Below are 61,424 nucleotides of genomic sequence, written 5' to 3' on the forward strand. Positions count from 1 at the left end.
TTTTAGTAGAGACGGGGTTTCACCGTGTTAGCCAGGATGGTCTCGATCTCCTGACCTCATGATCTGCCCGCCTCAGCCTCCCAAAGTGCTGGGATTACAGGCGTGAGCCACCGCGCCCGGCCTCCTTCTTGTTTAGCAGCACAAAGTTTTCAACCATTCCTGATCTATATTTTTATCAATGAGTTTTACAGTGACATATAGATACTTTTAGTATATTTCCAATTGAACAAAAGCTTAGAAATACAATTAATATGATAAATGATAGGACAGTAATCCAAAAGGATTTCATTACAATGAAACAAGAATCCTTAAAGCAACAGCCACCATAGTAGGTAAGATATTAAGATAGCATGAAACTGGGAAAACTGAACTTAGCTTCAAAACCTCAGTTGGATAGAATGGAAGAGACCAAAACTGCAAACTTGACAGCCATTCATTAAAGATATAGAAGACAAAGATTATGTGGGAGGACACTGACTCAAAACAAAACACAGTGCCCGTTTCTACAGTGCACACTGACTGCTGAATTTTACCAAATGCAGGCTCGGACTAGATACAAATCATAATACAAGACCTCACTGCTCCAGTTTGGAAAGACACGTAAAGGTCATTTCCTCACAGCCCCTTGTACCATCTGATGATCCCCTGTTCAGAATCTCAAACCAAGAGCTTGCGTAGGGAAGCCCCTGCCCCCATTTCCTCATCCGTGCTCTGGTGCCCCTTTATTTCTGTCAGCCGCCTGCTTCCATCTTTATGTGCCTTGTACTTGTATTTCCCAATCCATCATGTCAAACATTGCCTTGCTAATATCCTTAACTCATTATCTATCCATCCCATGTACCGAATTCCGGAAGCATGCAATTTTCTAGAGTCTGTATGACTAAAATCAGATTAATAAATTCTGCTTAAAATAATAATTCAGTTTTGCCAGTACACCTTTAACTTTTCCCTCTTTCGTGGCTCTGGCTCAAGAGAAATGATCCATGGTCAAACCTTTCCAATTAAAAACATCTCCTTTCACCCCATTCCCCCTTTTGTTACTGCCCCATCTCTTTCCTCCCCTTCAGAGACAAGTGTATTGAAAGAGTTACCTGTGCTGAAGTTTCAGAGACCTCCCCTCACACTCACTATTCAGCCCACTGCTATATGGATGTTGTCCTCATCACATTTCATAGGAAAACACAGTGGACGTTTCAGGTCTCATCTTTCTCCTAACATTTTAGGTGTTGACTGCTGCCGCTTTCTACAAAAAACCTCTTCCCTTCCCTCCCTGATGTCTTCATCCTTCTCTGTGCATCTCTTACATGTTTGGGTTCGTTCTCTGGGTTGCATCCCAGACCCAATTCTCTTAGCATTCTACAGATTCTTCCTGGAAATGGCATCCTCCCCAGAGCTTGAATCACAGAGTCACTGTATTGCTAACACCCGAATGTGTCTCTTTACCTCTAATCTGTCTCTTGAACTTCGGACTTCTATAGTTCATCTGTATTAACCTTTTTATCTTCTATAGTTCATCTGTATGCCTTTTAATTTTCTGTATTTCTGATGCTCTGATATTTTGAGGCTTTGCTGACCCCAGAGGGATGCCCCTCCCAGGACTGGCAATTCCTAGGGCTAGTGCTAGCCTGAAAGCACAGCTCTCATATGCAAACCGATCAACCAGACCCACACCCCATCCAAAAATTCACAGTGTCTTTACTGGGCTCTCACACTGTGGGCCACTGTCCACCTGTGCTAATCACCACAGGGCCGAGAACCAGACAGGAAGGGACAGCCTTTATATCCCAGAGTGTGCTGAGATTATTCCACCAGGCCATCAGAGGCCGGCATCCCCTGCCTCACCAGTTCCTTCTAGAGGAACCACAGCAAAGGCTCTCGTCCATGGCTTCCTCGCTCCTCTGCCTCCTAACTGTGTGCTTCACCATATGGCCCTGCACAGCCCGTCATGCCCCCTCCTTTCGGGAACTGTGAGTAACAAACCACCTTTTAAATGCCACTCATCTCCCAATCTGCTGGCCTCACCGCACCTGCCTGTTAAAAACAAAACCTGCCTGTGAAAACTCCACCTTCTTGCTGATCATCTCCTCTTGGATGAGTCCTGGGAACCAGAAACTCAGCACGTCCAATACCGAACTCATCACCCTCCCCCAAGAAACTGCCTCGCTCCCTGTGTGCCAGGGGAAGGACGCCAGCAAACTCCACAGTTTACAAAACCAGAAAACTGGTCATCAGCCTCTACCTCCCACTTGATTCAAGCCACAGCTTCCAGGTCACTTTACCTGAAGCAGCAGCTCTCAACCCGGGGCAATTTTACCCCTTAGGGGACATTGGCAATGTCTGTAGACATTTTTCATGGATCCAACTGGCATTCGGTGCTTTGAGGCCAGGAGTGCTGCTGAACATCCCACAATGCACAGGACGCCCTCCCACCTTGATGACACACACAGAATTATCTGTGGCCCAAACATGTCGACTGGGCTAAGGCTAAGAAAGTCTCCTCTAAGAGGTATTCTCTGACTTCTCTTGCCTGAGGTGAATCCTTCCTCTATGACCCTATGGTGCATTGTACTTTCCCATATACAGTTTACCATGTTCACCTTAATTTTTGATTGAATTGTTTCCCTATCCCACCACCCTAGAGCCCGCAGGAGCAGAGCTGGGACTGTCTTGTTCACAGTTGCAATTTCAGTGCCTAGAACAACGACTGGCACATGAAAGTGCTTGATCATTAAGTCCCTGGTGCATGCAGGCACTCACCTGCACCAGCTCTTTGGCAGGTCCTTAGAAACGCATGGCATCTCGCTGCAGTGCCAGTCGTATTTGGAAAGCGGGATGTGGAGGTCGTCCTGCTTCCCTGGGGTCTGGTGCCTTTTATCTGGAATCTGGTGCATCAGGAGAGAGTCCCAGTGTGCACACAGTGTCTAGGTTAAACCTTTTTCTATCTCCGCTCCATCCTATTGGTTTTCTTCTGCCTAACCAAGGCCTTGGGACTTGCCTGCCGCTTGTGAGTACCTTCTTTGGAGGAAATGTCCTGCTTCCTAACTCCCTGGGTCCTGCTGAGAACAGGCTGATCTGTAGAACCGTAGCATCCATGCCACGCCAACCTGAAACGCTGCATTAAACCTCGTGCTCCCTGAGGCTAGTGACTCCCTAGTTCCTCATGGTTCGGCATGCCCTCCCTGCACGCGCCGCAGGTCTACACTCAGGGACCAGTTGCTGCGGTTCTGAGACACCCCAATCCCTCATAGCGTTTTTCTGTATCCTCCCTCTGGGCCCAGTTGCTGGGATCTGCTTCATACCTGTATCTGGTAATCACGAAAACAAAAGCTCTTCTTACAAACTCCCCGGGAGCTCTTTTTCTCTTTCAGCAGCAGATGCTGAAAGAATCTCGTGAAACCAGTGTTGGGCTTCAGATATATTCCTAGTCCCATGTCTCATAACCCAGGAGAGTTTGACCACAAGGCAAGTCCTGATCAAACCAGCTTGGATATTGGGCGGCATTCAGCCTTCCGTGGAGGGTCTCAGGCATGTCGCGGAGCAGTGGGGAGGGTCTCATCGGGGAGCACCCAGAATAAGCGCAAACCCCCATCCCACGGACAGTCCTCCAAATATTGACGGGAACGACCATGCTATGCAAGCTTTGCTGAGTTCCATATTCCTCAAATGAAGGCGATAGCTTCAACACGTCCATATCCTTTCCTATTTCCCAAAGCTGTCATTTCAGCAAAGAAAGGAAACGACATTAGGCTGACGTAAGTGGTCCCTACTGACTCATTTTCATCTCCGCCTTCCCTCGGTGTTCACAGATGGTCCCTGCACAACCTCCCATTTTAAAAAATACATACATTGCCCACACTCTGCACTGGTCAGACAGAATTTTGAGTATTTTGCATGTTCTTGGCACTAGACTTGGATTAAAACTTTGACAAAATCATAGGATCAAAGGACAATACAAAGCAATAAGGCATCTGAAAACATCCTGCATGAGAAATAGGTGTTTTATATGTCATTTTTAATTGACACATAGTAATTGTACATATATATGAGGTACAGAGATATTTAGATGTATACAATACATAGTGCTCAATTCAGGGTAATTAAGAATAGCATATTTATCAAATTAGGCATTTTAATTGAGTTTTTAGATCAGAAAACAGAAGTCTCAAAGGCAAGCCTGATTGATGGCCTGTATGCAAGTTGAAAGATCTCACGTGGAGAATGTGATGAACTTGCATTGTTCTTCCTACAAAGGTCAAAACTAGAGCCAACAGGCGAAACTTACAAGAGAGCAGATTGTGGCTCGATATTAAATTAAAAAAAAAAAAACTTGAATAAAGTGAAGCAGTCTAAAAATAGACTGCCTGGAAATATTTTTCCAGTGATATTCCCGTCACTGGAAAGCTTCCTGCTCATTCAGAGGGTGAAAGTTGACTTTTCAGGATGATGTGAAAACGTTCCTGCATTAACTGGAAGATTTGTTAGGTGGTTTTGAGCATCCCATCCAACCCTGATATTTTTCTAATCTTAAATTATCTGTTCAAAATTTAATCCCTATTTTTATCCCCTTGGCACGCATAAAGCATTCTTGCATTTCATGTGCATATTTGATAAGGTTGAATTTCTGCATTACAAAGATCAATGGTTGTGCTCACCTCTCTGGGTTTTGTTTTTTGCAGTGTTTTTTTTTTTTTTTTTTTGAGACAGGGTCTCGCTTTGTCATCCAGGCTGGAGTGCAGTGGCACTAGTGATCCTCCCACCTCAGCCCCCTGAGTAAGCTGGGTCTACAGGCATGCACCACCAGACCTGGGTAATTTTTTGTATTTTTTATAGAGACTGGGTCTCCCTGTGTTGCCCAAATGGGTCTTGAACTCCTGGTGTCAAGCAGTCCTGCTGCCTTAGCCTCCCAAAGCAATGGGATGAGCCACTATGCCTGGTCTGTGCTCATCTCTGCGTGTCTGTGTCTGTGTGTACATCTGTGTGTCTATGCATGACCTCTAAAAATAATACACTTATTGAAATCAGAAATCATGTTTAGATTATTTTCAACAGCCTGTAGTACTATATTCTTCATATTCTTCATGCCAGTCTACTAATTGAATGATATTGTCTGACTGCAATAGAGCCACATTCAAGCCAGAAAATTTCTTCCTCTGTCTGAGGGAAGCAGGGTGTGCTACAAACTCCTTCTGAAACATCTTCTTTGGTAGAACACTCATCCTTAAAGTTGAATCTAATTTCACCCTTTTATTATACCTGCATGTGTAGCTCTCTTATTAGTTTTTGGAAGATTAAACCCACTATCAAAACTTACTAGGCACCAAAGCATCCTTCCCCCCATCCTCCATCACATCCTTCTCTTCTGTAGACACACCTGACCCTGTTCGTCTCACTCGAGGAATCACACGATATCTCATCATACCCCATGCGGCTTTAGGGTGATCTTTAAGACGCTTCTGTAAAACACTTAATAATAACCCACATTTTGCAGTATAAGACCAGAAAACTACGGTTTGAGTTCAGTAAGCTTAATTAACAAAGACTGAATTAACAAGTGGCCTGTTTTAACTCTGCCTCCCACACAGAACATTGTCTCCAAATAGGATCGATTCCCTTCCGTCATCTAGTTCTTCAAAGAGTCTTCCTGGATGTACCTTCCGCAGCTCTGACCGTTGCTCTGTTCTCTGTCTCCTGGCACTGAGGCCTATAATTTACTTTGCATATTAGAGCCCTGACATCATAGAATTCGAGATTTAGAAGAAACTTCAAAATGATTTTAAGCTTCACACTTTACATAAATAAACTTATTTCCCTAAGTTTATGCAGTTGGAGAGAAAAAAAGCATTTTTTTTGACATGCTGTATTCAGTTGAGTGAGTGGATGGGTGAGTAAGTGGCAGAGAAAGACTCTATCAGTGATAAAATATGTTCTTGCATGAATTTAATAGCTCTACTTCCTCAAACTGGGGATCCCACATAAAAGAACCCCGTACTAATTGCCTAATGAAACATTTCTGGTTTTCTGGATGTTTAGCTATGAAGTCAGAGTAGCCCATCCAGTCAGTACCTACCCAGGGCTCCTGTCCTGGACAAGCGATGGTTACAGAGGCTCCCTCCCTGGGCAGGGCCAAACTGCCCAAGGCCCATTGCCCAGCAGGCAGGAGCGTCCTCCCCCAGGCACCTTCACTCACTCACCCTAACCGACTCAGCCCGGAGGAACTGGTGTCTTATCAAACCACCTCCTGACCCTTGGGCGCAGCAGCAATCCTGCCTCAGGAGCATTGCCAAGGCCTCCTTAAGAGGAGTCAGGGGAAAATTGTTTACCAGGTATGACCTTGGAGACCTCCGGGCCCCAATGTGGCAATTAAAATCAACTGACTGAAAAACAAAGGTTCACGTTGAGCCCTCAATACTCTCTATTCCCCGTACTCTGCCTAAATCGAGTGAATCTATTCAGTGTCCTAGGGACACAACTCTTCCCTCGGTGCATGTGACTCTGCATCCTGGCATTCTGCACACTTCTGCTTTCACCCAAATCCTACCAGTCCTTCACCAATCAGACTAAATGACTCATCTGTCTTGGAGCTTTTACCATATTCACCACCTCAAGTCTCTCCCTTCCCTGAGATCCTCATATAATGCTCACATATCCCCATTTATATGTCTCATTGACTCAACTCAGTATTAATTTCCTTGAAGACAAGTTAGATGTTTTACATTGTTCTCAAACATAGTATACTTCATGTATTAACATTTATTTCTTTATACTCTGTTTTTATTCACAATAAATTTAAAAAGAAAATGCATTTATTTATCAATTCGTTCAAAAATTATCTACTGAGCAATGAGCCGTGTTCTACATATCACAGGAAAGAAAACAAGAAACATTTAAGATGATTCGTATCACTTAGGGGGTCATAATATAATACAGAGGAAACAGCTCTGCCATTACTAGCTTTGTGATCTTGAAGAGCTTTCTTGACATGCTTGCACCTTCGTTTCCCTTCAGTAAAATGACATTATTATGGCTTATCCTGTGGTACTGCTTTGTAGATTTAGGACACAATGTATGTGAAGTGCTTGGCAGATGGTAGACGTTCACGCAATGCTAGTTAGTGTTACTGGAACACAAATATTTGTTGAGTGCCTTCCTTTTGCCTGAAACAAATGAAGAAAATAAAATCTCTGACTCCAAAGAAAATTACACTCTAACAGGCGACAGATACCACCTAAAATAATTGCCTCAAGGTGGTGAGTACAATAGTCTTGTCCTTCACTCAGAGAGTATACCACCGTTAAGGAAAACACTAAAAATATTTAAGACACTATCATCTTACTGGGTCTTACTTTACATACAGTTAATGCAAATGCCACCAAATACCACGTACAATCTTGAAAGAAAATGTTGCTTTCCAAAAGGATGCAAACAAAAAAAGATTAACTGGTCCATTAAAGAAAAGTAGTAATTAAAACTTACATCACACTTACTATGTGCTGGGCACTAGTCTGAGAATTCTGTACATCTTAACCCAACTAATCTTTGCAGTAACCTTGTGTGGTAGTTACCATTTTCATTTCTATTCTACAGAAGAGGCACTGAGGCACAGAGGTTTCAGTACGTTTCGCACAGACAGACAGCTACGCAGTGCCAGGGTCGCACTCCAAAGCCAGAGGTCAATGAGCAAAGCAGGTTCCCAGTAATTTGCATAGTGTTGCCCTATTTCTGTTACAAAAAATGAACAGTGGGGAAAATCTGCATAGGTGCATATGTGTGGTTACACAAGCATAAAGAAAAGGAGGGACAGGTTCACCCCAAACTGATCATGGCAATGCTGCTTATTGGTTGAGGGGTGTTGAATATGGGAAGGAGGTGGGAAGACTGAGAACTTTCTCTTCACACAACAACCGGGTTTCATTTGTTATAATTAGCATATATTTATTTGAACAGATTTATTGAGATGTAATTCACATATCATACAATACACACACTTAACATGTACAACTCAATGGCTTTTAATATATTCACAGCTTTGTGCATCCATAATTTTAGAATATCCATTACCCCCCAAAATAATTCATGCCCATTTGCAATCACTCCTCATTCTCACCCTCAACTCCAGGCAAGCAGAAATATATTTTTTGTCTTGATAGACTTGCCTTTCCAGACATTTCATATATGGACTCTTACAACATGTGGTCTTTTGTGTCCAGCTGGTTTTCCTTAATAATGAAACTTCATCAATGTAGCAGCATGGATCATTTATCATTCTTTTTTATGGCTAATATTCCATTGTGTGAATATGACACATTTTCTCATCCATTCATCTGTTGATGATCATTTGATCTGTTTACACCTTTTGCCTATTTCATATGAATGATGCTGTTACGAAATATTTGTGTATGAGTTTTGTGTGCACATATTGATGGCTGTAATTCCAAGGAAAATAAAATAAAATATTTTAATAAAAATAAAGAGGCTAACCACACACTTCTAAAAGCTAAAAAAGATTACCATTTTCTACAGATGATGTCACTGCTCTGTAAAGCTGAAGAAGAACCAGGAAAAAGAAATAATCTGACTTGGTATACAGAGCTCACAAACTGGTTGCCACCTGTTAAGGTATTTGGGCAACATAATGATTGATTTGTACTAAAATTTTGCTGATAGGTTAATATCAGTAGGATTCAGGTGAAAATCTAAATTTTTATATTTTCTGAAAGTTCAAAATATATGTCAACATTCTTTCAAATAAAATCAGTGGTGGGGTGGGGGTGGGATGAGGGCAGGCGTGGTGGCTCACACCTGTAATCCTAGCACTTTGGGAGGCTGAGATGCAAGGATGGCTTGAGCCCAGGAGGTCAAGACGAGCCTGGGCAACACAGGGAGACTCTGTCTCAAATAAAAGATTAGCCAGGGGTGGTGGCACATGCCTCTGGTCCCAGCTACTTGAGAGACTGAGGCTTGAGCCTGGAAGGTTGTGGCTGCGATAAGCCATGATTGCATCACTGCACTCCAGCCTGGGTGACAGAGGAAGACCTTGCCTTGAAAAAATAAGTAAATAAATAAATCAGTGGGAACTGAGCAGCTGACCCTCCTACAGAAGGAACATGCATTCTTTTCACCAAGCCAGGCCCTATTTGCACATTACCTCCCTGTCCTGTAGGCATTGGGATGTGCATCCCTGGGTTCTTCAGAAGAGGACAGGGGGAAAAGGTTGGACAATCCAGGATAGGATATTTGATTTGGAAGCAACTTTTGAAGTCCTTACCTGATTCACAGAAGTTCTCTGCACCGGTACCCAAGCATGGCCACTCAGCTCCTGTTGAAAGCCTTGGGGAAAGGGAGATCGCTGTCTCCTGGTCAACTTCCTCACCATTGTACATTCTTCTTACGCTCAGCCAAATTCAGTCTCCAACAGGCTTCAATGGGTCCGTCTTTATTCTTACCTTTGGGATCACAAGTAAAGTTAAATTCCATCTTCCACATAGTAGCTCTTCAAATCTCTCTCTCTCTCTTTTTTTTTTTTTTTTTTCTTTTTTTTTTTTGAGATGGAGTCTCGCTCTGTTACCCAGGCTGGAGTGCAGTGGTGCGATCTCGGCTCACTGCAAGCTCTGCCCCCTGGATTCAAGTCATTCTCCTGCCTCAACCTCCTGAGTAACTGGGACTACAGGTGCCCACCACCACACCCAGCTAATTTTTTGTATTTTTAGTAGAGGCAGAGTTTCACTGTGTGAGCCAGGATGGGATCAAACTCCTGACCTCGTGATCCACCTACCTCGGCCTCCCAAAGTTCTGGGATTACAGGCGTGAGCCACCGTGCCCGGACCCTATGGATAGTTTAAGGCCAAAACCACAGAATAATTTAATTAGTTGTCCGTGACCAAAAAATTAACAGAGTGGACAAGCCATAATTAAAACAAAATTCATTTGTTCTGGGTGCAAAACCCACATACTCTAATAAAAGTGGATGGCAATGCAAGAAATGAGATAGTAGATAGCAAAGAAATGAGCCATAAGCAAAAGTGGCCATCACTGGCCTCTGGAGATGGTTCTGCACTGAGGCGAAGGGTTTGAGGAGTTCATTCATTTTAATTGCTGCATATAATTTCATGGCATGAACATACCACCATTTAATCATCATTTTTGAAGAACAAACCACTTCAAACACTGCACCCATGAACAGGTTTATGCAACCTGTGTGCAGAGGTTTCCCTGATTATTTATCAGAGTGAAGTCCTGGGTCGGGAGGACGGGATCCAACACTGAAAAATATTCCAAATTGCTGGAGTTCATTTTGTTTCCTGTTTTTACTTTTTACAACTTTTAAATGTTGGCTAATCTGATGAATATAAAATTGTATCTCATTGTTATTTGAATTTGCATTTCATTGATTATGAGTGAGGTTGACATCTTTTCACATGGCTTATTATCCATTCTGTTTTATTATGAAATGATCTGCCCACATACTTTTCCATTTTATTAGGATACTTGTATTGTCCTAAAAGAGCTGTAGGATCTGTCCCTAATCTACTGTTACTTAAGTACATTGCAATGCCTTCTCATCTCTATTTTGAATATTCACCTTATTTATGAGGTGTGAGTATGTATGTGTGTTTCTGTGGTTTGACTCTTGTCAAAAAACTGAATCTCGGCAGAGTGATGTCAGCAAGGTGGCTGACTGGAAGCCTTTACTGCTCATCTCCTCTACAAAGACAGCCAGAACAATGAACAGTTCTATTTTGAGGAAAATAACTAAAGGAACGTGCCAGAGTACTTCGAAGGAGTAGCAGAAACTCCGTGGACACATAAATGCAGACAGTGTGGTAGAAAACCAAAGAAACACCCGTCTCCCCACCCTATCACCCAACCGGGATCAGCTCAGACCAGGAGGAACCTTCCCCTGCAGGGAAAAGGTGAGCAAGAGGATTCCAGGAGACCTATCAACACCTGGACACCTACAGTCCTCACCACTGGACACCTGCTGTCTTTGAAGGCACTGAGCCCCTCTGGGAATCTCGTAAGGGAATCCTGTGCTCTCCCCAGAGAAGGAGCCACATTGTGGCCCCACCAGCCACATGGCCCATGTGGCTCCTGCACTATTCCATCTTGGAACTGAACCACTGCTGAAGTGTGTCCTTCTCCAGGACAAGTGGCCACGGCGCCCTTCCATCCCTGAAGCTAAGCCATTACTGAACCACCCCTGCCAAATGATCTGCCATCCATGAGCCAAACTGCTGCTACACCCTACCCTCAGGGGCCAAGCAGCTGTGGGACTCCTTCATATAACCACCACCCACCCCTGAGTGGCAGTTGCACCCTGCCCCTTGGGGCCTGAGCTGAAGCCATGCACTGCCCCCCAGGGAAAACAGTGTCTTAGGAAAGCTGCTCCATTTACACCTCCCAGTCACTACCCCCTCAGGGCCCAAGCTGAGACGGCACTCTGTGTCCTGAGGAAACAGTACCTTGGTCACCCACAGCGGCCATGCTCCCCTGTGCCCAAGCTGCAGCAGCACACCGCATCCCAGGCAAACAACGCCTTGGCCACTCAGAGCAGCCATATACATCCTGGTCCTGAGCTGAAGCAGTGTCACCTCCCAGGGAATCAGTTACTCGACTGAGCTGAGCAGCCATGTATTCCAAAACTGAGCTGACTTGGTACCCTACGTTCCAGGAAAACAGAGCAGTGGCTGATCTGAGACACCCCACACTACAGGCCAAACAACTCTAGTACCCTGCTTCCCTGGAACTGGAGAAGCTTCCTAGAGTCTGAGCTGCTGAGATACTTCCTCCCTCAGGAATAGAGTCACTGCCACCCAGGGCCCAAGCAACAACTGTGCTCCACTATTCCAGAGTTTTGCTGCCACTTCCACCCGGCCTCAGAGTCTGAGTTACCGCTGAGTCCTACCATCCCAGACTCACCTCTAACAAAGTATTATCATGTGGGACTGGAGTTGCCGCTGTGCTCTATGGGCTCTGGTTCCTGAGTTGCAGCTGTACCCTGCTCCCCAGGCCCAAATCTCCAGAGCATCTCTTCTTTCCTGGAGCCAGGCCAGTGTTGTGCCCTACCTCCCAAGGTCCTAACCACAACTACAACCTGATGCCCTGGATCAAACTGCTGGGGGCTGGGGGTTCTCAGAATCACAGACTCTGGGAATGTGCATTCAACCCTAACTCAGAGGGGGAGCCTACGCCCAAGACCCAGGTGCCACAATAGGCTTGCAAGACCCTTGAGGCTAGGGCCCCAACTACACAGTTACTCTGAGCACCTGCGCCCTGGAACCCACTGTTGCTGAAACTGCTTGTAGGCCATGTCAGACCTAACACCAAGAGGACCCGTCTTGGCTAAGTCTGCCCATTGTGGGGAAAACTAGAATAGAAGGACCCCAAAAGGTCTTGCCACCAAAGACCCTAACAACCTGTGCTGCCCCTATCACTGCCACACATTCCTACAGCCTAGGCCACTGAGGCACCCACAGTCATCACTGACACTGATTGCAGCTGAAGAAGCTGCACAAAGGCTATGCCACTGCATCGACTCAGAACCAGAGCCGCCACAGCCTGCACAACGGGCACACCAAAACCCGCATGCAGGCGAAAGTCTTTCTGTATTAAAGTCACTCTGTAAAGTTTGTAAGAGGTGATCGTTCCACTAGGTTTGCAGACATAAACACAGGAACACAAAAAGCATGAGAAAGGAAATATGACATCACCAAAGGAAAACAACTCTCTTGTAGCTGACCCCAAAGAAAAGGAAATTTACAATATGGCTGAAAAGAAATTCAAAATAATTATCTTAAGAAAATTCAGCAAGAGGCCAGGCTGGGTGGCTCACGCCTGTAATCCCAGCACTTTGGGAGGCCAAGGCGGGCAGATCACGAGGTCAGGAGATTGAGACCATCCTGGCTAACACGGTGAAACCCCGTCTCTACTAAAAATATAAAAAATTAGCCGGGCATGGTGGTGGGCGCCTGTGGTCCCAGCTACTTGGGAGGCTGAGGCAGGAGAATGGCATGAACCTGGGAGACGGAGCTTGCAGTGAGCCGAGATCGCACCACTGCACTCCAGCCTGGGCCGCAGAGCGAGACTCCATCTCAAAAAAAAAAAAGAAAGAAAAGAAAAGAAAAGAAAATTCATCAAAATACAAGAGAATACAGATAGAAAATTTCACAAAATCAGGAAAATAATTTATTGTCTGAAAGAGAAATTCAACGAGATAGATGTCATAAAAAAATAACCAGATGAAAATCTTGGCGCTAAAAGTCTCAATGAGTCAAATAAAAGACAATATAGAGCTTCAACAGAAGACTAGATGGAGGAGAAGCATCTCTAATCTTGCAGATAGATCCTTTGAAATTGTTCTGTCAGAGGAAAAAAGAAATGTTAAGAATGGAAAACAGTGAAGACAGACTAAGGGACTAATGGGACATCATTAATCAAACAAATGTTTGCATTATGGGAGTTCCAGAACGAGAAGAGGAAAAAGGCAGGGGCAGAAAGTTAATTAATTAAATTATTGCTTAAAAACTTCCAAGTCTTGGAAGAGATGTAAGCATCCAGATACATAATGCTCAAAAGCCCCCAAACAGATTTAATCCAAAGGGGTCCTCACTGAGGCACATTACAATTACACTGTCAAAAATCAAAGACAGAAAGAATTTTAAAAGGAATAACAGAAAAACATTAAGTCATATATGAGGGAGTCTTGACTATCAGCAGATTATTCAGCAAAAACTCTGCAGGCCAGGAGAGAATGGGATGATATATTCAATGTATTGAAAGAAAACTGCCAGCCAAGAATATTATATCAAGCAAAGCTGTCTTTTAAAAATGAAAGAGAAATAAAGTATTTCCCAAACAAGCAAAAGTTTAGGGAATTAATCACCACTAGACTTGCTCTACAGAAAATGCTTACTGGAGTTCTTCAAGTAGAAATTAAAGGGCTCTAATTACCAACATGAAAACATATGAAAGTATAAATTTCACTGGTAAAGGTAAATACATAGACAAATTCAAAATACCTGAACATGGATATGATGCTCTGTAAAACATGTATATCTCTAGTATAAAAGCTAAAAGTCAAAACGGTAAAAAATAGAGATTGATATAAGTTGTTAAAATATATGTAATATAAAAAGATATAAATTGCACATCTAAAATATAAGTTAGGGGATAATGGTCTAGAATTTTGTATGCAACTGAAGGTAAGTTGTTACCAAGAAAAAATAGTCTATTGTAACTATAAGATGTTTTATGTAAGTCTCATGGTAACCACAAAGCAAGAAACTGTAACAGATATAGATATGATAAAGGGAAGGGAATCAAAACTTAGCAATGAAAAAAAAAGAAAAAACACAAAGATAAACAAGAGAGAAAGAAGGATCTACAAAATAACCAGAAATAAAAACAACAGCAGCAACAAAATGGCAGTAGCAAATCTTTACCTATCAAGAATTACTTTTAACGTAAAGGATTAAATTCTCCAATAAAGGCATAGAGTGGCTGGATGTATTTTTTAATTCAACTATATGCTGCCTTACAAGAGACCTACTTTAGCCTTACAGATACACATAGGCTGAAAGTAAAGGGATGGAAAAACATATTCTATGCAACTGATATCCAAAAGAGAGCAGAGGTGACTATACTAATGTCAGATAAAATATGTTTTTCTGTTATATTCCATTGATTTATGGGCCTATCCCTTTGCCAATACCGCATGATTGATTACTGTTGCCTGATAGTGAGTCTTAAAAATCAATTAGTGAGTCCTCCCACTTTCTTCTTTTTCAGAATTGTTTTAACTATCCTAGTTCCTTTGCTTTCTCATATAAATTTTAGTCAGCTTGTAAATGTCTATTAAAAACCCTTTCTGGGATTTTTATGAGAATTGCATGAAATTGGTAGATCAATTTGGGGAGAATTGACATTTTTACTATGTTGAGTCTTCCCATCCATGAACACAATGTGTCTCTCCACTTATTTAAGTCTTCTTTGATTTCTTCCATGAACATATCTGTAGTTTCAGCACACAGATCTTGGACACATTTTGTTAGATTTATACCTAAACATGTCTTTTTCTGAGCTATTAGCTATTGTTAATAGAGCTGCTCCTCAAGTTTCTGTTTCCAGTCTTACCTTGTGAATATATAGAAATATGATTGTTTTTTGTGTGTTGATGTTGAATCCTGTGGTATTACTAAACTCATTTACCAGTCTTTCATAGATTCTTTTGGATTTTTACATAGAAACTCATGTTATCTGTGAATATGGACAGTTTTGTTTCTTTCTTTCCAATCTATACATCTTTTCTGTTGTTGTTGTTCTTGCATTATTGTACTGGATAGGATTCTTTTGGACAATTTTAAAGAAAAGTGATAAGAGTAGATATCCTAGCCTTTTTCTTGATTTTAATGGTAAAGCATTCAGTCTTTCACCATTACATATGATGTTAGCTATAGGGGTTTTTGTAGATGCCTTTATCAGATTGAGGAAGTTTCATTCTATTAGTGTGCTGAGAGTTTTATCATAAATAGTTTTTGAATTTTGTCATGCTTTACTTCATCAATTTACGTGATCATGTGGTTTTCCTTCTTTGGGCTCTTGATATAGAGAATTACATTAAGTAATTTTTGAATGTTGAGACACCCTTGAATTCCTGGCATGAACCCACTTCAGTTGTAGTGTGTTCTTATTTTTATACATTTATGAATTTAATTTACTAATAATTTGATGAGAATTGTCTATGTTTATGAAATATATTGGTCTGCATTTTAATTTTCTTGAGCTATCTAGTTTTGGTATCAGTGTAATACTGGCATTATGTGATAAGTTGGAAGAGTTCCTCCTCTTCTATTATTGGAAAGTGATCATGAAACTTAAAGATTTTTGTTAGGTGTATGCACATTTGAGATTGTAATCTTATTGATGAATTAACTCTTTTAAGATTGTATAACATCCTTAATTATCCCAGGCTATTTTCTTTGCTCTAAAGTTCATTTTAGGAAGAAAGGAAGTCAAACTATCCCTGTTTGGAGATGACATGATCCTATATCTAGAAAACCCCATCATCTCAGTCTAAAAGTTTCTTAAGCTGATAACAACTTCAGCAAAGTCTTGGGATACAATATCAATCTGCAAAAATTGCTAGCATTCCTATACACCACCAACAATCAATCCCAGAGCCAAATCATGAATGATCCCCCGTTCACAATTGCCACAAAAAGAAGAAAATACCTAGGAACACAGCTAACTAGGGAGGTGAAAAATCTCCACAAGGAGAATGATAAACCACTGCTCAAAGAAATCAGAGATGACACAAACAAATGGAAAAACCCTTCATGCTCATGAATAGGAACAATCGATATCATTAAAATGGCCATACTGCCCAAGGTGATTTATAGATTCAAAGCTATTCTCATTAAACTACCATTGACATTCTTCACAGAACTAGAAAAAGCTATTTTAAAATTCATATGGAACCAAAAAAGAGCCCAAATAGCCAAGGAAACCCTAAGTAAAAAGAACAAAACTGAAGGCATCACACTACTCGACTTCAAACTATACTACAGTGTTACAGTAACCACAACAGGATGGTACTGGTGCAAGAACAGACACATAGACCAATGGAATGGAATAGAGAACCCAGAAATAAGACTGCACACCTACAACTATCCAATCTTCAACAAACCTTACAAAAACAAGCAATGGGGAAAGGATTCCCTATTCAATAAATGGTGCTGGGATACTGGCTAGCCATATGCAGAAGATTGAAATTGGACCCCTTCCTTACACAATACACGGAAGTTAACTCAATATGAATTAAAGACTGAAATGTAAAACCCAAAAATATAAAAACCCTGGAAGATAACGTAGGCAATACCATTCAGGACACATGAATTGGCAAAGATTTCTTGACGAAGATACCAAAAGCAACTGCAACAAAAGCAAAAATTAACAAATGGGATCTAATTAAACTAAAGAGATTCTTCACAGCAAAAGAAACTATCAACATAGTAAACAGACAACCTACAGAATGGGAGAAAGTCTTTGCAGACTATGCATTTGACAAAGATCTAATATCCAGCATCTATTAATATAAGGAACTTAAACAAACTTCAAGAAAAAACAACCCCTTTAAAAAGTGGGCAAAAAACTTGAACAGGCACTCCTTTAAAGAAAACATACATGCGGCCAACAAGCATATGAAAAAAAAAAGCTCAACATCACTGATCATTAAAGAAATGCGAATCAAAACCATGATGAGATACCATCTCACACCAGTCAGAATGGCTACTATTAAAAAGTCAAAAAATAACAGATGCTGGTGAGGCTGGGTAGAAAAAGGAATGCTTTTACACTGTTGGTGGAAGTGTAAGTTAGTTCAACCATTGTGGAAGACAGTGTGGCAATTCCTCAAAGAATTGAATACAGCAATACCATTCAACCCAGCAATCCCATTACTGGGTATATACCCAAAGGAATAGAAATTGTTTTATTATACAGACACATGCACGTGTATATTTATTGCAGCACTATTCACAGCAGCAAAGACATGGAATCAGCCTAAATGCTCATCAACAATAGACTGGATAAAGAAAATGTGGTACATGTATACCATGGAATACTATGTAGCCACAAAAAAGATGAGATCATGTCCTTTTCAGGGGCATGGATGGAGCTGGAGGCCATTATCCTTAGCAAACTAATACAGGAACAGAAAACCAAATACTGCATGTTGTCACTTATAAGGGATGGGAGCTAAATGATGAGAACACATGAACACATAGATAGGAACAACACACACTGGGGCCTATCTGAGGGTGGAGGGTGGGAGGAGGGAGAAGATCAGGAAAAATAACTAATGGGTACTAGACTTAATACCTGGGTAATTAAATAATCTATACAACAAACCCCCATGACACGAGCTTACCCATGTAACAAACCTGCACATGTACCCAAGAACTTAAAATAAAAGTTTTTGAAAAAGAAAAATAAATAAAGTTCATTTTGTTAGATATTACAGTAGCCACTCCACCTTTTCTTTTATTAGTGTTTACAAGGTATATAATTTTCATCTTTTTTATTTTTAATTTTATAGGTACATAGTAGGTGTATATATTTATGGGGTACATGAGATGTCTTCACACAGGCGTGCAATGCATAATAATCACATCATGGAGAATGGGATATCTATCCCTTCAAGCATTAATCTTTTGTGTTACAAACAATCCAATTACATTTTTTTAGTTATTTTCTGATGTGCAATTAAGTTATTATTGACAGTAGTCACCCTACTGTGCTATCAAATAGTAGGTCTTATTCACCCTTTCTATTTTTTATACCTATTAAACTTACCCACCTCCCCTCAGCTGCCCATGACCCTTCCCACCCTCTGGTAATGATCCTATTACTCCCTACATCCATGAGTCCAGTTGTTTTGATTTTTTAGATCCCACAAGTAAGCAAGAACATGTAATGTTTGTCTTTCTGTGCCTGGCTTATTTCACTTAACATAATCATCTCTAGTTCCATCCATGTTGTTGCAAATGACTGAATTTCATTCTTTTTTATGGCTGAATAATACCCCGTTGTGTATATATACCACATTGTCTTTATCCATTCACCTGTTGATGGACACTTAGGTTGCTTCCAAATCTTAGCTATTGTGAACAGTGCTGCAATAAACATAGGAGTGCAGATATCTCTTTGATATACTGATTTCCTTTCTTTGGGGTATATATTCGATAGTGGGATTGCTGGATCATATGGTAGCACTATTTTTAGTTTTTTGAGGAACCTCCAAACTGTTTTCAATAGTAGTTATACTAATTTACATTCCTAACGACAGTGTATAAGAGTTCTCTTTTCTCCACATTATTGCCAGCATTTGTTATTGCCTGTCTTTTGGATATAAGCCACTTTAACTGGGGTGAGATGGTATCTTACTGTAGCTTTGATTTGCATTTCTCTGATGATCAATGACGTTGAGCACCTTTATGTATGCCTGTTGGCCATTTGTGCGTCTTTTTTTTTTTTGAAATGGAGTCTTGCCCTGTCCCTCAGGCTAGAGTGCAGTGGTGCAATCTCGGCCCACTGCAACCTCCACCTCCCGGGTGCAAGTGATTCTCCTGTCTCACCCTCCCAAGTAGCTGGGATTACAGGCATGTGCCACTATGCCTGGATAATTTTTGTGTTTTCTGTAGAGACGAGGTTTCACCATGTTGGCCAGGCTGGTCTCTAACTCTTGACCTCAGGTGATCCACCCACCTCGGCCTCCCAAAGTGCTGAGATTACAGGCATGAGCCACTGCACCCAGCCTGTGTGTCTTCTTTTGAGAAATGTCTATTCAAATCTTTTGCCCACTTTTTGACTGGATTATTCGATTTTTTCCTATAGAGTTGTTTGAGCTCCTTATATATTGTGGTTATTAATCCCTTGTCCGATGGGTAGCTTGCAGTCTGTGTGTTGTCCCTTTATTGATGGTTTCTTTTGCTGTGCAGAAGTGTTTTAACTTGATGTGGTCTCTTTTTGTCCTTTTCTGCCTTGGTTGCCTGTGCTTGTGAGGTATTGCTCATGAAATTTTTGCCCAGACTAATGTCCTGTAGAGTTTCCCCAATGTTTTCTTGTAGTAGTCTCATAGTTTGAGGTCTTAGATTTAAGTCTTTAATCCATTTTGATTCGATTTTTGTATATGATGAGAGATAGGGATTTAACTTCATTTTTCTGCATATGGATATCCAGTTTTCCAAGTGTGATTTATTGAAAATACCACCTTTTCTCCCATATATGTCCCTGGCACATTTGTCAAAAATGAGTTCCCTGTAGGCATGTGAATTTGTTTCTGGGTTCTCTAGTCTGTTCCACTGGTCTATGTGTCTGTTTTTATGCCAGTACCATGCTGTTTTGATTATTATAGCTCTATAGTATAATTTGAAGTCAGGTAATGTGATTCCTGCAGTTTTGTTCTTTTTGCTCAGAATAGGTTGAGCTTTAGCTATTCTGGGTTTTTTGTTGTTCCACGTAACATTTAGTATTTTTTTTTTCTATTTCTTTAGAAATGCCATCAATATTTTGATACAGATTGCATTGAATCTGTAGGTTGCTTTAGGGAATATGGACAATTTAACAATATTAATCTTCTAATCTATGAACATGAAATTTTTTCATTTTTTGATGTCCTTTTCAATTTCCTTCATCAGGTTTTATAGTTTTCACTATATACATCTTTAACTTATTTGGTTAATTCCTGGGCATTTAATTTTATTTGTGGCTGTTGTAAATGGGATTACATTTTAAAATTTTTTCTGATTGTTTAATGTTGGTATATAGAAATGCTACTATTTTTGTTTATTTATTTTGTCATTTTTTAATTTTAAGCTAACTATATATATGAAATGAGTTTATTTAAATACAGTTGGATAATGTTTTTTAAATTAGCCTAACAATATCTGTCTTTTACTTCATGTGTTTAGACTATCTACACTTAATATGATTATTCACATTTGGATTTGTAGCTACTATATTATTATTTGTTTTCATTGATCCATTTGTTTTTCTTCCTCTGTTTTCCCTCTCCTGCCTTCCTTTGGGTTAATTGAACAATTTTAATATTCCACTTTAATTTATCTATTGTGATTTTAACACAATATTTATCTATTGTGTATTAATTTGCATTTTTTGCGGTTGTTCTAGGGATTACAGTATACACACTTAAGTTTTCACAGTCTGCTTAGAATCAATATTTCAGGCACAGTGGTGCATACCTGTAATCCCAGCACTTTAGGAAGCCGAGGTGGGTGGATCAATTGAACTCCGAAATTTGACTGGCCTGGGCAACAAGGTGAAACCCCATCTCTACAAAAAAAAAAATTAGCCAGGCATGGTGGCACATGCCCATAGTCCCAGCTACTTGGGAGGCCAAGGTGGGAGGACTGCTTGAGCCCAGGAGGTTGAGGCTTCAGTGAGCCTAGATCACACCACTGCACTCTCGCCAGGGCAACAGAGCAAGACCCTTCTTAAAGGAAAAAAGAATCAATATGTTACCATTTCAAGTGGAAAATAGAAGCCTTACCATCATAAAGGTTCCTTTCCTATTTTCTCTTTATGTCATAGTTGTCTTACATGTTACTTCTATATACAGTCAATCTCTATTATTTGCAGATTTTGTATTTGTGAATTTGCCTACTAACTAGAATTATTTATAACCCCAAAATCAATATTCACAGTGCTTTTTTGCAAGTCATTCACAGGACATGGGCAGAGTAGAAAAATATTTGAGTCATACAAAGTGCACATTCCTAGCTAATGGTAAACAAGGTCATGTTTTTTCTTCTTGTTTCAGGTTTCATAAAGAAATGAACAGAGATTTGAGATGACAGGCAACAGTGATATGTAGTAGAAGAAGCTCCAAATCTGGGGCCAGTTGAATGAGACTTGAACTACAGCTTTGGAAGTCTGTCAGTGTGGCAACCTCAGGCAAGTCACTTAACACTCTTGAACCTTTTTCTCTTTTGTAAAATAAAGAAAATTAAATCTATTAAAATGAATTATTGTTAGCTTTTAAGATTACAATCTATGTGACATATATATATATTACTAGATATATATGTGTGTATATTTGTATAAAATCTAGGAGCAGTGGTTCAATATTCACTAATTCAGTGAACATAATAATCATGAATAATGAGAATCAACTATACATTGAAAACCTCATCAAACAATGTTATATTTTTTGTTTTCAATTGTAAAATATATTTTAAAGAGCTCAAGAGGAGATGATAGTCTATTATATTTATCAAGATATTTAGTATTTCCATCGCTCTTCCTGCATTTTTGAAGTTCTAAGTTTTCTAGCATTATTTCCCCTCTGTCTGGAGAACTTATTTTAGCAATTCTTCTATAGTAGGTCTGCTACATGTAAACACTCTAAGATTTCCTCCAACTGAGAATGTCTTCATTTTGCCCTTATTACTGAAAAATGTTTTCACTGGTTATAGTATTCTGGGTTAGCAGTTATTTTCTTTCAGTACTTTGCAAATGTTGTTCCACTGTTTTCTAGTCTCTATAATTTCTGATGAGAAATTCACAGTCATTTAAATCATTGTTTCCTTATAGGTAAGACTCCATTTTTTTCTCTTGGTGCTTTCAATTTTTTTTCTGTCTTTAGTTTTCAAAAATTTGACTATGATGTGCTCAAGGTATGGGCTTTCAGGGGTTTATCATGTTTGGAGATCACAGAGCTTCTTGAATGTACAGGCTTACATTGTTTGCCAAACTTGGGAAATTTTCAGGCATTATGTCTTCATGTATTTTTTCAGCATTATACTCTTTCTCTTCTCTTTCTAGGTATCTGACAACATAAATAATGGATCCTTATTATTATTCTACATATCCTTCTGGCTTTTTTTAAATTTAAATTTTTTTTTTTTTTGAGGTGGAGTCTTGCTCTGTCGCCCAGGCTGGAGTTCGGTGGCACTATCTCGGCTCACTGCAAGCTCTGCCTCCCGGGTTCTGCCTCTGCCTTCCGTCATTGTCCTGCCTCAGTCTCCTGAGTAGCTGGGACTACAGGTGCCCACCATCACGCCTGGCTAATTTTTTGTATTATAGTAGAGACAGGGTTTCACCATGTTAGCCAGCATGGTTTCAATCTCCTGACCTCATGATCTGCCCTCATTAGCCTCTCAAAGTGCTGGGATTAGAGGCATGAGCCACTGTGCCTGGCCAGCTTTATTTTTAAAATCTATCTCTTCTGTCTTGTTCAGATTAGATAACTTTTATTGATCTATTTTCAAGTGAACTGATTTTTTCCTCCATCATATCCATGCTGCCTTTTTGTCTATCTGTGAGGACTTTTTTTTAATTTGTTATATTTTTCACTTCTAAAATTTCTATTTGGCTCATGACATCTTCTGGTTTTTTTTTTTTTTTTTTTTTTTTTTTGGACTTCTATATTTTACATTCATTTCAAAATTGGTCATGATTGCTTATTGAATATTTTTATAGTAGCTGCTTTAAATTCTTTGTCATGTAGTTTGAAATCTTGGCATTAGTATCCATTGATTGTCTTTCCCCATGTGGACTGAGATGTTCCTGGTTCCTTGCATCTGAAGTAATTTTGGATTGTTTCTTGAATATTTTGAATATTATGTTATGAGATCATGGGTCTACAGATAATATTAACATTTTTGCCTTATCAAGTGTGAAAGGAAAATATCTTGAGCCCCCAAAATCACTGAGCTAAAGGAAAAATTTAAGCTGGGAGCTTCTCAGGGCAAATCTGCCTCCCATTCTTTCAAAGTCATCCCTCTGCTCACTGAGACAGATGCATATTCTGATGGCCTCCTTTGGAGAGGCTCATCAGAAACTCAAAAGACTGCAACTATTTGTCTCTCACCTACCTGTGACCTGGAAGTTCCCTCCCTGCTTCGAGTTGTCCCCGCCTTTCTAGATAGAACCAATATACTTCTTACATATATTGATTGATATCTCATGTCTCCCTAAATTGTATAAAACCAAGCTGTGCCCCAACCACCCTGGGCACGTGTCGTCAGGACCTCCTAAGGCTGTGTCATGGGCACATCCTCCACCTTGACAAAATAAACTTTCTAAATTAACTGAGATCTGTCTCAAATTTGGGGGGTTCACACAAGCAATTGACCTAGTTCATTTCAAGCCACAAATTCCAGCTTACCTTCTGTGGCTTGTGGTTCCAATGTCAGTTTTCAAGACCTTTGTATAACTATTCTGATCTTTTTCATATGTGTACCATCAGTGGTCAGTCTGGGACCTGTGCATGCTTTCTGTTTGTTGAGCAACAAAAGTCTTCTATATACTGATTAGGTTCCGATCCATGTATGTGTAGCTCAAGGTGAACCCAGGAGTTCATGAATAGTTTACGGGATAACTTACCATATCCTCCCTCTCTCTGTCAATCTCTCTCTCTCTCTCTCTCTCTCTCTCTCTCTCTCTCCACACCCCCCATCTCCTCAGTACTATCTAGCTTCCTGGGGCTCTTCTTTTTAAGTCCTGTAGCCAGAAATGTTGTACTTTGGCTTTCACACTATGTTCGTCCATTTTGCATCGTTATAAAGGAATACCTGAGACTGGGTAATTTATTTAAAAAAAAAAGGGGGGGGGGCGTTTATTTGGCTCATGGTACTGCAGGCTGAACAGGCAGGGCACCAGCATCTGCTCACCTTCCGGTGAGGCCTCCAGAAGCGTTTACTCATAGCAGAAGGTGAAGTGGGAGCCAGCATGTCACATGAGGAGAGAGGGAGCAAAAGAGAGAGGCAGGAGGTGCCAGGCTGTTTAAACACCAACTGTCCCGTGAACTCATTACCACAGGAAGGGCCACCCACAGGACTCAAACACCTCCATTAGGCCCCACCTTCAATACTGGGGAATCACATTTCAACATGATATTTGAAAAGGACATGCATCCAAACCGTATCAGGTATTCTACCATGCACTTCTGTAACTGCACCTACATCTGAGACCAAAAGGCAAGAGGACAGAAAAAAAATTAATAAAGCTTTGCGGGTGTTGACTTTTGTGACTCCAACTGTGGGCTTCCATTGAACCTCTGCTTTCAACAAACACTTGCTTGGAGGCTAGTACATGACAGAATGGAGACAAGAAAAAAATAACTGTGCATATTTATGGAGGGGAATGTGATGTTTCAATGCATGTATACATTATGTGATGATCCATTCAGGGTATTTAACGTATCTATCACCTCAAACATTTATCATTTCTTTGTGAAATCCTCTCTTCTAGTTATAATAAAATATGCAATACAATACTGTTAACTATAGTCACCCTACTGTGCAATAGACCAGAACTTATTCTTCCTATGTAATCGTAATTGTGTAGCTGTTGACCAATCTCTTCACAATCTCCTCTCCACCCTGCTTTCCCCAGCATCTAGTAACCATTATTCTACTCTAAACTTTTATAAGATCAGTTTTTTTTATATTCCACAAATCAGTGAGATCCAGCAGTATTTTTTTCTGTACCTGGCTTATTTCATTTAATGTAACATTCTTCAAGTTTATCCATGTTGTCACAAATGACAGGATATCATGTTTATGGCTCACTAGTTTTCCATTGTGTGTATATACCACATTTTAAAAATTCATTGATTCATTGATAGACACAGGTTGATTCCATATCTCAGCTACTGGGAATAGTGATGCAATTAACTTGGGAATGAAGGTATCTCTTTGACATACTAATTTCATTTTCTTTGGATGATTACCCAGGTGTAGGATTGCTGGAACACATGGTTGTTCTGTTTAATTTTTTGAGGAAACTTTCTATTGTTATTCATAATGGCTGTACGACTTTACTTTCTCACCAACAGTGCGTAAGAATTCCCATTTCGCCACACTCTTGCCACTATTTTTTATTTTTTAATCTTTTTGATAATAGCCATTCTAACATGAATGAGGTAATATCTCGTTGTGGTTGCGATCTGCAATTTCTTAATGATTAGTAATGTTAAGTATAGAGTTCGGCAAATCCTGTTTGCAAAAAGTAGCAGCACTGCATCTCCACACTCACCTTCTTGGAGCATTTGCTTCTTCCTGAGTTTTTTCTCATCCTTCCTGAGTTTTTTCACAGTTATTGCTATCTACCACCAAAACAAAAAAAACAAAAACAAAAACAAAAACCCTGGTCTGGAAGTGACGCCTGCAGAAGAGCCTAACTTTATCTTGACCACCAACATCCGGCACCGTGAAACTAACGGTCTGTGTCCACGTTAAAAACAGCGGTGGGCGTGGTGGCCACTCTGCCTCCTGACCTCCGTTTCTACAGCAGCATCCAATCCCACCATCCAAAGGCGCGTGTGCTTCTTGACCAAGGTGGGGAAGAGCGGAGTAGGGGAGGCCCAGCGGCAATGGTTCTCCACGCGCAGGTGCAGCCGGGCTCGGAGTCTACCCTCGCGCAGCAGGAGGGAGGCGGGAGCTGGGAAGAACGGGCGCGGCAGGGAGGCTCCTGGGGAGAATCCAGCGGAGCTGGGGCTGTGGCACCTGCTCTGAAGGCTGCGGCCCCTCCAAAGCGGCGACATAGCCCAGCCTTTTCAGGTTCTTCCTCCTATGTCTTCCGGAAACTGCGTCCCTGATAAGAGGTCTGCTCTCAGTTGAATCGTCGCCTTGCTTTTCAATGATTTGGGATATTTACAGCAGTTTTCTTTCTAACGTTGCCTTTTTACTGTCCCTACAATTCCCTTTTTCCGGAATTCCTGTTGGAAGCTGTCAGAACCTCTCAGCCTATCTGTACATCTCTTATCTGATCTTCTTTTTGTAAGGACGAGGTCTCACTATGCTGCCCAGGCTGGTCTCTAACTCCTCGGCTCAAGGGATCCTCCCGCCTCGGCCTCCCAAAGTGCTGAGATTACAGGGGGGTGAGCCACCGCCCCAGCAGTCGGCTCTTCTCTTTCTCGCTGTTCCTTGATCTCTCTGCTGTGTATTCTGGGAGCCCTCATTATTTATCAGCTCAATGTTTAATGCAGTCTTTGAACAATCCCATCAATAGTTTTTTTCTCATATTGCGTTATTGTTTCAAAAAGGATATATTTTATTTCCAAGATGTTACATTGCTTTTTTAAAGGCTAACTATTCTTGTGTAATTTCTACTTATTTTATTTCAATAATTTCTTGTTCTGTTTTGGCTTTATTGAAAGGAAGGTACTATGACTTCTGTCCTTTTTCTAAGTTGTGGTAAAATAAACATACAACTGGCCGTCCTAAACATTTTAAGTGTACACTTCAGCGTTTGTTAAGTGTATTCACATTGTTGGGTTCCCTTGACTTTTTAAATCTTTTTTTAAATAAACACATGTTAAAGATTTTATTTTACTCATTAATGAGGGAATCAGGCAGGCACTACAACCTGAAGAACAGATGTATCTATAGATCACAGATATTGAAATGAACGTATAAATGGAGATAAACTGAGTGTTCCATAGGGGGCGGGAAATCAAGGATCCCTACTCAACAGGACAGAATCTGCACGTCTATTGTCTGTGGGAACATCTTGCATTGCTATCAATTACTGAAAACATGAATGGTTGTAAAAGACAAAGAAAGACTCGAATCTGATGCACTGGAGGGCTGTCCTTTAGACAATGCTGTTTTCCATTGAGGTACAAGTCCTTTTTTTTTTTTTTTTTTTTTTTTAACAACCCCTAAAGTATCTCTTTACTTTGACAGCCAGGCAAGAGGGCCTGGGCCCTATTCATAAATGAATAACTTGAGCAACACAGCGAGACCTGGTCTCTACAAGTTTTTTTAAAAATTAGCCAGGCACGGTGGTATGCACCTGTGGTCCCAGCTACTCAGGAAGCTGAGGTGGGAGAATCATTCGAGCCCGAGAGTTTGAGGCTGCAGTGAGCCGAGATTGTGCCACTGCACTCCAGCCTGGGTGACAGAGCAGGACACTGTCTAAAAAAAGAAAATGAGAGAGAGAGAGAGAGAGAGAGAGAGAGAGAGAGATGACTGGGATCTTTGTCATTATCCCAAATTTTGTGAAGGAGAAACAAAGTATATCCTTTTTATGAAAATAATAGGCCGGGTGTGGTGGCTCACACCTGTAATCTCAGCACTTAAGGAAGCCAAGGTGGGCGGATCACCTGAGGTCAGGAGTTTGAGACCAGCCTGGCCAACATAGTGAAACCCCATCTCTACTAAAAATACAAAAATTAGCCGGTCTTGGTGGCATATGCTTGTAATCCCAGCTATTCAGGAAGCTGAGGCAGGAGAATCGTTTGAACCCGGGAGGTGGAAGTGGCAGTGAGCTGAGATCATACCACCTGCACTCCAGCCTGTGGGACAGAGCCAGACTCCATCTCAAAAAAGAAAAAAGAAAAAAAAAGAAAAAGAAAAGAAAAGAAAAAGAAAAGAACTGATAGAGGCTTCCTTATACAAACGTGGATACTTGAATATGCTATTTGCAATGAGGCGTAAATTGATAGGTTGAAAAAAGAGCAGGAGTGAAATGAAACGCACTGGAGACCCCAGGAGGTGGAAAGTACAACAGGACAAGGCGCGTGTGGTGTTACGATAAAGAGATGCGTGTACTGGTTTTCGTCCACGGTTGCTTGTTCATAACTCCCATATTCCTTGTTGCTGGCCATTTTTTCTTCTTCCTTTATTTCAGCTGAGGGAATTCAGCCAATCCAGGGGCCTTGTTCCCCATAATTCGGAACTTTTCTTTGGATTTGATCAAGTCGGGTAGAGTTGGTCAAACCTAAAGGGAAAAAGACCGAAATAACAGAAACAGAAACTAACAAATTTTTAAAAAACAGTTAAAACAAATAAATGATCACACAATTTATATTATTGCTGAGCACTCTAATGGTAAGGAGGAATTAAGACCAACTGGTTGTTCATCTTAACTTTAGTGATTAAGGAGAATTTCCAAGACAAAACCCCCATTCAGCTACTTACCTAGGAATGAGATCAGGCTAAAAACCGTGCTCTACCATCCTAGAAGCAGGAAAAGACGCAAACTTGCTTTCCCTGTTGGAAGTGGGCTGAAATTTCAGAAAGGAGTTGCCTGCACTCCGTCATCATGGAAGCAGGAAAACTCTCCCTTCTTGTTGAAAGTGAAGAAAACTCCAGAAAAAGAGTTGCACAGCCAAATAAACCGTAAACCCCAACCAGCTTTTGGAATATCAGGGATTCTTTCGAGGGGGAGCTCCCAGGCTTCAGCAAATTGTCCAACTGATTTGAGCAATAAAGACTGATTTGACCAATAAAGATAGCCCAAGCTGGTACCAAGTACCCGCAGGAGATTTGACCCTCAGGAGATTTGTCAAAGGCCAGGGGTAGCTCCATTCAGAATCCCTTCGTGGTTACCAATTGTAAACCAAAAAGGATCTGAGACAGAGCTCAGTCAATGTAGAAGTTTACTTTGCCCATGTTAAGGACACACACCCAGGATACAAGTCTGTGTCTTTCTCTAAAGATGATAGTGAGGGCTTCAATGTTTAAAGGAAAAAGGGCAGGTATTGCAGAAAGACAAAGACGTTTTTAAAAGGTGTGGGTAGATAAAAGGCAAGAGGTTGCATTCTTCTGAGCCTTTGATTGGCCCTTCACATGTAAGGGAGGTAAAGGAATAGTCACTTAGACATTCAGCTAGCTGGGTGAATCTGCACTTTTACATAAGATAAAGTAGGGCAGAGGAAGCAATCAGATATGCATTTGTCTCAGGTGAGCAAAGAAATGAGGGAGTCCTTTCCTTTGCCCCATCACTGTGAAGACAAGCTATCAATTTACATGGTCAGGGTGAAATTCAACAGAACTCTTTTAGGGTAAACATCTTGCCTACAAGGGCAAATTGTGAGGGAGGTATGTAGCCTTCTTATTTGTGAATGGGAGGCAGGTTTGTGTGACACAGTTCCCAGCTTGATTTTTCCCTTCGGCTTAGTGATTTTGAGGTCCCAAGTTGTATTTTCTTTTCACAATATGTGTATATATATTGGTTTATGTATTGGTTTTCAACCCAGGGTTCCTGGCTCATAATTCCCACAGCCCTTGTTACCATCTTTTGTTACAGTGTTGGGTGTGTGAGGCCTCAGGGGCAGGACTCTGACCTTCCGCTGCCCCAAGGCAGGACTCGAAGACCCCTGTGAGAGGGTCCCAGCCTATACCCTGGGGGAGGGAATGCCAATGTCATGAAGCTTCCATAAAAAACCAAGGGGACTGGGTTTGAAGAATCTCCAGATAGCTGAACACATGGAAGACGACAGGAGGGTGAAGACCTCATCCACGCGCCAGGAGGGTGGTGCACCCCAGCTCCACGGCCCCAGAAGCTCCTGTGCTTCCAGACGTCACCCTACGTACTTCTTCGTCTGGCTAATTATCTGTCTCCTTTAAAATATCCTTCTTAGTAAACTGATTCTCTGTGAGCACCGCCCCCCCAAAATTAATCAAACTCAAAGAGGGGGTTGTGGGAACCCCAGCTTGAACCCAGTTAGTCAGAAGTTCTGGAGGCCCCGACTTTCGACTGGTGGGGTAGGAGGCAAGGATGAGTCTTGGGGATGGAGGCCTAACCTGTGGGATCTGGTACTGTCCCCGGGTAGACAGGTTGGAGCTGAATTGGAGGACACCTGGCTGACTTCCATTGCGTGGAGGTGGGGAGAGATCCCCACACATTTGGTCACAGAAGTTTTCTTCTGTGTGGATGATCCTTGCGGTGTGAGAGCTGAGAGAAAACATGGTTTGAGGAGCGCTTTCTCCCAACTATGTGATTGGAGCAAAAGCACAAGAAAGATGAACTGAAGGACGAAGGAGAATTTAGGGAGAATCAGGGGCACCAGTTCTGAGGGAGGAGGAGTTGGAACTCCACGTTCCATGCTGTCTAACTGGGGTGGAGAACTGCTAGGGCTTGACCTGGAGCCAGGCGGGCATCGGGGCAGGCTCCAATTCAAGGGAGCAACGGGACAAGGACAGGGAGGTCACACTTGCTGGTTCAGGTGAGGCCTCGCCCAAGATTTTGATTTTTTTTTTTTTTCTTTGAGACAGAGTCTCGCTCTGTGGCCCAGGCTGGAGTGAGTGGCGCCATCTTGGCTCCCTGCAAGCTCCGCCCCCCGGGTTCCCGCCATTCTCCTGCCTCAGCCTCCCGAGGAGCTGGGACCACAGGCGCCGCCACCGCGCCTGGCTAGTTTTTTGTATTTTTAGTAGAGACGGGGTGTCACCGTGTTAGCCAGGATGGTCGCCATCTCCTGACCTCGTGATCCGCCCGTCTCGGCCTCCCAAAGAGCTGGGATGACAGGCGTGAGCCACCGCGCCCGGCCGGATTTTGGTTTTAAAAACCCGGGTACGAGGCCGTCAGACTCTGTTCCGCCGTTTCCGAAACCACCGTCTTGATTCATTGGTTCCTGCGGAGGCGGCGGACTCCGGCCGCCAGCAGAGGGCGCCCCTGCCCGGCGAAGACCGAGACCAGGCCCGACGCCTGCTCAGCGAGCCGAGAACCAGAGTTAATCCGGGCAGTGCGGGTATGTATGAACGCTATTTTCCTTTTATTTTTCAATGTTTTTAGGTAGTTACACAATAAGCACATATTACTTATATAAGAAAAAAGTTCTTTAAAAAACAATATTCATTCTTTACCTTCCTATCAAGTGGTACAGAAAATTATACGGTATATATTTGCCATGTGGCAAAACATTACTTGTCGGATCATCTCAGTGGAAGGAATATGGTTCTTCTTTGTGTTAGTCTTTCAACTCCCCTGTGGGTTTGAATGTTTTCATAACAAAAACTTGAAAAACAGAATATAAAATTGAAAAAAAAAGGTTTGGAAGGAAAAAATATTCCCATCCTTTAATTCAAGAACGTCCGCGTAAATACCAGAACCAGTCTCCTAGATGAGACTTCCTCACCCTCGGGTGTTGATGAGTAAATGTTTTAAAATTCTATTCTCAAAATATTTGTTCAAACATTCCATTCTGGTCACATAAAATCTTCCACCGTTTCAAGGACAGAACACAGTATCCGAGAGTTCTGGTTTCTACTGTTGTTCCCACAGAACTCAGCAGCTTAAAATACTCATTTCACATTGCCCACCATTTGTGAGTCAGAAATTCAGGCAGCCCTCGGCTGGGCAGTAGTTGCTTGGGGTGTCCCATGTGGTGGTGTTAGATGCTGGCCGGGGACGTCCTCAGCCCCTGTGGGCGACGGTAGCTGTGGGCCACTCCCCAGGCCTCTCCAGCAAGGAGCTCAGAGTAGCCAGATGTCTCCCATGAGCTCCCTGGAGCTCAAGGCCCCAGGTGTGCCTGTTCTAGCAAGAATCAGGAAGAGGCCGTCTCCTGTCATGACCTAACCTAGGAGCCACACAGCCCCATTCCGCTGCCAGCATCCTGCAGGCCCCTCCTCAGGGAAGGCCCTCGGTGAAGGGTGAGGCCTGATCGCCACTCACCTACTCCTAATCCTGAAAGGTTTTGCCCTTTTCCCAAATAAAAACTTTGACAGTATTTCCAAAGGAGGCTTTTGACAGACTTGCCACATTGTCCGTGCAGGGAAGGTTGCCTGTCTCTAGCCATCTTCCTCTTCTTACAGCTGTGCTGAGATGTTTTGACTAGATGCAGGGCTGCTGCACTGAGGGTGCAACCCACCTCCTGCAGGGAAGGCAGCTAGACCACATTGCAGTGAGTGGAACGTGAGCGAAGGCCGTCTGCAGACTGCTTTTATTCTATAAAGAATGAGGATTGCGCCGGGCGCGGTGGCTCACCTGTAATCCCAGCACTTTGGGAGGCTGAGGCAGGTGGATCACAAGGTCAGCAGATCGAGACCATCCTGGCTAACACAGTGAAACCACGTCTCTACTAAAAAATACGAAAAACAGGCTGGGCGTGGTGGCTCACGCCTGTAATCCCAGCATTTTGGGAGGCCGAGGTGGGCGGATCACGAGGTCAGGAGATCCAGACCATCCTGGCTAATACGGTGAAACCCCGTCTCTACTAAAAATACAAAAAATTAGCCGGGCGTGGTGGTAGGCGCCCGTAGTCCCAGCTACTCGGGAGGCTGAGGCAGGAGAATGGCATGAATGCGGGAGGCAGCACTTGCAGTGAGCTAAGATCGTGCCACTGCACTCCAGCCTGGGTGACAGAGTGAGACTCCGTGTCAAAAAAAAAAAAAAGAATGAGGCTTGCCCCCCCTTCCCCTCTCCTGTTCCCTGGTGGCTGAACCAGGAAGGGTGTAGCGGGGTTGTGTGTGGCCTTCAGGAATTTCAGTTTTCATTCATGACTCAGAAGGCTCAGCCCCCTGGCACGGGACAGGTTTCTCAAACAACCCACTAGGGTTAGGGGCCTGCAGGTTTGATTCTGTCCCTCTCCAGGTCAGGGTTCCTAATGCAGTCCCCTAAAGGTCTCCATCACCCTGCCTTCTCCAAATCCCTGGTCACTGTCACAGGCTTGGTCTTCCAGGCACCGTGTATGGTGGTGGTCCCTGTAGTTGCCCATACAATCACTCCCTTTTTCCTTAGTAACAGGAATCTTAATTTGATTCAGCTTCAGAAATACTGTTTCCAGCCTCTTTTTGCTGACAGGGGTGCCTGTGTGTTCCGGTTCCACCCAGGGAGTTTTGACCCAGCACTCCGTGAGCTTCCAGGAGAGGGGGAGGCAGCTGCCATCCACCCTTTACCTTCTTCCTTCCTCCTCCTTCCTACGTAAAACGTGTGCTGGCTGGAGCTCCCGCAGCCAAGAAATGACACCTGGTATGGACGCCTCGTGCTAAGAAGAATGAGACTGAGACCTAAGAAGGAATCTGGGCCCTGATGGTGGGGGAACCCCCACGCCAGCCCTGCACCACCGACCTCTCATCTCCATCAGGCGCTGGGATCCTGCTTCCTGCTCTGTGACTGAATCTATTCTGACACACTGTCTTCCAGTTCTGGTATAAAGAGTCAGACTTCACGTTAGCCAAGGGAGGCAGTGGGGGAAAGCAACAGCCTTGGCACTACCCGGCCCCCTTTCTGTCAACTGCCCCCGCTCTGCTCACTCCAGACACATGTGGGGGGGATTAAGTGTCGAGGGAGCCAAGGTGAACAGCAGGAAAAGGAAAGCAGTGGAGACAGAGCTTTCCACCAGACTTTGCTCACAATGCAGCCACACAGATTAATCCCACAGCTACCACAGAAGGTTGTGTTACCCCCGCCTCACAGGAAGAGCTCTGGCAGGAAGAACAGCTGGACCCAAGTCAGACACGCAGGTCATGGGCCCAGAGCAGGGCCGGCCCAGTCCTACCGCACTCTATGACATCGGCCACCAGGCTGGTCTCCAGGAAATATGGCCCCTGGCGTCTACTTCCTAGTGTCAATTCCCTGTGAATTGCCAGGGGCCAGAATGTGGGTAGGTGGGAGAACAGATGGAGGTTGAAAGACCTCTGGTGGCAAAACACTGACCTCTACAGAAGTCTCATCAGGGAGCCTGAAATCCCGTGTTATTTCAGAAAGAGGGCAAGCTTCTGTTATATAAATCCATATGTTATGTAAAGTTATATAAAGCTAGACAAATATGTACATAACGCTATGGGTTTTGGTGGTAAATGTTTTATCTATGCACATTACGTGTAAATGTGAGGAAGACGTGTGGTAGGATACACCACCCACGCGTAAACACATAGGAGGGAGCGTGTGCAGTCTGTTTTGATTATCTAAAATGAACATGTAATATAAAAAACCAGTAGCTGGTATTTTTAAAGGGGTGCTCTGTATCTAACCCTCTAAATGCCCCCCACCTCTCACCCTCTTGGCTTGCCCTGAGGGCTTTGTCTCAGTTTCCCCTGCCCCACAGCCTTGGCAGGGTTCTGATGCAGGGCCCAGTGAAGGCTCAGGAGAGCCTTGGCCAGACTCCATCAGACATTTGTCTACACTGGGGGTGACTCAAATCTACACAAATGAGATCTCATCAGTGACCCAGGTAAGAGGATTGCAAAGGCCAAGAGGCTTGAGGAGGGAAGGCTGCCGGGAAGGCAGTGTGTCCTGGAGACAGAGCGAGCAGGAACCTGCAGCGACAGCAGGAGTGGCAGGAGGTGGTCACAGCTGGAGGCAGAAGCAGGAATGCAGCAGCAGCAGCAGCCAGGCGAAAGAGCTCTGTAAACCTGCAGACTGGAGGCTGGCTGAACTCTACAGCACTGAGTAACAGAGCTTTTCCATCTGGCATTTCCACTTGCGTTGGTACCCACAGGCGCTTCGGGGTCTGGAGGCAGCCGCCATGCAAACATGCACACCACCTGAGCAAGCCTTGACGGGGGAATACCAGGAGACCCCTCAAGGTCTCCTTCCTTCGGGAGCCTGAGATCCAGTCTGTCTTGTAAGGGTGTCCTCTGGCCCCGCAGGCCCCAAGCTCTACTCCTCCCGCATCTCTCCCGGACCTCCCCGAGCCACCCAGCCCCCTCACCACCCTCACAGGAGACCACCGGTGCCTGGCCTGAGAATCCAAGTGCAGCTGGGGAATGGCCTGGAAGAGGCGGTAAAGGCTGGAATGGAACAGTCCAGCATCACACAGTGGCTAACAGCAGAGTTCATTCCAATCCGGCTCTCCCACAACCCTCTGTGTGACCTTGGGCAAGTTAACCTCTGTGTGCCTGCTTCCTCACCGGTCAAACAAGAGCAGAACAGTACTCACCACCGAGGCTTGCTCTGAGGATTAAGTAAGTTCCTATTTATCATGGAGTACTCAGAACAATGCACTTGGTTAGCTGCATGAAATGCTAAGGACATGGAGCCTGGCAGCCAAACTCCTCCTGGCTCCACTGGGAAGGGTGCAGTGCAGCTATCTCCTGGTCTACTCCACATCTGCAAAGCACAGATAACGACCATCTCCCCTTATTTAACAAAAAAGTAGGGCTAAATAACCCATCTAAGCAACAGGGGAAGGCAAAACCCACTCCACACACAAATCTCAAGGGTTAAAATAAAATGGATGTCTGACACTGGTTTCTGAGCCCAGATGGGAGGTCAGAGCTGCTCCCAAGGCCACGGCCTCGACACAGCTCCCCAGATGCCTCTGCCACCATGTGGTGTGGAGCTCCAAAGTAGTTTCTGCCAAGAACATTGCTAGCCCGGGGCATTTGTTTTTGTTTGGTTTGGTTTGGTTTTTTTGGAGACGGAGTTTTGCTCTTCCCGCCCAGGCTGGAGTGCAGTGGCGCAATCTCAGCTCACTGCAACCTCCCCCTCCTGGGTTCAGGTGATTCTCCTGCCTCGGCCTCCTGCAGCTGGGATTACAGGTGCCTGCCACCACGCCCGGCTAATTTTTGTATTTTTAGTAGAGATGGGGTTTCACCATGTTAGCCAGGCTGGTCTCAAACTCCTGAATTTAGGTGACCCACCCACCTCGGCCTCCCAAAGTATTGCAATTACAGGCGTGAGCCACCGCGCCCAGCCTAGCCCTGAGTTTTCAAACCCACTCAGGAAATCAGGAAACCAAGTTCGTGGTCACAAAAAGCGTTTTGCTTTTTGTTTTTCTGAGACGGAGTCTTGCTCTGTCGCCCAGGCTGGAGTGCAGTGGTATGATCTCGGATCACCGCAACCTCTGCCTCCCGGGTTCAAGTGATTCTCCAGCCTCAGCCTCCTAAGTAGCTGGGATTACAGGCATTCGCCATCACGCCCAGCAAATTTTTGTATTTTTAGTAAAGTATTTTTAGGTTTCACCATGTTGGCCAGAATGGTCCTGAGCTCCTGACTTCGTGATCCATCCACCTCAGCCTCCCAAAGTGCTGGGATTAGAGCCACTGCGCCTGGCCGTGTTTTGTTCTTTTAAATGAATTAGTGGAGAACAGAAACTCTCAGAATGTTGCATGTGATATGCATAGGTAACAGTTTTGTCTGTGTATGTGTTCTGGGTGTTAGCAAAACAGGCACTCTCACCAGGGTTGTGTTTGGGAGTCCAAGCGCCACTGTGAGGCCAACCCTGGTATCAGCTGTGCACCCTGAGGCTCGCCAGCAGGTGATAAAGGGCACTCAGTAAGCACTGCCTGGGTCAGCAGAGGGCACCGGGCACAAAGCACCTCTCAGGGACCACCCTCATCGGAGGAGCTGGTTCTTCCCCAGACCAGGCCTGCCCAGCCAGCAGGAGGCAGAAGCAGGAGACACTCACCAGCTTTCCTGCTGCGGCCTCCTGGCTCTACAGGATGATCAGCAGGAGCACGGCTTGGGGGTCCTCTCTACCGTGTGGCCTGCACTTCCTTTCCCCCCTGGCCCCCATCCCCTGGGCTGTCGCTGGCTTTTCTCTCCCACTCATCCACTTTCCTTCCTCAACTTTGCTTCCTCCCACCCATCTAGCCCTCTCCTTAACTCTTCATTCTCCCTTTTCCTTTCTTCCCCCGCCTGTCACCTCCTTTTCCAGGACACACACACACAAATATTTTTCAGACAATTCAGCCTTTACTTTATTTTAGAAAATAATTCTGTAGCTTCCACTTTCTTTCATGAAACTGAGGTCAGGCAAGAAGCAAAAATCCACCAAGTCCTCTCCACCCTGCCATGGCATCCTGGCCTGTGAGGACATGGGGCGCCTGGGAGTGGGCAGGGAGGCTGGGCAGCACTGGGCCAGAGGCGTCCTGGTCACTGCTCCACCTCATGCTGAGAGGCCACCAGAGCCACAGCCTGCAGGGAGGAGCCTATGCGCCAAACCCCAGAGGAAAAAGGGACACGCGGATCAAATTCTGTCTTCTACCAAGCCAGCAGGAGCCTCCTAGAGCAACAGGGAGGGGACTGATTTTCAGAAAGGAGGGGTCAGGGCACAGTCCCTCTCCGAGGTAAGGCAAGAGAGCGGCTGTCCCAGCACAAGGCCTTCCTCCCTGCACCTCTCCCCTGACAGCTGGGCATAGACTGAGGAGAGGTCTTGCTTGCCCCCTTCAACTTTCCATCTCAGAATGATAAACTGCTAGGCTGCAGGGAGAGAAGGGCTGAGTGGGGGTCAGAGACAGGAGAGAAGGACGAGGCAGTGAGCCCCAGTGACCCACCAACTCCACCAGGCCCTGACAAGGCAGCCCCTTTGGTTAGTATCATTTTGGCCACAAATATGTCCCCTTCTCCCATAACCCAGCCCCCACTGGGGGAAAGGGAACAGGTATAGAAAGAGGGCTCATGCCCTGGCTGGAAAAGCCACGTCAGGGAGAAGGGTCTGGTCAAGAGGGCAAACGTTGCCAAACCCTCCGCACATGCTCCAGGAGAACACTCAGGACGTGGACATTTCTGGCCTCAACAAGCCCAGTGTCCCCTACCACACAGTGGTTTCCTGCTTAATACCCCACAACATACCCTAGAATAGTTCCCCTGATCTGACTCCCTTGAGAACGGGAGAATCATCCTCACGTTATCATTTGTGCACTTATATGCCACTCGGAAAAATCAAAAAGATAAATGCACCTAAGAGGGAAACACAGGCAGGCCGATTCAGCCTGGGGACTGTGGTCCCACCTCAGCTCATGATGTGGTAAGGAGGGGCCCACGAAGGACAGGCTAATTCCAGCTAGGATCGTAGCCCTCCCACGTCGGCGGGGGCGCCAGGTGGACACGGCGGCCCCGGAACTGGAAGGTGACAATACCCCGGTAACCAGCTCTCGGAACCCCCGACTTAAGGTCATCCATGACACCCAGAGCCTTGGCGAAGGCCTTGAAGCTGTCCCTGCCGGTATACTGCACCCGCACCTCCCCCAGCTCCTTGCGATCATTGGTCCTCACTTTCTCCACCTGCAGCTGCGGAGCCGCGTAGACGCGGGCGAGGAAGTCCCGGTCATAGGCCTCCCGCTGGAGGTAGGACAGGTCCAGCTGGGTGAAGTGCACAAACTGCTGGTTCAGCTTGATGAACTTGAGGTGCTGGTCAAAGAACTGCCCGTGGCTCACACCCTTGCGGCCAAAGGTCATCGTTCTCGAGATTTCGGGGCGTATGCAGGCCCGCCCCTTCCGCTGCTCCGGCCGGCGCATCCAGTCGTCCCAGAAGGCCTTCGGCCACTTGGGCTCCAGCTCGGCCCAGAGCTCGGCCAGCAGCAGCCAGCCCAGGCCGGGAAAGAAGTCGGTGCGGTAGAGCAGCTCGGGCTTGCCGGAGTCCACCATCTGCTCCTTGCCGTTGTCATTCCAGGCCGAGACGCACCAGAGGGAGGGGTCGGCCTTCAGCAGCGGATAGGTGGCCTGGAAGTACTCGAAGAAGTCCGGGGCCACCTCCAGGTCATCCTCCACCACCACGGCCGCAGGGAAGCGAAACCGGTGGAAGACCTGGCCCAGCGCCCAGCGGTAGTGCCGCGCGATCTTGTAGTAGCCCTGGAACTTGCGGTGGTCCGGCGGCACCGCGATGCTGCTCAGGTCCGGCTGCCGGATGTGCGTGACCGCGCTGCCGTAGGAGGCGATGGCCTGCGCCGTCTCCTCGTGCCCACAGTCCTGGCTGACGATGATGGGGAAGCGCTCAGCCGAGGGCCGGTAGTGCAGCAGCTTGTCCAGGCAGCGCCGAACAGTGCTGCGGTCACAGGCGATGACCAGGATGGGAATCACCGCTGGCGCTGGGGTCACAGGCACGTGCGGCTGGGCGGGAGGGCCCGCTGTGGGCACCCTCCCCCGCTGGCTCCACAGGGCATCCCCGATCTGCTGCAGCAGCCCACGCTGCCGCTCCAGCTCCACCTCGGCGTCTTGGGCCAGGCGAATCACTTCCCGCGTGAGGCTGGCAGGGTCGTCATTCAGAGCACTGACTGAGGGTGGCCTGCCAGGTGCTGGGCGTGTCCAGAAGAAAAGGAGCAGCAGGGCATTCCAGGCCACAAAGAGGATAGCGCCCCACAGCACAAGCCCTGCAGACTGCTTCTTCAGCATCCTGGCCCCCACCGGGGAGGGCAGGCAAGCGGAGGGTTCAAGGCTGCCCACGGCTTGCCCGGCTCCCTTGCCTGCAGTCCTGGGGATGCTTCCTCTGGACTATGGGATTAGCAAGCAGCCATGCACCTAAAGACAGGAGAGAGAAAACAAACCGTCACACAAAGGCGTGTGGCTCCACACCCCACAGGTAGAGGAATGTGGGGGGCAGGCAAAGGCCAAGCGTGAGGGTGGAGGAGGGCCAGGAGGTTGATTCCAGAGCTCTCTGCGGAGTCCACGTATATGCTGACTCTCAGCAACATGTTCTTGAGGGAGAGGTAGAATGTGATGCTGGTAGAGGGAGAGAGAAAAAGAATCCTAACTCCTCTCTTTCCACCTGTCGGAACTCATTTCCCTCCAGCGGGGAAGGAGGAGCAAGGAGTGAGAGCATCCGCCTACCATTCCTCTAACCCAACTGCCCCAAGATTACTGATTTTTAAAATCAAATATCACGCCTCAGGGCTAAAATTAATCCCTCACCTAACAGGGAAGCACCAGGGGCACCCCACGAATGTCAGGAGCAAAATGAAGCTGCCTATCATCTCCAGGGTTATTTGACATTTTGCTGGAGGAAGCAGTCAATGCAAATGAACCAAGAAAAAAACAATTCAAAGCAGAAGTGGAAAAGAAGCAAACTATTTCTATTATCTTTACTTGTGAGAATATGCCTGGAAAACTCTAAGAAAATCAGTAACAAACTAAACCAAACTATCAATGAACTGAGCAAGGTAATCAAATATAAAAATCAACATACACAAATGGATAGCCTTTATATCCACAAATGACTCATGAGAAGAAAACATGGATGAGAAAACCCTACTTACAAAAGCCAGAGAAATGAGAGAATATTTAGAAATAAACTTAAATAAACTTAAACATTCAAAACGTATGTGAACAAAACTATCATTCCTGAAAGACACAAAAGAACATTTGAACATCCCTTTTTCTTGGTCAGGACATCTCAGCATCATCAAAAATCCCAATAAAAATACCTTTTTATGGAACTAGACGAACTGACAATAAAGTTCACATGAACAACTAGGAAAACAGTAAAAATAAGCTGTGAGGAGGGACTTAGCCCTACCAGATACTAAAATGCTGCACACTGGCCAGGTGAGGAGGGACTTAGCCCTACCAGATACTAAAATGCTGCATACTGGCCAGGTGAGGAGGGACTTAGCCCTACCAGATACTAAAATGCTGCACACTGGCCAGGTGAGGAGGGACTTAGCCCTACCAGATATTAAAATGCTGCATACTGGCCAGGTGAGGAGGGACTTAGCCCTACCAGATATTAAAATGCTGCATACTGGCCAGGTGCAGTAGCTCCCACCTGCAATCCCAGCACTTTGGGAGGCCAACGCAGGAGGATCACTTGAGCTCAGGAGTTCAAGAATAGCCTGGGCAGCACAGAGAGACCCTGTCTCTACAATAAAAAAAAAAAAAAAAAAAAAAAAAAGCTGGGCATGGTGGCATGCACCTGTGGTTCCAGCTACTTAGCAGGCTGAGATGGAATCACCCGAGTCTGGGAAGCTGAGGCTGTAATGAGCCGTGATTGGACTGTGCCATTGCACTCCAGCCTGGGCAAGACAGTGAGGCTCTGTCTCAAAAAAATTATAAATATATACACACACACATACATATATCACATACTACAAAACCTCCGTAATTACAACTGTGTGGTACTGGTACATAAACAAACAGACCAGCCAGTGAAATAGAATTTAAGCTCCAGAAACAGAGTCAATACACAAAGAAATATAATATATAATAAAGGTGCTACTTAAAATTCCCAAGGCCAAGATGGTCTTATTAATAGTGTTATAATAATTATGTAGCTACGCTATATAGCTTGAATATGGTCTGTTCTCTGAAACACATGCTGGAATTTGACCCCCAGTGTGGTGGTGCTGGAGGTGGGGTCTAGTGGTAGGTGTCTGGATCACAAGGGGGCCAGGGCAGAACCCTCATAATGTCCTCTGGTGAGTGAGCTAGTTCCCCAGGGATAACAGGCTGTTACAACCAACCCCAGTCTCTCTTGCATGCCCCACTTCCTTTCTACTGTCTCTCCTGCCTGCCCCACTTCCTTTCTACTGTCTCTCCTGCCTGCCCCACTTCCTTTCTACTGTCTCTCCTGCCTGCCCCACTTCCTTTCTACTGTCTCTCCTGCCTGCCCCACTTCCTTTCCACTGTCTCTCCTGCATGCCCCACTTCCTTTCCACTGTCTCTCCTGCCTGCCCCACTTCCTTTCTACTGTCTCTCCTGCATGCCCCACTTCCTTTCCACTGTCTCTCCTGCCTGCCCCACTTCCTTTCTACTGTCTCTCCTGCATGCCCCACTTCCTTTCTACTGTCTCTCCTGCCTGCCCCACTTCCTTTCCACTGTCTCTCCTGCATGCCCCACTTCCTTTCCACTGTCTCTCCTGCCTGCCCCACTTCCTTTCTACTGTCTCTCCTGCATGCCCCACTTCCTTTCTACTGTCTCTCCTGCATGCCACACTTCCTTTCCACTGTCTCTCCTGCATGCCACACTTCCTTTCTACTTTCAGCCATGTCCATATAAAAACCTATACAGGAATGTTTATAGTAACTTTATTCATAATCACTCAAAACTGGAAATAACCCAAAGGCCCATCAACAGGGAAATACAGATAAACAAATTGTGGTTTACTCATAGAATGGAATAATATCCAGCAAAAAAACCTGAATAAATCACTGACATACACAATTGTGTTCAATCTCCAAATAAATACACAATATGGGTCTTTTTGGGAAAAATAAAAAAGAACATATACACTATGATCCCATTGACATAAAACTGCAGAAAATAGAAACTAATCTATATGACAGAAAGCAGATCAGTTGTTGCCCGGGGATGGAGGCAGAGAAGGGCAGTGGGGTAGTTACTACACAGGGGCTTTAGGAAACTTCTGGAAAGGTGAATATGTTTATTATCTTGATTGTGGTGATACTTTTATAGGTGTATATATATACACACACACACACACATATATTTGTCAAAACATCAAATTGTACACTTTATATGCAGTTTATTGCACATATTTATATCAATTGTATGTCAATGAAACCTCAAAAAACTTTTTTAAAAAAGACATTATTGGGTAAAATGACAAAGTTGGAATATGGACAGTAGGTTAAAGTATCAGTGATAACTGATTAATTCCAATTCTTAGAATGGATGCAACTTCTTAAATGGTTCAGAACAAAAATATACTGCATACATAGAGAGGGAGAGCAAATAGAGCAAAATATTAACAAGTGAATCTGAGTAAAGACAGTGTGTACGAGTATCCTTATACTATTTTTTATTCTTGCAATTTGTGTAAGTTTGAAGCTATTTCCACATGAAGCTTCTTGACAGTCAAATATGTAGACATTGCCCATAGCTCTGAATAGCTTCATCCATCAGTGTCGCCCCAGCTGGGCACGTCAGCAAGGCAAATTGAGATGATCTGTTCGCCCTGAATTCCTCCGTCAGTCACCTGACAACATGCATCACACACCTGCTCTCTGCCAGGCTCTGGGAAGGAATCAGGACACAAACCAATGAGAAAAAGGCATGGTCCCACCTACCCTCTAAGCTCTACCAGACCACACTACTGGAAAGGATCTGAAACACTCCTGAATTCCCAGCCAGCTGCCCTTCCAGACCATAACTCCTTGACTGTCCTGCCTCTGATCTACCCTTCACACCTGGAAGCTTCAGGCATGCACCCTCTTACACCGACAGCTCTGCCAGTCACCCTCTGCCTCACAGCCTACTCTCTAATCCTGGTTGAAACCTTGGGCCTCAGATCTAATCTCTGAGGCTCTGGGCTCTCAAACCAGCAGATCTGGCTTAAAAGGGCTGATCCTGAAGGGCGTCTAAAGGGACCTGGATTCTGTCTCCCTCCTGGGGAGATTTCCCCAGCCCCTGCCAGCATTCACCACCACTTGTCTTCTTCCTAGAAACCAACCACCCCCACCGCTCCAGGACATGCCTTCTCAGAAACCTCAAGTCCATTTCCACGTACCTGTGCAATTAAATTCCTATTATGTCAGGGCTCACACACTACAGATCAATTAGATACATGTCATCAAGTGGCGGAGGAATTCAGGCAAACACTGTTTCAGTTGGCCTCACTGCTGTGCCCAGCTGGGGCCACACACATGGATGAAGCTACTCAGAGCTGTGGGCCATATCCCCATATTTGATTTTTAAGAAACTTTATGTGGAAAAAAAGAGTGATGCACAGAAGAGTTTCAGTTTCTTTATCTCTTTTTTTTTTTTTTTTTTTTTTTGAGACAGAGTCTCGATCTGTCTGTTGCCCAGGCTGGAGTACAGTGAGTGGCATGATCATCTCAGGTCATTGCAACTTCTGCCTCCCAAGCTCAAGCGACTTTTTTGCCTCAGCCTCCCGAGTAGCTGGGATTACAGGCGCCTGCCACTATGCCCAGCTACTTTTTGTTTTCTTTTTTTTTTTTTTTTTTTTTTTTTTTGAGATGGAGTCTCGCTCTGTCGCCCAGGCTGGAGTGCAGTGGCCGGATTTCAGCTCACTGCAAGCTCCGCCTCCCGGGTTTATGCCATTCTCCTGCCTCAGCCTCCCGAGTAGCTGGGACTACAGGCGCCCGCCACCTCGCCCGGCTAGTTTTTTGTTTTTAGTGGAGACGGGGTTTCACCATGTTAGCCCATGTTGGGATGGTCTCGATCTCCTGACCTCGTGATCCGCCTGTCTCGGCCTCCCAAAGTGCTGGGATTACAGGCTTGAGCCACCGCGCCCGGCCTACTTTTTGTATTTTTAAGAGAGACGGGGTTTCACCATGTTGGCCAGGCTGGTGTCGAACTCCTGACCTCAAGTGATCCACCCTCCTCAGCCTCCCAAAGTGCGGGGATTACAGGAGTGAGCCACGGTGCCCGGCAGAGTTTCAGTTTCTTCTTCGCTCTCCCCTCAGGATGTTGTCCATGTTGGAACTTCCCCTCCAATCTGATGGCCAGGATTCCCTGTCTCCCAACTTCTCGCCTCCTAAATGACTGTGCAAGAAAAAGACTTTATATAACAGTATGGGGATGGAGAAGAGGGACTGAACTCTATTCACCAAAGTGCTGCTCTGCATGGCTTAGAAGGGCGGGGCCACACTGGGCTCAGTGGCTCAAGCCTGTAATCCCAGAGCTTTGGGAGGCCGAGGCAGGCAGATCACCTGAGGTCAGGAGCCTGGCCAACATGGCAAAACCCCATCTCTACTAAAATAAAAATACAAAAATTAGCTGGGTGTGGTGGTGTGCGCCTGTAATCCCAGCTACTTGGAAGGCTGAGACAGGAGAATCCCTTGAACCTGGGAGGCGGAGGTTGCAGTGGGCTGAGATGGCACTACTGCCTTTTAGCCTGGACGACAGAGCAAGACTCCATCCCAGAAAAAGAAATAAAAAAGGGGGCTAGAGGAATAGCCTGTCCCTGACTTATCAACGACCTGCAAGCCCTTATGGCAAAGCCTCACGGGACCCTCCAGACGACTTCTGCACGCTTTAGATGACTTTTTACTCTTCTCCAAACATTAGAATTTGTGGCCCACACCCACTACCTGACACTTAGGACCTCCTGCCCCACCCTTCTAAGTCATGCAGGTCAAAGCAATCTTCTGACTGGGTTTTTACTTAGCAAATCTGCACACATCTGCAGTGGCTGGACAGCCCACAGGAAAAGCTGCCCCAGCCCAGCCCTGGCCTCCACTTTAGTGCTTGGACCGTTGTTCTCCACCCCACAGCCCTGTGCTTCAAACTTGCTCCTCTTGCCGTAAGAGTACATGACACCCCTATTTCCAGCCCACCTGCTTCTTCACATAGGCTCATCCTGGGCCCCAGTGCTATTTTCCTACTGTTTACCCATGTAATTTCTGGGATGTGATCCTCAGCTCTGCCTGGAAGTTAGTGCTGTGTGCACACACAGGAACCAGGAGCCACACATCTCTCACAGCTGGCTGTGCCCAAAAGGACGGTCAAGCCCAGACCCTGGCCAGCAGCGGTGACCTGATCCTCCAGGAAGCACTGCTCAGGCCACCATCAGGAGCGTGCAGCAGTAACAAAGGCAAGCCAGACAGCCCAGAGGCGTCACCCTACGTTCTGTCACATTTCTGAGACTCAAACTGGGTTGCTGTGAAGATCAGATGAGATAAGCCATGTTAGGTGTTTAGAACAGTGCCCGGCATGACCACGTAAATACTGGTCAGTTACTTCACTCCTTTCTCCCCATTCTCTTTGTTCCGCTCTACCACACTCCCATCGGGCACCCCAATGGCCAACCCTACCCTTGGGGTCTGTGCATGTGCCCTTGAGCCAGCTCTGCTCTTCCCTATCTTCTTCACCTGGCACACTCTGTCGTGTCTCTGCCAAGATGCCTTCCTTGACGCCTGGGACCACATAAGGTCCACCTACCCTTCACCAACAGCAATGAGCGCAACCACCTGCTCGATTTCTCTCAAGTCACCTCAGCTGCAAGCTACATGAAGACAGGGATTGGCTCCACCAGCACCACCAAGCCGCTGTGCTAGGGCCCTCAACATTCAGCAGATGTGCCTGGGATCTAAACACATCCACAGTTCCTCAACTGCAACTGCCAAATCCAAGAAGCACTAAAAAACAGAAGTTTTCTAAACTCAATTGGCAGTAAAGCCTCATCCAAGCTCATTTGCTAAAATCTGATCTGATCTAATATGGGGCTATTTATAGTCTTTTATCTCTCCTGCTGTGGTTATTCATACATTTTGCTACAGAAATAAACATGGTGGCTTATGCTGTGCTGCTTCTGATCTTCCACTACAGAGTAAATTCACCAGATCACCTTTTCAAAACCCCAAAAATTCTGAATTCTGAAATACGTCTAGGCCCAAAAACTTCAAAACTGTGAGAATGGAAGTACAAAGTTACTCACTGATTGCTAGCAGCCCATGTCAAGCCCTCTAGCCCGTTAACCTGAACTCACTCCTTGGTAGGAAGGACTGTCTTAAGTCTGGACTCTTGATGTAGTTTCCCAGCTGGTCTACCTGTCACTTATCCTGCTTCCCTCTCACAAACCCTCCCAACAGCAACGGTGCATCCCTCTTGACAAGCACGTCTGGTCACATTAACTTGCCTTAAAGCCATCAGAGGCTGCACTGCCCACCAAATAAAACTCAAACTCATTATGATGACATACAAAGCCCTTCTTACAGACTGGCTCAAACATCCCTTTCCAACCTGACCTCCCACCACCCACCCCAGGGACCCTGCACTCCGGCCTCAGCAGGATGCTTTTTCCCCAATAAGCAAACCTGGACACTGCTGGGTCTTTGCTCCAGCTGGCCCCTCACCCTGAAATCTGGCCCATGGCACACCCTGCCAGCCGCCCACACATCCTTTCAGGCCACTTCAGGTGACTCCTTCTGCAACATCGCAGACAGAGCCAGGCCTCCCTGTGGCTACACTCCCATAGCACTCTCTCCACACCGTAACAGAATCTGTGGCCACACGCACCTGACTCCCACCTTCCTCCTTAGGAAAGAAGACTCTGACTTCTGTGCCCGTCACAGTGCTTGGCACATGCGTGAGGTTCAAGCGGCTAGATGGAAGACTGCTCACACTATTAGCGAAACCGGGGGGAAAGATGGTCAAAGCAGCAGCAAGAGCGTGAAGCGTTACATTTTCCAAAGATGACCGCACATATCCCATTCCATACGCTCTTCTTACAAGTGACAAAGACAGTCCTGGCTCCAGAGCGGAGGGTCTGTGCTCCCTCCCTTTGGTTCTGGGAAGAAGAGATGCTATGTGACTTGGAGACTAACTCATAAAAGGCAGTAGTTTCCACCTGGTCCTCTTAAGATGCTTAATCCTAGGACCCTGCTACACGGACAGGACCCCGCTACACGGACAGGACCCCGTTACACGGACATGACCCCTCTAGGTATTCCAACTGACAGCCCCAGCTAAGGTCCCAGCTGACAGCCAGCATCAACTGCTAGACACAGGACACGGCCCTCCAGATTATCCCAGCCCCAGCCATACCTGACTGCAACCGTGTGAAAGACCACAAGCAAGAACCACATAGCCGAGACGTTAGTGAAATGATTCTGTTGCTGTAAGCCACTGAGTTCTGGGGTGATTCATTATGCAGCCAGCAGTACCTGAAGCGATGAGAAAAAGAGAATCTAGATAATCTTGACAAGCAGGGCAAGAGTCCTCCCTGTTCTCCGTGCTCAGTTCAAAGTCCGAACACTGAGGCCCTGTCTCCACTCGTGCCCCTTCCTTATTAGGTATCTACTCCTGCATAACAAATTACCTCGACATTCAGTGGCTTAAAACAACAGTTATCACTCACTCTTTCTCAGTTTTTATTGGTCAGAAATGTGGACAGTGCAGCACAGAGGGGAGGGACGAGACTGCTCTACCATGCCTGAGGCTGAAGGACTCAGAAGTTGAAGGCTCGACTCCCCTGGAGGCTCTCAGGTCTCTCACATGTCTGCAGGATGATGTTGGCAGCAGCTGAGACATTACTGGCAGGGGTGCTCGCTAGAACCCCTCTATGTGGCCCGGAAACGTACTGGAAGTGGTGGCTGCATTCCAAAGGTGAGTGTTCCAAGAAAGCGAGCAAGCCAGGTGAAGGTGTATCCTGCTCCTGATTCAGCCTTGGATCAGGTCTGTCTTACTCACTGGTCGAGGGAACCACAAGTTCCTATCCACATTCACGGGGAGAGAATCACAAACCCCACCACTGGGTGGGAAGTGGACAATGTCAAACGATAACTACATGTGGAAGGGGATACTTACGGGTGAGGCCCTTTAGGGAAAATACAATCTGCTACACCTTCCTTTTTAAGTAGAACAACTGTCCTTAATCCTGACCTGAGTTCCTAACGATATCATTATGAGACTGGCATGCAAGGCACAGACTCAAAACTGACTTCCATTTTCTGGAGTTTTCACAACTCCTTTAGGGAAGTGACACAGCCAATCCACACCACCAAGTACAAAGACATCTGCACCAGGGTGGGAGATGAGAAGTGTGTCTTTTCAGTACCAAACCCTTCAGCCAAAACCCAGGTGGCTCTGGGTGGGTGCTACCCACCCCTACGGGGCTCACTCAGTTTCTGAATCATTTGAAGGACTGCCTAGGAGCTGTGAGAGCCTTTCTAACACTCTGATGCCATGGTATTCTCCAGCCTATTTCCTTTATCTGGCAAAAAACGTTTCTTAAACAGCAAGTGAACACCAGATAGTCAACTTCCAATCATGAGCAATAAGAGAGAAGTTATATTTAGCTTTAAAATTAAGTATAGAAGTGGAAGAAATGGTAACAGATTTTCCCTTCTATCTCTGCTTTGCTTAATGTTAAAAAGCACTACGTAAAAATTCCAGAAAATATAGACATATCACAGATAATGGAAATCTAACTGAACTACTTTCATGTTCATTCTTAGACCTTGGCTGGACTCCTGTATCATGTACCAGGCCCATAATTTCAGGATGGAAAAAAAAAAAAGAAAGGTAGTCAGAGAAGATACACTAAATAATTCAAGGGTTTAGAGAATAAGACCTAGGAGGGAAAGGATACAGGTTATTCATCCTGGAAAAGAAGAGCTAAATACAAGTGCCACAAAAGGCATGAGGCCTGGGATTCAGGCGATCCAGCCAGCAAGCAAGGCAACTTTGGACAAGTCGCTTGACCCACTCGTACCTTAGTTCTCTCATCTACAAGGTGACGGGTTGATTTGGTTCATCACAAGGTACCAGTGCCTGGATACTGAGGATAGTGACAATTTCCCTAATGCCCCAAACAATAATGAGTTTCCCTTGTTACACAGGCCACTGAGATCAGACATACTGCAGTGCTTTTAACAGTGAGAATAAGACACAGAAGCAGGGATATGGGTGAGCTCAATGGTCCCTGGAATTGGGAAGGACCAGGACCCAGTGATTCCTGATGGAAGGCAGACCCTGGATGATGTGAGCATGTAAGAGCAAAGGCTACATGGCCTGAAAAAATATTGTAAAAGACGGAAAATAAAGTTGGACAACTTCTCAGCCAGTGATGTTCTAAAACAAAACAGTAGACCCGCTACAGCAGCAAGGGTTAACCAAAGTGAAGCTTCAGCCTTGCGGGAGACAGAGCCGGCCAGCCACAGTCCCTCTACTAGAGTTTACCAGAGGCGGGCACTGCACGTCCCGGGGCTCTCTACTCCACACACGTTAGCAAACAGGTAGGAAGAAAAGTTTTCTTGCCAATTTATTATACATATTTTTCAACACTGAGTCAACACTTCCTTTCTGCCGAGGAGAATCCACCTCTATTAACTTGGGGAAAGGATGCTGGAGTGAGGTTGCGGAAAGGCCACCTCCCCAGTCTCGCTCCGCAAACCCTCCGGGCACTCCCACCCCCTCCCTGCCCCGCACCCACGGACGCCCTGGGCCGAGTTTCACAACATCCTCCCCAGTCCGCGGAGCCCTCCCTCCTCCAACAGCTGGAGGCCCGGGATTCCGAAAGCAGAAGCGAAGTTCCACCCTCCCGGCTCGGGAAGGACTAAGGCGCAGCTGGGACCGGGTCGGCCCGGGCCGCTCCCCAGCCAAGCGCCCTCTCGCCCGCGCTCACGGGCACGGGGCTTTCGGGCGACCCGACGTCCCTGGGGCTCCCTCTCGCCGCCCGCGAGGCCTCCCCCGGTCAGACCTCCGTCCCCGGACCGCTACTCACCCGGGCCTCCCAACGTCCTGGCCCCGAACTTGGCCCGCCCGGGGGCGCAGGGAGCGAGCCCGGTGCCCAGGCGCTGCCGCGGCCGCCTCGCCTTTCGACTCGCCAGCCCTTCCTGCGGCGCGCCGGGGCCGGACCGCCCGGGCGGGCAACGTGGCCCTTCCCAGGCAGGCGGGGCGGGGCGGGGCGGACTGACGGGCGGGACCGACCGCCCTCCGCGTCCCGCCCCCCGGCCGGCGTCCGCGGCCCCCTCCCCCTGGCCCGCCTCCTTTCCCCGCCGCTTCTCAGGCAACCCAGGGCCCAAGTTTTCCCAGGCCCCCAACTTCGGGAGTCGGCTTTCCTGCTCCCTGGCGCAACCCTGAGGGTGGACGCCCGACCCCACCCCTGCCCTCGGCCCCCCAGCGCAGCCGCCCTGCCTGGAGCCGCGCCTCAAGTGGGCCCGCGGTCCAGGAAAGGCGTTCACCAAACCCCAGGCCAAGGGCTGGGAACCGGTGCCCCCGCCCCAACCCAGGGGAGGCTGAGGGAGCCTGGGTGGGGGCCCCAGGGCGCGTGGGGCAAGGGCAGAAGAGGAACCGGGGTGCCCGACGCGGGGCTGGGGGAAAACACCTGTGCCAAAGCAAGCCAGGGCCGGCTGTGGCTTCTTCCCTTTCGTTTTTCCTTTGTGGGTGGGGAATGAGAGCGTTAGTTCTAAGTAAAGAAAACAGAGAGACCTGTCAGCAGGGTAGGCCCACCAGCCCTAGGCGGGAAGGACTGGGTCACAAGCTTTGGCGGGAGCACCATGGAAAAGCCCAGAACCGGTCTGCGCCTGGCTGGTTTTTAAAGGGGAGGAAGGTGCGGAAATGAAGAGGAGGTGGAGGTGGACCCAGGCTCGCCGAGGGGAGGGAGGGACAGCTCTTCCATAGCAAATACCTGTGGCTGAGCCAGGAGCAAAGTCTGGCCAGGAGGAGGAGAGAGGCAGACCACCAGGGGCTCTGGCGTATAGAGCCTGTTTCGCCAGCGATCAGGTCTGAGGCCTGGATTCCACGAGGCCGGTGCAAGCCAGGAGCCAGCCCCACTCCCTCCCCAGCTCCGTCCGGCCTGGCCCTCTGCAGAAGCTGGATGCCCACTCTCACCATGGGACCCCAGGCAGTGAGGGTGGATAGCCGAGGGCTACTGGCTGCTGGGTAGCTGACTTCCCCTAGAAGGGCTGCTGCCATATGATCAGGACCCACGCCCCTGACATCAACCCCTCCCCCGTGTGCCAGAGCACGCAGCAGCCCGGAACTCTGAGGCCTGTGGTTACTGACTGAACTGACTGCTCACTAACTTGTTTCTACATGAAACCACGAATCGTACAGGGTTCTAGAGAAACAAAGGGCCCGGCGTACCCTGCAGGCCCCTGCGTGGAGGCGAGGACCTAAATCAAAACTGCTAAAGGGTTACCAGGCATAGTGAGAGGCCTCAGGGGCCAAACCCTCCCTCGGGCTCTCCTTCAAGCCTCAGGAGCTCTGCGGAGTGGGCGTTATCATCCCCATTCTACAGATAACTAGTTTGAGGCTCAGGGTAAATGCCAACGTGCTGGAAGCCACAAGACCCGGTGGGGAGCACGGCCAGGTTTTAGACGGGGCACTCTTGTGCGCCCCCCCATCCACCCTCGCACACATCCTCCAGCGCCAGTGTTCTAAGAGGGCTCTGTGTCTTCTCAGGCGCTGCCCTGAAGCCTCCGCGGAAGTGGCCAGAGCCCAGACCTGGAGGAGGAGCAGGAGAAGAGCAGGCCCACCGAGGCCCGCCGTGTGCAGTGTGCAGGAAGCCCGTAGCCTCCACTTTAGCTGACTGTGTGCACTGTGGCAGGAGCCTCGAGCCCAGGAGGGTGTGCCAGTCAGAGGCCAGTTGTCTGTCACCTCTGCCTTATGTTTCTCTAATGAACAAGAGTCAGGGGCCTGGGGGCTCTGCACACTCACACTAGGTGTCAGGCGTAAAGGAAAAAACAATTATGTTTCCTAAAAGTGAAAAGGCTGGGAAACACTGTTTTGTAGATCCAAGACATGAGTAGCCAAAATCACCTTCCAGGAGAAAGGACAGACATCAGGGGGTGCTGAAAGGTGGGGGAAGATCAGCCCATGAGATGTCAGATTCCCACCACTAACCCTGATACTTCTCCATCTAAGGCAGGTGAAGGGGAAACAGTATGAGAGCTGTTTGTGCACTGTAACGCACACCCCCTCTCTACCACCCTTTGTTTAAATCCCAAGGCTCACAGGAAAATTCAAAAGGAGAAATTCCCGGACTGCAAGAGACCATCTCAAAAAGAAAGGGCCTGGTTAGAGAATCAGAATGAGCGTGATGGAGGCAAAAGAAAGCACTTGGTCTGAGAGGCAAGAAACCAGGGTAAATGAGTGCCAAACTGACCTGGGTTTGAAAAGAGGCTCTGAACTCTTGATAGAGGTTACATGGGGAGCAGTGACTGGGGGTAAGAAGGATAGCAACAAGGGCCCAGGATTCTGGGGGTGGGCCTGGGATTGGATTATGTGCAAAAAGAAAAAACAGGAGGATAAACAGTCACAGGATTAAACCAGAATTAGGAGGAACAATACTCTCCTGCCCACTCCACCACCAACAAAAAAGAACTGAAAGGATGAAAAGGAAGTGAAAACTGCTCCAGGAAATTGCCCTCCCATAAACCATGCCCAAGATCCCTGACATTTTTTACAATTCGGAAAGAATTCATGCCCTTAAATTAAAACATATGTTGGCTTGAAAACATCAGTAAAAGTAAAAGCAGGCCAGGTGCGGTGGCTCATGCCTATAATCCCAGCATTTTGGGAGGCCAAGGCAGGCGGATCACGAGGTCAGGAGTTCGAGACCAGCCTGGCCAACATAGTGAAACACTATCTCTACTAAAAATACAAAAATTAGCCAGGTGTGGTGGCATGCACCTGTAATTCCAGCTACTCAGGAGGCGGAGGCAGGAGAATTACTTGAACCTGGGAGGTGGAGGTTGCAGTGAGCAGAGACCATGCCATTGAACTCCAGCCTGGGTGACAGAGTGAGATTCCATCTCAAAGAAAAAAAAGTAAAAGCAAATGTTTAAAATCAGTGTTTTGTTTCCCTTCTCCCTGCCTCCCAATCTCTCTGTTTGCCATTCTCCCTCACCCCACAATGGAGACCCAGAAATTCATCTCATCCAGGTCAAAGAGGAAAGATTAACATAATAATCACTAAACAATGTCTGTGAAATGTAACTTTTGGTTAGCCACCTCCAATTCCTTTTGGAATAAAGAAGGATATAAATAATTGAGTTAAAATACACACATGGCCGGGCACCGTGGCTCATGCTTGTAATCCCAGCACTTTGGGAGGCCAAGGCAGACAGATCACGAGGTCAGGAGATGGAGACCATCCTGGCCAACATGGTGAAACCCTGTCTCTACTAAAAATACAAAAAATTAGCAGGGCGTGGTGGCGCGTGCCTGTAGTCCCAGCTACTTGGGAGGCTGAGGCAGGGGAATAGCTTGAACCTGGGAGGTGGAGGTTGTAGCAAGCTGAGATCGCACCACTGCACTCCAGCCTGGCAACAGAGCAAGACTCCGTCTCAAAAAAAAAAAAAAGAAAAAGAAAAAAAAAAGAAATACACACACACACAGTCTGGTGAAGTCTATCACTGCTCTTGGCTAAGTAGCCTGACACCTGCTGAGTGCCATGCCCTGGCATCCTGGTGCCCCTGTGAAAAAGCCAACGGTTGTCTTGAAAGGCCTGTCTCATGGAGGGTCAGGTGGAGGGCGGAGGGTGAGAAGGTCAGGGAGAGGAAAGCTTGCTCACTCTAAGGAGGAAACGTTCCACCAGAGTGGCTGTCTGGCGGGTACAGAGCTTCTCTCCCTGGAGGTCTGCAGGACCCAGATGGCCCTTGTCAGGTCAGATGCTGTGGAAACAGCACAGCCCTGGGAGGTGATTTCAGTGCCGACCACTCTACCCTTAGGCAAACCCTTCCCACTCAGGGCTTCCGAAGCTTCCCCTCAAACTGGGAAAAGAATCCCTGCTGTGTTCTCCTCACAACAAAGTGGTGAGGGAAACCGGACAAAACAGATTGATGGATGACACGATGGAAGCACTACGCAAATACACAACTCCCTGGTACCTGGGATCCCAGAGACGGCTGAGGAGGCACCGTGGCATCACATGTCCCTGAGGGACCAGTGACCCGTATCTAAGCAAAGACCAACACCAGAAATGTGCTGGGTGAAGCCGGGGAAGGTGGCATACCCACCTTGAGACCCACACCTTATAAATGAGCAGCCTGGCTTCAAAGGGGCTGCCCCAGGCATCAAATCAGAGGAGAAAGAACAGCTTGGGAACAGCAGCTCCACCCAGGCCACCGCCCACCACTCAGGCCGCTGGAGGGAGTGAGGAAAACTCCTGTGGCAAAAAAGGAAAGATTGGGGCAGGCGGTGGAAGAAAAAAATTTAACACGGAAAGTAAGGCATAAGTACAGGATTTTCAGTTTGCAGATGACCTCACTGGCACCCATCCTCAAGGAACACGTGAGGCCTGGGTATTACTGAGCTAGGGAGAGGCAGAGACTGCCAGAAGCCAGGCTTCCTGCCCTTTGCCCAGGCCACCACATCCTACTGTCTCTCCAAATTCCCAACACTGTGCTCCACCTCTCCTTTCTGCTGTGTGTGGTCACTGGGAAAAGCAGGCATCTTGGCACAGGTAAACTGGAATTGAAGAAGGGAGCAGACAGGAAGTGAGAAGATAAAGACAAACAGGGCTGCTTTTAGTGGGAATACAGCCTGAGAAAATACGAAGGGCAAAAAGATGTCAGTCTGGAAAGCAACGTCATCTTAAAGAGCTGGAAAGATAACGAGGATATGGCACAGGAAGGCAAAGACCACCATTCACTCCAAAAAATGCAGTACCAATTCCTAGTCAGACACTTGCCCTCAAGGCTTAGGCATCCCTCCACCCCCTCTTTCATCAGCTACCTCAAAGGGGCACACTGAAATTGGACTGCAGAGCCATAAGGACCAATGTAGTATCTGCAAGAATCTTCAATCCAAGTTCTCCTTGGATCCATTCGCCTGTTCTACAACTTGATGATCCCAAGTACTGCTTAACAACAAGATGATGAAACAAATTCAGGCTTTTACCTAAGGACATCTTCTTAGGCTTCTGCCAGCACAACACTATTTCAACAAGAATACAGAACTCCTGATTCAGAGTTGTTTCTGCGCTTTTAAGGCACATGTAGCAATGTCAATGCTATTGTTTCCTATGTACATGGCCCCGATACTTTTCAAAATCCTTCATTGTTTCATTCGCTCCTTGTAACAACTTGTAAGGGACCTGGAAAGTCAGTGTTCCCCATTTTGTAGGTGAAGAGAACATGGCCTGTGTACGGTTGCACACTGACTAAAAAAGTCAAAGCTAGAACACAAGTACTCCTTCCTGATTCCCAAACCTGTGTTTGGTTCCTCTGCTCTTTTCCTGAGCTTTCATGGGCTAAGCTCCTGTTATAGAAAGAGGAAGAGAGACAATTTAGGAGGTGATCTAGACCATTCCCGCCTTCTCCTCCCACCAGCAGTCCTTTTCAGTTAGCTCCCCAAAACAGAGCAGCTGCCTCTCCTAGGTAATCCATTCCAGTCTTAACCCAGACTGACTTGGAATCCTATTATCTCAGCGTTGGAAGGGCCTTTAAAGGTAATCTAATCCAACCTCCCTTCGGAAGCCTGAATTATTTGCATGTTCTCCTTGGCCAAACCCCTCAATTGCCATTGCTCACAATCCCTTACAAGTCACTCATCCAGCCTGGATAAGGACAGATGGGGAACAGGTCTACACCCGGACAGAGTAATGGAGAGGTGTAGCTTCCAGTGCACCCATCTGGATAAGATTTCCGGAATAATAGCCTCTGCAAACTCGCCCGCTCAACAACTTCTGCACACGCGCAGTAAGACATTAAATGGGAAATGAGACAGGAGCCTTACCTTTCCTCTTGTCTCAGTTGCTCCCCAGGAGATCATCAAACCCCCATTCAGCACTCCATTTTCAAAACTGAGAATCCCAAATCAGATCCACCAAAGTGCAGCTTCTCTCTTCTTATCCAGGTCCAAAGTCCATGGCTGAGCTGACCCTGACAGGGAGGAGTCTGGGGGGGAAGGGGTGTGTCCAGGCCCCTCCCCCCCCACTGCAGACTTCAGTGCCCCTCTCAGGGGTCCGTTACCTCCCTTCATTCAGCTGCCTTATTAAGCTCAGAGTCTGGTGATGGGCAGATCCCAGATACTATCCCATCTCTTGCTCAGGCAGGGGAAGTTATCCACTGTAAGAACTGGCCCATCTGTCTTCTGCGGAGGCTCATAAGAAACAGGCCTTAGAAGCGGCATGGCCCAGGTGGCAGATTTTCGTGTTAACCTGCAGAACATTTAAACATTATAACACTCTCTAATCTAGCACATACCCAAAGAGAGTCCTAAAACCTTCTAGTTTCCACTCCCCTCCTAAGAGTGCATACTAGATTCTATCATCAAAAAACTTTAAACACTCCGCAAGGTTATACAAAGCACCTACTTAACTCACGTATCGCACGCCAGAACACAGTCACCTCAATAGTGTGTTTATATACAAACACATATAATATAAACATTATATATGTACAAACATATACGCGATTCAGGATAAAAGATGGGTCGTACCCATTCTCGCCACAGAAAAGTAACCGGAGACTGTCTTCTAAGAAATCGAGAAGAGAATGCCCTTTCTTCTGCCCGCCTGTCTAAAGCCCAACATAATAATCGAATCTCCCAAGCTTCTTAGGGTGCTAAGTGTTTTAATCCACCAGCCCTCTTCAACTAAACTAATGAATCCTTTCCAGACCGAGATGTTGGCATCTTCTACATGCATTCTTTGCTCCTTTTCCTTCAACTAAGCTCCCCCTCCGCTTGCAAAACTGTGCCAGAGATATAATTCCCAACCTCTGTTAAAGTCCTTCCCGGGGCTACTCCCGAGAACACTCTCCTGGAATGTTTAAGGCCCAAGTCCTGCTTGCAGCAGCCCCACAGTGTTCCTATTTCTCAGCCCGGATGTCGCCCCATCCCCTCCAAGTTTATTCCTAAACACACATCTCCACACAGACACACACTCTCTCCTTTCCTTCCTGTAGGGGCGTGGCGTCCACACGACCTCCACCCCCTCCAACAATGTAACTCCTCCCACCCTTCCCCCGGAACCCCGTGCCCCGAGTTCACAGGAGAAGGGGGTGACACTGCGACCCTCCATGGACTCCGACCCCCACCCGGCCGCCCTGCGGACGACCCTCGCCCTAACTGAGCCGGCTCGTTACCTGGTTCCCGCCCGCCCCGCCTCGGCTAAGAGCCGCGGCCCGCCCGGGTAGCAATCCAGGCCCCAGGCCCGATCCCCAGCGCCGGCCCAGGCCCCACCCCCTCGACCCCCAGCGGCCCTGCCCTCCCCTCGCACTCCTTCCCCCTCCCACCATCCACCGCAGCCACTTCCGCCCGTCCTCCGGAAGTGGGCCCCGGCACCGCGGCCTCCCACATCCCGCCCATTTTTCTACCCCACGTCCCCAGCCCTTCACCACCGCCACCACGGGAGCGAGGGAGGTGGGTCTGCAGGGCCTGAGATTGTTCGACAGCCACTGTTCACGAGGCTGAAGGGCAGGTGTGGGCAGAACCAGGTTGTGAGAACGAAGCCGGGCGCAGAGTGGCGGCCGTACAGGAGGGGGAGGGGCAGAAGAGCCTGGCCAGCGGCGGAAGCGCACGGCAGGTGGAGGCGCGCGGGAAGCAGCACGCATGCGTCGCGGGGGTTTGGCCCTTGGGCTGCTGGGCGGGGCTTGGGCGGGGCGAGGACGCTGAAGTGGGGGCGGAACCTGTGCGGGGCAGCCCTGCCCTCTGCCTCCGCCCAAAGGTCGCCCCGCCACGGCCCGCTTGACCCGGCTTCTCAAAAAGGGTGGGGGCCTCCGTGCTGGTCGCGGGTCCCGGCGCGAAGCCTTTCGGAAAGCTCCGCGGCCTGTGTGTTCTGCTTCCTCGGACGCGAGCTGCGTCCCAGTAGTGGAGGAAGGTTTTATTTCGTTCATCGCGGCCGTTTCTCGCTGCCTCCCTTGACGAGGCAGGACCTTCCCGCCCTCCGGCAGGTGCTGTTGGTCCCTGTGGCCGGGCCCCCGAGGCTGCCGGGAGGAGGGCGGCCTGGCCGTTCCCGGCGTGCCCCGGGCTCCTCGGAAGCGGCCTCCGCCCCTTCAGACGTCGGACCCGAGTTCCAAATGTGCCCCGCGGTTTTCCCGCACCCTGGATCCTAGGAGCCGCCTCTCGTTTTCGAAGTTCCTGTGCAGCGCTCCCCCGACATTTTCGAGAATCTTACCAGGACTGGGCACGGGTTTGCAGCCTCCGTTTTGCCCCCGCTTTTCGAACGCCGGAATCTCGGCCCGGCCTGCCGGCCTGTGTTCTGCGGTGGGATGTCTCCGGAGCACGGACGGACTGAACATTCCCGTTACCGGGAGTGTAATGGTTGCTGCGTCAGGACTCTTGAAATGATTTTTTTATTTGGAAGGATACCATAATATTTGGAATTTTCTTAAAGGAGAAAATATATATTGCTTAATTATATTGCTTGGAATATATTATTCCAAGGAAGAAGAAAGTAAGACCCTTTCTTCCCCCACCTCCAAACCCGCTCCGCCCGCCTGCCTTTCCCATCAGCATTAATGGCGGCTGCATTTACTCAGGCCAGAGCCGGAAGAGCCAGCTTCACTCTCACACCCTCGACACAACCTGACTGGAAATCCTGTTGACGCTACCTTAAGTCTGTGTCTAGGATGCAGCACCTCAACATGTCCGCACCCCCTTCATCCCTCGCCTGAGTACCTCGGTCTCCTGCCCTCCCTACGCTCCCAGTCGCCGGGTTTCCATACAGCAGCCGCAGGGATCCTGTGGGTTCTGTGCTCCACGCTGCACAGCGGCTCCTCAGTTTACCAAAGTCCTTACAATGGCCGCAGAGCCGGCCAACCCGCTGGTTGCCTAGCTGTCTGACTTGATGTCCGCGTCCTCTGGCCTCTGCACTGGCTGCTGTCTACTTGTAAAACCCCCCGTCCAGGCGTGTCCAGGACTGACCCCTTCAGCTCTCTCAAATCTTCACTCCCATGTCACCTCAGTGAGGCCTTTCCTGACCGACCTATTTAAACGTGGCCCTGACCCAGAGCACTGCTAGTCTCCCTTGGCCTGCTCCACTCTTCCCACGACACTCACTCACCGCCTCCTAAAATACTCGCTGTGTTTACCATGTATTGTTTGTCTCCCGCTACTAAAATTTAAGTTCCCTGAGTGGAGGCACTTTTGACTTTTGATTGCCTGCTGTATCCAGGTGCCTGCAACAGTTGCCTGGCACATAGTAGCAGCTCAGCACACATTTGTGGAATAAATGAACGAATGAATGAACTTGAACAACTATTTTCATTGTAGAGTATTCCCCTTCAGGCTTCTCTCACATGGAAATATATGAACATAGTTACAAGCACAGTATACATATTTTGCATTATGATTTCTAATCATACCATAGAGACTTTACATATTTCCAAGTATTTTCATAATTATAACCATTTTTACTTAAGTGACCTTCGATTTTTCATGCTTATTATAACAAGTCATACAGAGTTGTGTAAACAAAAAATTGTCTCCTGTCCCCCTCTCATCCCACCCTGCTGAAAGGAACCACTGTTTTAAACTAGTGGATATCTTTCCAAATATTTTTATACACATACGCGTGCGCGCGCGCACACACACACACACATAACAGGTACAAATTTCACAGTTCAAAGACATATATTCCTGAATTGTAACTTTATAATTCGAGTCAATTTGTATTTTAGGTCTTTCCTCCCATAGTAGAAAAATGAAATCTAGTTTATTTAAGGTAAATGTTAGTATGTAATGATGTTTATTTATTAATGGTCAGTTACAATTTCAGTTGCTTCAGAATTTACTAATGCCCTTTTCACCATATAATTGCCAGTTTTAAAACGTTGTTATTAAAAATGTGCAATAATTACAGGAAAATAGAAAATGATAAAATAAAAAAGCAAAAACCACCTGTAACTCCAGCAGCCAGAAATAAGCCTATGAAAAATATACTTCTATGGCATTTTTAATGAGCAAGTGGCATACTATTATACAAATGTACCATAATTATCTCCCCTATTTTTGTACATTTGGGTTGTTTTCAACTTTTCACTTTTGCAAAATTACTTGTAGCTAAATCTATGTGCACGTCATGTTTTTTTTTTAAAGGATAAAGTCCAGGAACTCATGTCAAAAGTGGTGCTCGTTGTTGAAGGCGTTTGATTAATATGAAAGACATATAGAAAGACGGCACAGCTTCGACATCAACTTTTCTCCACACCCTGCACTGTCACACCATTTTTTGTCATCTTTGTTAATATGATAGAACAGTGGTTTCGCATTGTTGTTTTAAGTTTTATTCCACTGATTACTAGTAATGTTGAACCTGTTTTTATGCATCACTTTTGCAGATTGCCTGTGCATATCTTTTGCCCACTTGGATTCATCTTTGTCTTATTCATTTGCAAGAACTCTTTATAGAATATCAGCCCTTTGTTACCTATGTTACAGCCATTTTCCCAGTTTGTCATTTGCTTTTTAAGTCTGTTTACGTGGAATTTTGATATTACATAGTCAGCGCTAGCTGGGCCAAAAGTCTGGTCTTGCTGTACATTCTCTGCCTTCAGAATAAACACTTAGGAGTAAGCTAGAGATTTTTGTTATCAGTTACTCCACCTGGAGGACCAGCAGGTGGAGTCTCCGTGGTCAGTCTCTCAGACTGTCATTTGGATTGGGGGGGGCGAAGAGGGACTGAACATCTGGAGAATACGGTTGTTGGGCTCTTTATACAGGTGGACCCCTCTTTCCTGTGGAAGCCTCGCATTTACATGAGAAGCGGCAGGAAAATGGCCTCCGCTCCCTTCTGCCTTTCCAGTCTAACTCAAGGGCACCTGAGTGGGTGAACCTAACTGCAAGGGAGTTAGATGTGTGACCTATTCATCGAGAAAGAAGGTAGCCAGAGGGCCTACGTACGGTCCCCACCAAGCTCAAGTCTCAGGGCTTCCCATCCTGGCTTGTTGAATTATCTATTCTGGCAGCTGTTCTAGTCAGTACAGCTGATAGTAAATTTTAATAACTGGCAGTAAAAGTCTTCCCCCAGTGACCTTGATGTTTTCTTGGCCATTTTCACACATTTTTTTCAGGTGTATATTTTTTCACACTATTTATTCAGATGATAATTGTAATTCATTTCAGAAACTGGATATCTCTTGCAATTTCCTGGGCTTCTCCGTACCCTGGCAAGTGTTCTTTGTGCTTTTTTTAGTCTGAAGTCTGGT

General features: G+C 46.4%; 1 protein-coding gene and 1 long non-coding RNA gene across 28 annotated transcripts; one reads left to right on the plus strand and one right to left on the minus strand.

Annotated features, from left to right (window-relative positions):
• The first annotated feature begins 30,934 nt into the window (after positions 1 to 30,934).
• Positions 30,935 to 34,022, plus strand: LOC141407114 (uncharacterized). The gene is made up of 2 exons (XR_012414477.1): positions 30,935 to 30,994; positions 33,046 to 34,022. It is a non-coding gene; the product is annotated as an uncharacterized lncRNA (long non-coding RNA).
• Positions 34,023 to 36,862: 2,840 nt separating this feature from the next.
• On the minus strand, positions 36,863 to 57,826 carry MGAT1 (alpha-1,3-mannosyl-glycoprotein 2-beta-N-acetylglucosaminyltransferase). 27 transcript variants are annotated; one of them, XM_073995048.1, is made up of 5 exons: positions 57,753 to 57,826; positions 56,011 to 56,434; positions 47,371 to 47,489; positions 46,843 to 47,113; positions 36,863 to 39,426 (listed from the first exon to the last, which is right to left on the minus strand). In XM_073995048.1, exon 5 carries the CDS (start codon positions 39,298 to 39,300, stop codon positions 37,963 to 37,965), a length of 1,338 nt encoding a protein of 445 aa, XP_073851149.1. In that variant the 5' UTR covers positions 39,301 to 39,426; positions 46,843 to 47,113; positions 47,371 to 47,489; positions 56,011 to 56,434; positions 57,753 to 57,826; the 3' UTR covers positions 36,863 to 37,962. The 27 variants fall into 27 exon arrangements, with proteins under 27 accessions (XP_073851149.1, XP_073851148.1, XP_045250616.1 ...); XM_073995047.1 differs by lacking the exon at positions 57,753 to 57,826 and adding an exon at positions 57,363 to 57,457; XM_045394681.3 differs by lacking the exon at positions 57,753 to 57,826 and adding an exon at positions 56,995 to 57,178 and having other exon boundaries at positions 46,843 to 46,948.
• Positions 57,827 to 61,424: the final 3,598 nt, after the last annotated feature.

This window comes from Macaca fascicularis, chromosome 6 (assembly GCF_037993035.2).
Source record: "Macaca fascicularis isolate 582-1 chromosome 6, T2T-MFA8v1.1".
NCBI lineage: Eukaryota > Metazoa > Chordata > Mammalia > Primates > Cercopithecidae > Macaca > Macaca fascicularis.

Excerpts from the sequence above, each read along its gene's own strand:
- MGAT1 (XM_045394679.2), bottom strand. The coding sequence starts at position 39,300 with ATGCTGAAGAAGCAGTCTGCAGGGCTTGTGCTGTGGGGCGCTATCCTC.